At 33.8% G+C, this 72,089-nt stretch overlaps 5 protein-coding genes and 1 long non-coding RNA gene across 6 annotated transcripts in view; 2 read left to right on the top strand and 4 right to left on the bottom strand.

The window, feature by feature from the left end:
• The first annotated feature begins 12,111 nt into the window (after positions 1-12,111).
• Positions 12,112-14,085, top strand: LOC139906187 (uncharacterized). Its single transcript, XR_011781539.1, has 3 exons — positions 12,112-12,290; positions 12,606-12,832; positions 12,903-14,085. It is a non-coding gene; the product is annotated as an uncharacterized lncRNA (long non-coding RNA).
• Positions 14,086-26,481: 12,396 nt separating this feature from the next.
• Arpc1 (Actin-related protein 2/3 complex, subunit 1A) lies at positions 26,482-28,479 on the bottom strand. Its single transcript, XM_040718775.2, has 5 exons — positions 28,040-28,479; positions 27,175-27,921; positions 26,946-27,089; positions 26,755-26,878; positions 26,482-26,695 (listed from the first exon to the last, which is right to left on the bottom strand). The coding sequence occupies exons 1-4, from the start codon at positions 28,145-28,147 to the stop codon at positions 26,756-26,758; spliced, it is 1,122 nt and encodes a 373-aa protein (XP_040574709.1). The 5' UTR covers positions 28,148-28,479; the 3' UTR covers positions 26,482-26,695; position 26,755.
• A 618-nt stretch (positions 28,480-29,097) lies between these two features.
• Positions 29,098-33,203, top strand: LOC121123640 (oxysterol-binding protein-related protein 3). Its single transcript, XM_040718774.2, has 6 exons — positions 29,098-29,550; positions 29,604-29,854; positions 29,916-31,715; positions 31,780-32,038; positions 32,097-32,320; positions 32,389-33,203. The coding sequence occupies exons 1-6, from the start codon at positions 29,442-29,444 to the stop codon at positions 32,605-32,607; spliced, it is 2,862 nt and encodes a 953-aa protein (XP_040574708.1). The 5' UTR covers positions 29,098-29,441; the 3' UTR covers positions 32,608-33,203.
• Positions 33,204-50,828: 17,625 nt separating this feature from the next.
• Positions 50,829-54,909, bottom strand: LOC121122739 (uncharacterized). The gene is made up of 9 exons (XM_040717776.2): positions 54,867-54,909; positions 54,074-54,778; positions 53,140-53,338; positions 52,960-53,075; positions 52,748-52,894; positions 51,849-51,932; positions 51,478-51,780; positions 51,256-51,414; positions 50,829-51,199 (listed from the first exon to the last, which is right to left on the bottom strand). The coding sequence occupies exons 2-9, from the start codon at positions 54,377-54,379 to the stop codon at positions 51,110-51,112; spliced, it is 1,404 nt and encodes a 467-aa protein (XP_040573710.1). The 5' UTR covers positions 54,380-54,778; positions 54,867-54,909; the 3' UTR covers positions 50,829-51,109.
• A 1,527-nt stretch (positions 54,910-56,436) lies between these two features.
• IFT57 (intraflagellar transport 57) lies at positions 56,437-58,140 on the bottom strand. The gene is made up of 5 exons (XM_040718590.2): positions 57,908-58,140; positions 57,630-57,856; positions 57,288-57,568; positions 56,828-57,215; positions 56,437-56,767 (listed from the first exon to the last, which is right to left on the bottom strand). The coding sequence occupies exons 1-5, from the start codon at positions 58,043-58,045 to the stop codon at positions 56,512-56,514; spliced, it is 1,290 nt and encodes a 429-aa protein (XP_040574524.1). The 5' UTR covers positions 58,046-58,140; the 3' UTR covers positions 56,437-56,511.
• A 12,386-nt stretch (positions 58,141-70,526) lies between these two features.
• Positions 70,527-72,089, bottom strand: part of BBS4 (Bardet-Biedl syndrome 4) — a 1,635-nt gene continuing 72 nt past the window's right edge. Inside the window, exon 1 of the mRNA XM_040718650.2 lies at positions 70,527-72,089. This exon is cut by the window's right edge and continues 72 nt beyond it. Within this exon, the coding sequence (XP_040574584.1) occupies positions 70,598-72,089 (1,492 nt within the window). The 3' untranslated portion in view covers positions 70,527-70,597.

Below are 72,089 nucleotides of genomic sequence, written 5' to 3'. Positions count from 1 at the left end.
ATTAGATATGGGGTTGTGATATTAATCAAAAAGTTAATGGCGTCTTAAAAAAACAAATATACGATTTTTGTTGATATATCTGTCATTTTCTGAATATATATATTTTTTTCCTTTTTAGAACTAAAGGACTCCTTTATATCCTTTAGCTTGAACAACAAGCTACAAACTGTCAAAACATCGTATGGACATTGTTTTGAGCTTATTTTAATCAATCCAATAACAAAGGTTCAGAAAATTGAAAAAATAGAAAAATGCAGTGTAAATTGTTATGTTGCTGATGTTACGCTGTTTCCTTAATCCATTATTTCAACTCTCCTGTTTCCTCTTTTCATAGAGTAGTGGTACTCAACTTTTTTACCTCCATCACCCAATTTCAGAAAATAAAGCTATTCCTCAAAGGTTTATTTTCTCAAAAACTTTATTAATAAAAACCAATTAATGAAACGTTTTTAAATTATCCACAGTTAAGAACCACAGCCTTTTTAGGTGATACTATAGATTAAACAGTTAAAATTGAGAAAAAATGAGTTGATTAATTATTTAAAATAATAATTATGTAGGTAGTTGGCAAAAGGAATTGGCCAACAGCCAAATGATTTGGAACCTTTTTTCAGATTTCTATTTTAGGGAAAAGTTCCAATAAAGTTAAGGAGAAGATATTTTTTTTGGGGTAAGGGAAATTAGTTCTGGTAGTATATGACGTCCAGAAAAAGTACAATTTTTGACCCACTTAATACTGCCCCTCAGATTGGACGTCCTAAATTTGTAGACTCCCCCCTTGTTAATGTTTGATATTACCTTCACTTGAATTGATTGTGGTATTTTTATAATTAATAACCTAGCAATTTATTTGTATAGATTTTCTTCTTGCAGTCTTGCCTTTCAATGATTGAATAATGTTCTAGCTCTCCTTTGGAGACCCTTTCAATCAGTTTCACTCTTCTTGAGTTTTTTGTGCCCTTTTTGGTTCTTTAAATGGGGATAAGATGGATACAACACTTTGATTTTTTTTTGATACTGTGGCTTCTCATTCATTTTGATATTTTTCCGAAATGGAATCTCGTTGGAAGTAGTAAGATTGCAATTGCTTTCAACGTAAAAAATAACCTGTAGATTCTTCATTCTTTAATTTTCATAGATTTCATGAAATCACTTCTTTTTTTTTTTTTTTTTTAAATAAAACGTTTTAAATTCCTCTCAGTTAAGAACAACTGCCTTTTTAGGAGATTAATAAAGAATTCCCACTTAGAAAGTTGGGACATATTGATGCAAGTAGCATGCATTTGCAAACAAAATATACATTGGTTATCTTGAAAATCATTAATATACTTTATATTGAAACACATAGGTTGGCATTCACAATTTGCTTTAGTATTTCTACCCATTGTCATAATGAGATGAAATCAAAGATTTTTTTTAGTCATGTAGAAATACTAAAGATAATTGTTAATGTCAATGTGTTTCCAGAAAATGCGTGTACTCTCCATATTTATAGTGTTCTCTGGATGGATGTAACGATGAGAGACCAAAAGATTCCTTTAAATCCCGGCAAAGAATCATGATTAAATTCCATCGATTGGAGTCATCAGTAATGTTTTTTCTATCTTATATGTTTTTTATATGACGTAACGGTGGTAATTGTATACTAATTATATGGTTCAAAGTTGTGAGTATATCATACTGATTCGAACATTAAACCGACGAAACCGTTTCAATTTCATTCCCGCCCTCTCCTTTTTTTCTAATTTCCGTACGATTTTTTTTGAAAGGGAAATAAATCAGTAGAAAATACTTGGAATTATTGAAAAAGGAGAGGTTTTGTGCAAAGATACTCAAAATATAGATGGAGCTATTGCAGTAAAGATTGGCTCAAGAATAATAATAATTAAGTTAGGTTTGCCCAGCCTTGCCCTGGATATTAAGAAATTAAAAATTCGTCTTCTTAATATAAAACAAAAAATTTTAAGGAATAATTATCGCCGAAATGTCTTTATGTATTTATACACATTTTTTTGTTAACGGAGATTATAAGGTCTAAAAGAAGAATAGCTATTCAAGTTGAACTATTGTTCGGCCATCTTTTATTTTATTATCCCAAATCCTTTCTCTTATTCTCCTTCTTTTGTTTTTCGTCCGTAAATCTTATAATCTCCTTTAAAAAAAGTGTCCAAAGATACATAAAAAAACATACAGAGAAAATAAGTTTTACAATTTTACAGTTTTGTTTAATATGAAATGGTCGTTTGTTGGTCAAAAATTCGTATTTAGAACAATGCTACTTTAAGGCCCCCATGGCCTTGAAGGGCAAAAAAATTGTTAACAGAACCAACTCTTGAGCCTTAAAAACTTTAGATTGCCCATGATTCCAGGACTCACACACACACACATACAAAGTGATGAAAATCCCCTTGACAATGGACATTTAAAAAAAAAGAAATCGAAAATCAATATGGTAACCCTGACAATTTGAAGAATGTTTTATAGGAGAGAAGGAGTAATGCTCATGACCTTTCATGATCAACTACAATCAGCTGTGACGAGAGAGGAAGGAGAAAATGATATAAACAAGGACATTTGCTAGAAATACTCCGATGTCGATCCACAATAATTATCCACTGAGTCCAACAAGACTGACAATCATAACTCCGCAACAAATCCTCAGGTTCTTTATTATGCACACATACAAATATTCAATCAGGTTTTGAATATAGATGATTCTATTTAGAAAAGGATGTTCACAGCTACGGAATTAAATAATAATAACAGCTGCTAAAGAAAAGATAATTCATTCTTCAGATTACCCATTCTAGAAAAACAGACTAGGATAAAAAAAAAATCATAGGAAGTACATCATTGCACGTACATTTGCATTTAATAATATAAAAATGGATAAATTATGCGTGCTAAATGAGCGCGTAAGCACTTCGGTGAACCCACCAAGGGCATCTGCAGGATTTCAAAAAAGATATTTTTATTTTTTGCAGGGGGAGGGGTAGGGTTTTTTTGAATTTTTTTGAAAAAAATCCAACTGTGAAAATTAATTTTTTTTCGAAAAAAAATTCAAAAAACACAGCTGTTTGCATAAAAATTTCAATTTTTTTTTTCATTTTTGTAAGAAGAATCTAAAAAATCTATAGCTATTCACAAAAAATTTAACAGCCCCTCCAGCCAACCCCCTTAATAATGAGTTTTTTCATATGTGTTCAATCATTCTTGAATAAGGGGATTAACTAATGATGGGGGGAGAGGGTTCCTTGTGTGACCCGGCTCAATGCAGAAGGATCAAAGATACGAAAATAGTCCTCCCTAACAATGAACGAAGGAACAAACAAACAAACACTTTCTTCTTCGACTGAGTGCTTCTCAAAAGAGAGATTTAATTTGATTACATATATGTTTGTATGGTGTATGTATACCTAAATAATATGTTATATATACTTCTATGAAGCGTCTAATGGATGTTGTTTATTTCAAGGAGATCTCTGTTGTTTTCATACCGAGTGGAAACTTGAAACTGCCACACTTGTATTATATCTATTTAAGAGGTTTTGTGTGAGGAAATTAAAACTGTCTATAATTGTATTGGTAGCCCATGGATCTCAAGCGCCTGCTGCTTTTGGATCTTTTGAAATAGGGCTATAAATATCATTGCATCGCGATTCAAGGCATCAACTCTTCTTCGTGCGGATCACACTTCATCAGAGGTAGCTGGGCAAGAGAAAATGGCTCGTAAGACCATCTACAATGTTAAGAAGAGGCTAAACTACATCGAGACCATAGAAAAGAAACCTAGCACCATGGCTGTAGGCAATGTTTGCTCCATTGGCATTAGGACGCCCCTAATCTGGTTCCCTTAGTGTTAAATCTAACAGAAGCCATGTACATCCAGGCCAACTTGCTCCCCTGATTCAAAGCATATTTTCCCGACAGCAACGTCGTTTTTCAGCAAGAGCCCCCCTCCTCACATTGTGACAATGACTCAGACCTTGTTAGCTAACAACATCGCTTTCTGGGACACAAGAATGTGGGCACCATACAGTACGGATATCAGTCCCTTCGACTATTCTTTTAGGGCATACTTCCAGAAGAGGGCCTTTAGCATTCGTTACCCGAACCTTGAAACCATGAATCCCTCTGTCGACGAGGATTGGTGGGATGATAAGGACCAGTACTTCATTTTCAATACGTGCAACTCTTTTCGTATGAGACTTCTCGCCATAATTGAGGCGAATGATGAGAGAATAGAAAAAATCAATTTGTCATTGTCTATTTACCAGAAAAAGATAAATAAAGATTTTTTTTTTAAATTTATAATTAAAGAATAGTAGGTTATTTTCTTTTTTCTTTCCAAGTGTATAAGTTTCAAGTTTCCACCCGGTATCCATACTGTATACATGTACAATCATATATTACACACATATATAGTGCTTCATTTTATACATAATGTTACAAACTCTAATTAAATAATTGATTCCCCATTCTTCTCACTCGATAGACAATAACAGATAAGCAGCTTCCTTAATATTAGGTATAATTTAATTATATAACCATTTATATTATACTAGCAATGGGTTACCCAGCGTTGCTAGGGGCAAAGACAGAGCAGGAAATCACGTTGACAATGGTCAATGTTATATCTTCTTAATGCTTAGACCACTTCAGTGCGGGAGAGTATTATAAAAAATTATTTTGACTTATGCTTAGATTAAGTATAAGCTATACTATGGATCAATTCATATTTTATACAACTCTACACTATAAAAAATTAGTTCTGGACTCTTTTTTATAAGAACAAACATGTTTAGCTAAAGCTCATATTAAAAACAAAGAAAGGGTTACCCGGCGTTGATCAAGCCAAGGTGGGAGTAGAAAATAAGGTTGACAATGGTCAATATGATTTCTTTTTGATGTTTAGAACTACTTTGGAGCGGGGGAGTGTTCAAATGATATAAATAGAGCCCTTGTATTAATTATATATATATGTATTAATATGAATTAAAAAAAAAAAAGTGTAACAAACTTTAAATAACATACTAACATAAATGCATAAAAATTTGTAGAGATGAGAAGTATATTTTTTATTTTTGTAACAGAATACTGGTGTGTATTATTTAAAAAAGAAGTCCTCAATAACATTTATTGACAATGTAAAGAGGAACGTACGTGCAAAACCAAAAAAGATATGGATAATAATGACGTCGAAAAAATATCCCTCGACAATTAGTTCATTTTTGCAAATATTGCAAAAATTATTTTATAAAATGTTCCAGAATTTAAAAATAATGTAGCTTTGTGCTAGGATTTAAAATTTTATATACAGAATGCATCATTTTGTGGCCTTTCTTCTTAAAAATTGAGAATTGACGTTTGATTAAAAAAATGAAAAAAATTGAAAAGTTATTCAGAAAATGACAAATATTTCATTTAAACATCAATTGTTATTTTCAAATTTACATGCAAACGAATCTCCAGATAAATTTCTACAAATATTATTTTATTTACGAATCGAATATTTCGTAGGAATTTTTTTTTTTTTCAGCTGAAAAAAAAACTAAATTGCAATTTTGACCGATTTTTTTAATCATAACTTTTTGGATTTTGAATAAATTTAGAAAACGTAGTTATTTGCATAGTTGTTTTTTGAAACACCAATCACTTTTTGATTTATAACACAACGCCCTATATAGTCTCCTTGAGCTGCAAAAAACGGTTTTTGGGTATAACATAAGCCCCCTTATATACCCCCAATCAACACCCCTGTCTTACCCCGACCAGTTTGAAAGGGGTACCTTTGAAAAATTTCAGCCTTCTTGCATCAACAGTATGGGCACCTATAAGGCCTAGATACGGAAAATTTAGGGATGGTATTACGGAATTAAGACCTTTGTTAATATCAGCTGTTTGTTACATGATGTTTGGGGGATAAAATGAATTACTGCTGTAAAGTGGAGTACCAGCGGTAGTACACGCCATCATTAGGCGTCGGTAAAAAAAATAATTTTGCTTTTATAATATAGAAGATAACTAATCATTATTTTTCATAAGCACACTCAGACGTAATAACTCAATACTTATGTGTTCCCTCCTCAAGAATGAAAGAATAACTAAGCAAAGAGTGGACACTCAAGATAAGGAAGGTAGGAAGGTAGTGTTTAGTAGCTATAACTCTGATTGGCTTAAAATTAGAAGCTGCTACATGCTCCTCTAGCTAGGCACCCAAAAACAGTGGAGGGGGGTGAAGGAGTGAGCCCTCCCCCCCCCTTGTGAAAAGAGAAGAATAAGGGTGACTACGTTAGGAACATATTCCTCTCTGTGTTTTTGATTGAATTTTTATTTTTCCCTTGACCACACTTTCACTAGAGTGCTTTAGTGTTGAAGAGTAGTTTATAATAATAATAAAAAAAAAAAAAATGAGCGCAAGGAGAAGGCTAGAGCTTGACATATGATATTACTGAATTTAGAACTGTGTTAATATCAACTGTCTGTTATATGATTTTGGTGGGAGAAAATTGATTACGTTGCTTTAAAGATGATAAAATGTTTAAAAATACAAAATTAAAATAGTATTACTGCCGGGAAAATATTACAACTATATTTAAATTTATATATTTATCTTATAATTGATGGTGTCTCTAACAGGTCCCACACTATTGGGCCTAAGAGGTTGAAACTTTGCATGGGTGCCTCCTAGGAACCTGGTAATTGAAGACAGAGATCCCAATTGGGGGGAAGGTCATATAAAGGGGGCTTATTCCATATCTAAAAGACAAAAATTGTTTATTCGGAGCTCAAGGAGACTAGATAGGGGTTTGAGTTATGAATCAAAAAGTGAATGGTGTCATAAAAAACAAATCTACAAAAAAAAACAGTTTCTAAATTGATAGAAAATCAAAAAAGTTATGAGCAAAATAAGAAATAAATGAAAGTCAGACTTTCATTTATATTTTTCATGTAAAAAAATGGATTTCCAATAGAATATTGGATTCGTAGATAAAATACACTTTTAAAAAATTTGTCTTTAGATCCTTTGCTTATTATAAACTTGACACATAAATTTCGATGTTTCCACTGAAATATCTATCCGTTCTGAATAAAAATTCCATTTTTATTCATTTTTCCCCCTTTTTCATCAAACATCAATTTCCATTTTTTAAAAAGAAATGCGGCAAAACAATTCCTGTACAACATAGAATTATAAGCATTAATATTGCAATATAGTACATTTAGTTTGCAGAAAATTTTACTTCATAATTAATAAAATAATGGCTTCCGTGCGGTTCCGAAAGACCTTTCACCCGTTTTGGATGTAGTCCTCTGTCATGGCGTCCCAGTACTGGATGACAGTGAGATTGAGGATTTGGTGTTTGGATAACGTACATTCCAGGTCGTCCCCTCTATATGCATCCAAAAGGTGTATTTGTGGGGGTTAGTATCAGGGTTGTAGGGGGGCCGAAGGAGTTCTTTCATTGCTGGCGTCAAAAGGGGACTCTCCACCCTTACAAGGCTTTTTAAATAAACTTTTTTTTTATAGCTTTCTGGAAATTCTGGTGTGAAATCACAATATCTCTTGCATGGGGCTTAATGAACTAGAGGGGATTGGCCTGGGCTGTTTTCTTTAACTCATCTGTGTCCAGTTTGTCCTATTTGACCGATCCCTTCTTCCTCTACAACGTTTGGAAATTGCTGACGGTATGGACAGTGGTCCTGAAGACGCCTAATTGTATGGAGAGCTCGAATGAAAATTCGTGGATCACGTTCAAATGTCATTTTCTCGACATGTAAGCATGCGCAAGAGCTCAGTTGTATTTTTTTTTTTTGTAACTAATTGTTTATGTTTTAATATATCCGAATATAAATGTATTTGGAGCACTCAACCTTCATTAATCATTGAATGAGTAAGGGTTAATATTTCAATAGACCACCTAGTGGGATAGTTCAAGAGTTAGATGGATTTGGCAGTCGTACGGGGAGCCCTATATGCGTCCAATTAAAGGGATCCATCATCAATTGACTCCCATTTATTATGTATATAAAGTATTTCCTAAATACTTAATACAATATTATGTATAATGTCTACACAATATAATATGTTTGAACATCCATTTAATAAAATAGGTCTTTAAGAGCTTTAATAATCATACCATTAATGTATATGTATTTTAATTTCCTGTAGACATTATGTGATGATATCTTTTACATATTTTTGGTTATTTGATGAGAATGAGAAAAGGGGGGGGGGATTAAAAAAACATTCCGCCCCCTCTTCCCAGGCATTAGTAAGTACATAGTTAGATATACATACTCTAACTAAGGCTACCTACTTAATATTTATATAAACTAGACACAAAACATGATTCATCGATTCTGTTTGACATTTAAGTCTTGAATACCAAGATGAAAAAAGAAAACTAAACAGATGCTATTTTGTACATACCGGGTGGTCCTTCTAATGCAATAACTCATGAAGGTTGAGTGATTGAAATTAATTCACCTTTCGATATGTAAAAGCATAAGCAATTAGTTACAAAACAAAACAAACCCAAGCTCTCTAGCTTACGTAAAAGCCGAGAAAATTACACTTGAACGTAATCGACGAATTTCCATTCAATTACTCCAAGCAGTTAGGCGTCTCCTCGACCAACATCTACCTCTTCAGCAAGTCCAAAACGTTGGATAGGAAGAAGGGCTCTATCAAAGTGGGCAAAAAGGATCCGGAGGAGTTAAAGAAAACAGGCCAGACCAATCCACTCAAGTCCATGGGTGGCATTGAAAGAGATCTGTGGGTTTCAGACCCAACTGTCCAGGAACTATCAAAAAAGTGAGTAGAAAGAACTGTGTGAGGGTAAAGAGGCCACTTTTGACACCAGCACTAAAAAAATTAACCATATTCACCGTTGCAAGACTCTTTTTAATGAGTCTTTTGAACTCTTTTTTAAACACTTTCCACACCCTTACATCCCTGATCCTAAACCCTTCTACAACACCTTTTGGGTGCATGTTGAGGGGAGGCCTGCAGTGTTGTCATCCAAACCGAGCCCTCAAAGCCACTGTGAGACAGCAGTGGGACGCTATGACAGAGGACTACATCCGCAGTGAGCGCTAGGTCTTCCTCCGCCCCCTGGAAGACATCATTGCCACTAAGGGAGGCTACATTAATGATTAAGAGAGCTCATACACACATCTATTTATAGAATTAATATTGTTTAATTTATTAATTATATCCAGTTGAATTTTAAAATTTAAAGTGTTCATATTTTAATGGACCACTCGGTATTATAATATAGTAGTTTTTAGTGTTGAGAATCGGTACAAGACAGTATTTTTTCACCGGTTCGGGCTTACTGATTTGTTATAGATCAATTTGGACCGATTTCTTGCTCTTAATTTAGCTCTTTCATAAATTTTATATAAAGTTAATCCTTTATTTCTTTTTAAATATTAGTGAAGCTAAACGTCTGCGTATTTCATTCCTCTGTACATGTTAATTTTAACCAATTCTTAGAGTTAATAGCTTGTAATAGAAAAAAAAAGAGCGAGGAAAAGGTGAGAGCGAGACATATGGTACTATTAAATTAAGACCATTGTTAATATCAACTGCCTTTTACATGATTTTGTGGGTAGAAAATTAATTACTGCTATAAGGAATAGAACCTTCTACGTTTAAAATAGCAAAAGTACACGGAAAATATTATAATTATATCTAAATTGATATATATTTATTTAATTATCCAATTCAAATCAATTTACACCAAAGATAGAATAGAATTCTTCTTTTAGAGGGAAACGTTAATACACACACACACGACTTATTATTTAATGAACCAAAAAAACAAATAAAAAAAAACCACAAACATCAACCGTTTTTCCTTTTCTAATTATTAAAGGTAGTTTTTCCCGTGTCCTTTAATATGATTCTAGTAAAAAAATTGTAGGAAAATTGTTGGGGTATTATCGTTGGATGGTAAAATCGACGTGTACATTATCATTGTAAGGCAAAAAAATTTATAGGTAATATCCAGGGCTACAGAGTCCGAACATCAAATGCCCAATTCCTGTATTTTGAATGTCACCCATTCAGACACCGAACACAATTTTTTAATAATATATTTTAGAGCCTATATAAATACTATTGAGTCATTTGGAGTTAGAGATTAGAAATATAGATTTAATTTGTAACTATAGGTGGTTATTAGTTTTGGGTGTCCCTTTGGAAATCCTGGACCGGTTTGAGACCGGTATATTTTTTGTTTGACAGAATTAGTTTGGTCCTACAAAAAACCTCGATGGTGTCATGTAAAAATTCGTTCTAGATCGGTTCAAAGGAAAAATCCACTCCAGTTTGGTCAAAAAAAAAAAAATAATAATAATGGTTTAGACCGACTTTACAGATAATTTGTTTATAACAAGACATTTCCGAGTACAATGACATTATAACAAGTTTAAAAAGAGATAGTTTGGATTAATTTTGATCCCGTTGTCTCTTATATGTAAATAGTATTTTTCTAGAACTTATTGTATACTTTTGAAATTTTTTTGACAAAAAATAAATGAAATATATTCATTCATTTCTGAGCATAATTTATACACTCGTTACCTAAGAGCACAAACAACTTATCAATGCAACGTTACACTTTACTCTGATGACATTGACTATTCACAAGACTAAGTAATTCATGGCTAGTGGTTATGCTCTATACAACATAATAATTGATATTTTGGAGATGTTTGGGAATAGTGATTATATAGACTATAGAGCACGTTTGAAATCTGTGAAGGAAAGTTAGAATTGAGTTAACTTAATAAGTTTAATAAATTAATAGTACTTCATCCCTATAATTTATAACCTTTTAGAAAATAATTTTACGAATACTCAATATAAGCCTTAGATTATGAATAAGTTTTGTTTAAATGAATTATAATAAATTTTTGAGCAGGAGTATGAATCGATACAAATTTTCCGACCCCTGACTCCGACTACACTAAAAAAAGGCTCCGAATCCGACTCCACAGCACTGGTAATATCATTGTGTAGCCATTTCATTGCAAGCAATATAATTATGAGTAATTTCATTGGAAACAATCGTGTACAATTTCATTGGAATTATATTATATTCGGGCAATCAAACTATTGAATGATAAAAACTATCCACCACAGCCTTTTCCCTGTGCATTATCCACCCCTTCTAACACCTAAAAAAACCTAAGTACTCAGATTGAGCTGATAAAATATAGTCCCTAAGGCAAGTCCTTCTAATATGCTATAATGTATTGGGCCCCAAGAAAAGTTGACTGTACAGCCCCTGGTGTATTATAGCACATTAGATGGAGTCATTTGTTGTTAGAAACGCGGTGGTGATAGAGTTTAAACATTGGCCCAGCACTTCATCTGTATTACCAGAGGGCCGGATTGTATTTTGGGATATTAGGTAGAAGGGGTCTTTGATGCTCAAGGAAGCGGCAGCGGATAAATTTAACATCCTCCTAGCTCAAACAGTTGACCTGCACAGACCGTGGATCGGGGTGTTTCTTAGTATTTTAGAAGGAGTCCTTGCCTTGGAGCCCAGCTTTTTTCTATACAACCTGAGCACTGGGGTGTATTTTTGGATATTAGAAGGCACCGAAAGGCTCAGGGAAGCGGCTAAGGCGGATTTATTATACCATTCAATAGTTGTATTGCCCCAATATATAATAATTGCAATGAAAAGGGTCTTGCAATTAAATTGCTCACAATCATATTGCTTCACGGTGATATTCTTTACAACAATTCTGTTTCACAATGAACATATACACGACGATTTTATTACGCAGCGATATTATCCTAACGATTTTGTTTTCAACTTTTTTACCACAATCCTTTTACAGTGAATCAGTTTTTTCATTGCAAACTACTCCTCTCTGACAATTCTTTACAAATAGTCTATTTTGCATGCTCATTTTTATTGTATCCATACTCTTACTTTCAACATACATACAACATACAGGTACTAGGAAAATTGCCCAAGGAAAAATGCCCGAGGCTCTAATATTATACATATTTACTTTATTTAACAAAGATGCATGCTGCATTAGTGCATAAATTTAAATAATTTAAATTCGGAAAATTTGCTCAACGATGGTAGATTAAGATTTCTACTTGTTAATTCTTCAAAATATTATTCAATGCCATGCCTGTGGCACGTTAAGATGGTCCCCCTAAACTTTGATGCAGCTGTAAATGGACTCTGGGAGCTACATAGTAAGCGTTTGGACCTCCCGATGGGTTGGAAAAGAAAAATAGTGTCTTCTCTGAGGTGAATAAATCATAATAAAAAGTTTACCGTGCAGTTACAAATCTCCACAGATTGTACTAGATATACTAGGATCTGCAAGGTCTGTGGAAAACTATATAAAAGCACACTTCATGTGTTTGTGAACTGCCCTGCCATCTATATATTTAGCAGAGCAAAAAATTACATTTTTTGCTCTGCTAAATAATTTTCCCGGATGACGAAAAAAAATTCTAGCAAAAAGAAAAAAAAATCTTTCATTTGGGAGGGATGCAGCCCCTCTAGCCCACCCTCTGCGAATGCCCCTGAAGCGTCCTAATATTTGGTATGTTTCTCCAGGATCGACAAGACGAAAGAGACGGGAATGGAGAGAACACGATCGATTCAAATCAATATTATGAACCGATAGTCACAACTCTAGCACGTTGTTACTTTTATTGGATCACACAACCTTTCATACACCCAATTCTAATTCAACCAATCAACGTTCAAAACACTGATTAAAGAGGAGAAAAAGCAGGCACATCGACAGATGACAACAAAATACACTGTCTATTGATGTGTGAGTGAGTTGCAACTAATTACATTATATAGTTCCTTTCTATTAACAAACAATAATTTTGATTAATCCTTTAGGGGCGTCACATATAGCAATTAAATAGTCAAGTTTCATCGTTACAGTGGGAGAATTAGAAACTGATAGATTATATTCCAAAGGAAAAGTACTCTATATAGGGGCCAAATTACCGGGTAGTCCATTAAAATATGAACACTTTGAATATTAATCTTCAACAGGATGTAATTTATTATTGAGCAATAGAATTTAAACAAAATTAATCCTATAATTAAATGTGTGTCTGAGCTCTCTTAATCATTAAAGTAGCCGTCCTTAGCGCCAGTGATGGTTTCAGGAAGTGGAAGAAAGCCTGACACCCGCCGCGAAAGTATTCCTCTGACGAAGCATCCCAGTGCTGGCTGACAGTGGCTTCGAGGGCCTGTTTGGATGACAGACACGGCAGGCCTTCATCTCGATATATATACAAAAGGTTTAGTAGAGCAGGTCGGGATCACGGCTGTAAGGGGGCCAAAAGAGTAAAAAAAGAGTTCAAAAGAGTCTTGCAACGGAGGAGATAGTTTTTTGTTTTTTTTTCATTGATGGTGTCAAAAGTTGCCTCTTTAAGCTCACAAGGGTCTTTCTACTCACTTTTTTGATAGCTATCTCCACAGTCTGGGCTAGAACTCCGATATCTCTTGCATAGCCACTCACGGACTTGAGATGGATGGCTTGGGCAGAGATTATGGACATTGTGAAGTGCTCCAGGAGCCTCATTTTCAAAGTGACCAAGATGAAAAAGGATGGAAAAGGTCTCTCAAGGGAGGAAGGAAGTGGGGGACACACCTTGAAAAGGGAGTCTGAGTTTCTGGGGACCTGAGGAAGAAGATCAAGGAAGAACCCACAAAATCCATGAATCTCCTCTCTAACCAGTTTGACGTGGACGAGGGGACAATCAGGCGGGCTGTGAAGGATTACTTGGGGGTTGTTCTCTTACACAAGGATCCCACGCCACCTATTGACGGACGCTCTGAAGTAAAGGATTTTGAAAAGGTTTTGTTGATCACTGAAACAGTGATTAGTTCCTAATGTAGTGGACACCAAATATATGACCCTAATACCATTTAACTTTTTTAGCCTGAACTACTAATGGGTACATATATGTGCCATTTGGAGGGATTTTTTTATTATCTATTCACAAATTGTTACACATATGTTCCATTTCAATAAATAGTGAATATTTTATTTTCCCCGTGTTATATAATAAATGACGTTTAATAATGTCAAAAATATATTTTAAAAATTTGAAATTTGCCAGAAAATAATTTGGTCCATATAGGGTTAACAATGGTCTTAAATCAAGTGTTCCCTATGTCTCGCTCCCTCCGTCTCCTCGCGCTCTTTATTTCCTTATAAATCTGGGGGTTAACTATTTTAATATTAGAAACGGAAAAATGGCTGCTGCGTCTGCTCTTTTTTCTATTTTTATTGGTTATTTGCCGAATCATTGTTGTGATAACGTCTTCCTTTAATCAAGGTTAATAAAAATACAAGGTTAGACCATCATATAATCGGGCTTGCTAGAATATTCAATCTGATGTATTGTACCGAAAAATGGGAAAGATAGGCAGATTATGACCAAACACGCAACCAATCATAGTTTATGACGTCACTATTCCTAGAATTTTCAATTTTATATATGGAACCAAGACTGCCGGTCAAGAAAAACAGATTTTGAGAAAACAGGCAACCACTCAATCACTATGATGTTACTATTAAAAAGCGCGGTGGAAGTCAAACATCAATAGTTGACACGTTATGGTATAACCTTGTATTTCTATTAACCTTGATCTCACCCTTCCCCCTGCAAATTCCTCCAATGTAATTATTTTTGAATAAATGAGCATTTCTTTATTTCTTGATTTTTCTTCCAAGTTAATACTTGTATTATCGCTTTAATCTCTTTATTTTTTTGGAGTTCATCCAATGGTTCTAATATACAGAGTAGGAGGGGGGGGGATATGGTTGTCAGTCCTACTAAATAAAAAAAAGAAATAATCAATTTTTTCGGCCGGTTATTTATATTTATGTAGTTTTGACTCTTTGGAGCTTCTCTTCTTCTTGACTTTCTAAAAGATGTGTAAACATAATTCTTCTTCTAAGATTCTAAATCCATTTCTTTTTCTCCCTTTCTTACTCTATCTTTCTTGGCACGGTTCCCCATAAATATAAGTGTGCCATACAATATTATTATACATAGAAATATTGGTAATTCTAGTTTATACCGGGTGGAAACTTGAAACTGCCACACTTTTATTATATTGATTTGAGAGGTTCGGTGTGAGGAAATTAATACTGCCTGTAATTGTATAGGTAGCCATGTATCACAAGCACCTGCTACTTTTGATTTTTTTTTTAAATAGGATGAGAAATGTCATTGCCGCGTGATTCAAGGATTAGTACATCAACCCTTCTTCGTGCGGGTTACACTCCAACAGAAGTGGTCAGGCTGACAGGAATGGCTCATAAAAACCATCTTCCATGTAAAATAAAGGCCATACCACTATGAGACCATTAAGAAGAAGAGGGGTCTAGAAAGAAGCCCATCAATATACAGATACCCTCATAGACGCCAACAAAAACGACGCAATCAAGTAAATAATTTCAATGTCAGTTACACGGCCGTGTTCAAAAATGTCAAAAATTTGAGTGAGAAGCCCATGGCGAGGCGGGGATGGCCCCTCCTCACAACCTCCATGAAGATGACCCACCTTCAACGTTTGTCAGGGACTCCTCAAGAGTATGAAGAGTGTAGCACCTGGCAGAGTCATCCTTTTCATAGACAAGAAGACTTTTGATGTTGATCCCGTCTGCTATTCCTGGAACTACATTTATGTCAGCTTTGGGGAAATTAACGAGGACTTTCGATCGATGACCACCTCCAAACACCCAGCATTAGTAATGGTGCTAGACATTCTTGCCTCCTACGGAATTGTGGTGCCACTTATCTGGTTCTCGGAGGGTTACAGGCTCAGAGCAGTCATGTACACCAACGTTTTCAATGCTTACCTGCTTCCCTGGGTCCAAGGAAAACTTCTACGACGGCAACGTCGTCGTTCAACTAGATAGGCCCTACTTACACTCCAAAAATCAATCAGACCTTCTTAGATAACAGCAATGCTTTTTTAGACAGGAGAACGTGGTCAACGTACAGTCCAGATGTCAAACCTCTCAACTTTTCTTTCTGGCCACAACTGGAGAGGAATGCATGCGCATCTGTCACTAGAAATTTGAAGCCATGAAGGCCTCTGTCGAAGAGGAGTGGTCTGGCATGTACTCAAACTTCATTCGCAATAACTGCAACTATTTTGGCAAGAGGCTTGTTCCATTTGTGAGGCTAACGGTGGTCGACTAGAATAAATCAGTTTGACATTGGCTAAGTATGTTAAAAAGATAAATAGAGAACTTTTGTTAAATTCGAGAATGGCATGCTATTTTCTTTTTTCTTTCCAAGTCTGTAAGTTTCAAGTTTTCACCCGGTGTATACATTTATATATGTATATAAACTCTTTATAAGAAACGAAAATGGGACATTCTTTCACAATATATAGAAGAATATATTTCAGTTAATTAAAACAATTTCCTTTTTTTTAATTGTAAAATACAATCCTACCAACCTAACATAGAAATGAAAAATGATCCTTAAAATCTGTTAACATATGAATTTATTTTGAGAAAATGATAATTATGTGTAGAATGTAAAAATAAGAAATTGTGCTGATTAATTATTGTAATAATTAATTAACATATCAATATAATTAACGCATGATGATATAGGGTGTCCCAGCGAATTGTGAGTTGAACTTTATAAGGGTGTGCAGAGGCTATGATTTTGACTCTGTTTGCTAGTTAGTCGCAGGATTATGTCAGAAACTACTGCTTAATTTTGATTAAACTCGGCCACAGTTTATGAATTTATGGATAATGGGAATATAACTCTCAGTCCAAAAAAGGGCAAGGACCCTTGTGTATTGATAACTATAGACCTATTACACTACTCGATACAACTTATTAAATTTAAATTTTTAAAAGTTAGTCTTATTATGGAACTCAAAAATTCTACCAAAAATTGTGCATCTTCTGTGATATTCCCCTTTCACTGAAAGCATTTGCAATGAATCACAGAAAAGAGATAACATTTTCTATGGGAGGGACGGAAGAAGTTTTTTTTCGATAATAAGTTTATTTTTTCCATAAAAAGATCGATTCCCCGTATCTTAAAGTTTTTTGAATTTATGGGTTGTCGATTTAAAAACCTACCAAACAAAAAAAAAAAATTGTACTAGCGGGAAAAGGGAGATCGTATATTAAATACGAATTTAAAAAAAAAAGGAAACAGGTAAATGAGGGAAGAAGAGGATTAGCGAGTTAGTTCATTATGCTTGAAAAAGGATCATGGCAAGTTAGCAAAGGCAAAGACACTAAACAAATCACAAGGACAAACATTTGAAAAAATTGTTTTATATTTACCAAAATCAGTATTTGCAGATGGTCATATGCTGCATTTTCAAGAGTGTCAAAATGTGTTGAAGATTTGATTATATTTACATCAATTGGACAGAAAAAAAGAAGAAGTTGTATACAAGGAGATTTTACAATATCAATTAACCTATTATTTAATAATAGTTTTAGTTTAGAATTTTAACATAAATAAGCTTAATATAAATAAAATCTTTTTAATTTTTCATTGCCCATCTTTAAGATAGCGTGTTTGTGCTAGTATTCTTATTAAAACAATAAATAATAATAATGTCACACCACCTGTCGTTTTAATAGACTTTTATTTCATTTTTCATACGCCTCTTAATTAATCTACTACAAAAGTCGTAGATTCATTTCCTTTTCAAAGGGGTTAATATTTAATGACTCATTAAGCCAACTTAGGAGAGTGACTCCTTACAAAAATAGTAATAGAAACAGTAAAAGATAATGAGTAAGCATTTTAATTAGAACTTGACTTTCAATGTATCATAATATGTAAGCTAATAGCTTCTCAGAATATAATATGTAACAGAGATATACAAGATGGTCCAGATAAATTGGGAAAATCTTTAAAGGCGTACAATGAACGAACGATAGAACCATATTTTTTTAATTATTTGCAAGCTACATCCAATTATTTGTAGTGAGAGTCAGCCTCTTGATAACTTTTGAGAAGCATTGGAGATCCGAGCGACTCACCCAATATAGGTGACTGGGTTTGTGAGCTGGTAACACCATGTGTAATAATCACGTGATGCAATTTCATCTGTACATAGTGGTTCAGATCAATCGAGAACATCTTAAAAGGCTTATAACGAACGAACTAGCTGAGGTTGCCCCATAAATAGTTTATTATTTGAAAGCTACATTTAATGGCATTCAATTATTTATAATGAGATCCGGCTTTATTTATAACCTGGACCACACTGGAAGCGTTGACAGGCCCGTGCGACCACGCGCGGATCTAGCTATGCCATTCTACGCGTAATTGACTTTTTCAGGGTCTCCACAGACGAAATATACTTGGCACAGGCCTTATGTTTGATCCTCTTCCAGAGATAGAAAGCGCAGGGTTTCAGGTCTGGGCTGTTTCCAGCACAAAAATCCGGGCTCCAAAAGTGAGGACCTTTTATGGCTTTGTGGGCCAGTACACTGTCTTGTTGGAAAGTGGTATTACTTCCTTGGGCAACTCCATCCATCCGGAGAATGTAAATCATAAGTGCAAAACCAGTACAATGACAAAGCTGGATCCGTACAAAGTCGCCCGGGCCTGCCAAAGCTTCCAGGGACGTGTGGATGAAGTTTTAAGAGCAATGGATCTCATTATGAATCATTGAATGTCATAAAATACATACAATGCTTTTCAGCTTTTAAAACTAAATATACCTTTAAAATAAAATATTATAGAGGGAAATTATTTATATTTAGAAAACATGAAAAAATACATAAATTACTTCAAAACTTGGAATAAAAATAAATTAGAATAGGATAAAAATTTATATTTAATTACTTTAAAAGTTAACAAACAAAAGATGTAATCTTACTGGCTAATTTATTTTTTATACGGCTCTTATATAATTTATTAATATATTTTAGTCGAATAAATGTTCGAGTACGTATGAATTTTCTTATAACTTCAGAAGGTTTATTAGAGTATTTACTTTGAATGATTTTTATAAGTCTATCCGTTCCAAATGGTTTAGTATCGACATAGCCGCCGAGGAACTGATTAAATTCGTATTTCATTTTCTTTGAAAAGTTTATAAATTCTTGAGATGGTTGAATTCATACCCCTCTTTATAAAGTTTGTAGCCATGGACAAGGCGGAACTATTAAGATATGAGTTATGGATTCCTAATTTAGTGAATTTGGGAGGAAATTTATGCCCATATACACCACAACGAATATAAATCCCTCTTCCGGACAGTTGATTTTGTTGGGAATACTTGCAAAATCTTCAACATTGTAGTTTATATTTATATGTTGTAAAATCTTCAAACGTTTCCTCTTTTATTGATTTATGATTTTCTCTTAATCTTTTTCATCCAACCTACTCTCTGTAACTTGTTGAATCATGGAATGAGAGTGATTATCATTTATAAAATTAACTGGAGCATTTTCAACGATAATCTTTTCATGATTACAATAATATGAAATCGATCTATTGATTCTACAACATTAGGACGAGAGTGAGTTCGAATACTATATCTAATTCTGGAAAAAGATTTTCAAGGCAATCCTGATTTAGGCGAGATTTCAAAACATAGGGAAGCTGAATTTCATTTTTTAAATCTTTATACAACACCATCATCGACTTTGTTGAAATAATTATGCCTTTTTAGTAAGGCTTTAAGATAGATGACTTGGATAGGCTCATTTCGTTATTATCATTCCTTTTCATTTGTGTCATTTTTCATATCACATTTATCATTGAAAGAAGAATTGCCCTTTGCTCCTCCAAATTAACCCCATAACCACATCCAAAACTGTTATTAACATCAAACCATTTATCTAGAAGTTGGATAAAATCAGCAAATTTCTGTTTAGATTGATCCTCCTTAATTAAAAGTCGAATGGTACTAGCGGTTGTATGACTAAATAATTCAGCGGGTGGCCGAACCTCTTGTCTGGTATTTCCAACTACATTTGAATGATCAGAACTGAATATATGGCATGTTCGAAGCTCCTGATTATCCGTATCTAATAATTTTCTAATTGTCTCGATTAAAATGAGAGTTCCATCCTCTAATTAAAAGCCCTGATCAATAAAATGATTTATGAGTAACTTCAGTAAGTAAGGGACATCTACAAACTATAATATATACGTTCATCTTTGTTGAATGGATTGGAAAAGTATGTTTTATTAGTAGATAATTCTAATTCTGTTCAAAAGCAGGATATTTTTGGATCCCATATCAGAAACCATTCGAATAATATGAATCCCATTATTTTCCAATTCTAAAATAACTTTATTACCGGACAATCATAGTCGAAGAAAATGGGTTGCTTCCAAGGACTTATCAGTCCTCAAATTAATATAACCTGAATTCGAGACATAAAATAAGAGTAATATTATTTATATGCGAAAATAAAATGTTGTATCGAAATAGTATCGATATAAATTTTCATGATACCTGGAAAGATAATCGGTTTTTTTTTTAAATGAATAGACGATTGAATTTACAACTAATTATGGTACAAATAATCTATTTTTTTAAATGTTCGTTATACCAGCAAACATATTGTACACCTAGACTATAATTTTTATTGATTAAATGTTACTGAACGTCATTGATGCAAATGTTTCAAAACAAAAAAATAGTACATATATATATATTGTAATTTATAGTTAGGTAATGGATTACTTTAGTTTACCTTACTTTATTTCTAGTTACCTTGATAAAATATAGGTTTCAAATAAATAAAAATATATAGTTATATTTCATCTAGTTTGTTCATTATAAGAATTTAAAGATTTTCCAAATTTATCTGGGCTACCCTGTATGTATATAATGTAGTCAAAGGCCTCATTATAGAAGAGCTCTATCAGATTTCACATTAATCTAAATCTATTACTTTATGATTGATCTATTTCTCTACTTCTTATGTTTCAGGGAAAAAGTTGAGATATTCACAGCCAAGTTAATGTGATACCAAAAATCACATTAAAATATATTGATTTTCCTTCCAATTTTTTTTACCAAATATAGGCTCTTTTTAAATTAATTGCATAGTTATGTATAGTGATGAAAATCGAATGTATTTTGGGGATGTTAAAAAAATAAACCAAAAATCAACATGGACACCACCCTGACCATTTGAAGAAAATATTCAAGGATAGCAAGGTGAGCTAAAAAATAAACCGGATCTCCATCACACTAGTGATGAACATAGACAAAAATAACATTAAAAACAGCTACGTTTAAAAGAAATGAAAATGGCTACCGCAACAGTTTGAAGAATGTTTTGGAGGAGAGCAGCTTAGCTGTTATATTAAATCAGCTGTGAGCAGTTGTGATATGAAAGAAATCAACACTAATCCCAGTCCGTACCTTGCAAAGATAATGAATTTGTAAATATTTTTATGGATTAATTGAAAACAATTGATTTTAGAAGGCTTGGGACAAAGATTTTGGGGAGTTTATATTTGCAGGAAAAGTCGTTGACTTTTCTTTTTGGACCACCCAAAGGAGGGAGAAGGGCATCTATCGGAAGAAATCTTTTTGAGCCAAATTTAAATGGTTTATAAAAAGGATGGAAGAATAAAGCCCTTAAGTATGGAGTTACATTAGGATGAAATCCATAGTATTAAAATCATTTATGAGTGTGCCTGACGTTCGTCCCACTTAGAAAAACAATAAAACTTTAGATATAAAATAAAAGCTATTTATAATTCTGAGTTACATTCGTATAAACTATGTTTCATTCTCATCAGACCAGAATCCTGGGCTTTGGGGGAAAGTTTATTTTCTCGAAAAAAGATCGATACCCCCTGCCTCAATTCTTTTAAAGGTATGGGTAATCGATTCAAAAATGCACAAAAAAAATTAAAAATCCAAAAAGCAAATTATTGTACAAACGGAAAAAAGGAGAACGTATATTAAATACGAATTAAAAAAGGGAATTTAGGTAAATGAAGGAAGAAGGAGATTAGCGAGTTAGTCTTAGTATATATCTTCATTATGGTTGAAGAAGGAACATGGCAAGTTAGCAATGGCAATGACAATAAATAAATCACGAGGTCCAACATTTGACAAAATTGCTTTATATTTACCAAAAACAGTATTTTTACAATTTTATATGACCATAACCAAAATGACCCTCCAAGAATATATAAATATAAAATTAATTTAAATTATATTTTACAAAAACAGCAGAATTGTGATCACATTTCAGTATATTGTGTTTAACACTATTGCATTTAAAAAAAAAATACAATGAAGCTATCAGGCCATAAATAAATAATGACAAGAATGCATTTGCCATTTCAGTTTTTTTTAATAACACAATCTTAACAAAGCCCAATTCATTTACATAATTTGTAACCAAGAGCAACAATGACGCCATTTAAAAAAAAAAAATATATTTATCGTCAAAATCCTTTTAATTATTTAACTCAGTACTTACTGAATAATATAACGATATTTTGAAATTGTAATATATGCTTGAGAGTCGGAAAGTCACAGTGCATCATGTGACATGTTATGAATTTATTTTCCACTACTGTTATCATCATTTCCTTGTATTTCAAGAGAGTAGGTTAATTATAAAGTAATCCCTATTGCTTGTACTCATAAAAAGACGAAAAGTAACAATGAGGGGGTTTGTTTGAAAGTTATAACACGTGATGAAAATCCGGTGTACAATGGGCATGTTAAAAAAGAAAAGAAAAGGAAAATCAACATGGTAACCCTGATGTTTTGAAGAAGGTTTTAGAGGAGAGAAGGAATAATGCTCCTGACGTTTCATTAGATCAGCTACAATAAGTTGTCACGAGGGAGGAAGGCGAAAATGATATAAACAAGGACATTTACTAGAATTACTTCGATGTCGATCCCCAATTCTATTCTGAGTCCAAGAAGGACTTACAACTATCACCCTGCAACAAATCCTCAGGGGAACGCTCCATCTTTTATGAACACACACGAATGTTCAATCAGGTTTTGAAAATGATTTAATCTATTTAGAAAAGGATGTTCGCTACTCATAAATTAAATAATAATAAAAACTGCTAAGGAAAAGAAAATTCATTCATCAGATGACTAATTCCCAAAAAAAGGGCCGGCTAAAAAATTCACAGGATTAACATCACTTTATATTAATTATATAGGGGCCATATTATTTTAATGCTCGCCCACATCCAAGGGCTCTAAACGTTAAGAATATATAAAATTGACCATTATGAGGACAAGCAAATTAGGAATTTGTTCTAAAAATAAGTAGTGTTAATTAATATCATAGATGAAAATAATATTAGTCCTTTTCGAAATGGATTCAATTATATTCAAAACCTGATTGAACATTTGTTTGTGTGCCCATATAAGCACTTTAGGTAAGCAAAGTAGGATTTAGTAGCTCAAAATTCTGATTGGCTTAAAATTAGAAGCTGCAACATGTTCCTCCAGGCACGCAGCCAGTTAGAACATGCCGTCTTCCCCCTAGTGAAAAGAAATGAATAAGAGCGACTAAATCACAACAATAAGACGATATTATAAGTGAGTATTAGGAACATAGTCTTCCTTGTTTTTAAATTGAATTGTTTATTTGTCCCTTGACCGCTCCTTCGCTAGAGTAATGGCGAATAATGTGGTTCAAAAAGTAACCCTCGAAAACTGGTTCATTTTAGCAAAAAATATTTCAAAAATTATGTTATAAAATATTCCGAAAATAGAAAATACTTTGTTAGAATGTAATGTGAGTGTTTTAAATTTTAAGTCCAAAATCCATCGTTTTATGGGATTTCCTCTTAAAAATTGACGTTTGATTAAATAAAAAAGAAAAAATATATATTCAGAAAATGACAAGTATTTTAGTTAAACATCCATTTTTATGTGTCAAATTTATATACGAACAAATTTTCAGAAAAATTAATACAAACTTTATTTTATCTAGAAATCCAATATTCTATTGAAAATCCAAAAAAAAAAGATAAAGTGCAATTTTCACCAATTTCTTATTTTGTCCCTAAGTTTTCAATAAACGCAACTTATTCTTGTATGTAGTTGTTTCTGAGACCTCAGTCACTTTTGGATTTAGAACTCAACCTCCTATCTCTTCTCCTTGAGCTCAAAAAAATCTTTTTTTGTGTTTTGGGTATAGAATAAGCCCTCCCCCCACCAAAAAAAACAGTACCCCTTTCTTGGCATTACCAGTTTCAAAAGAGGCACCCATGCAAAATTTTACCCTCCTAGGTTCAAAGGTATGGACAACCATAAGCGACACACAAAATCTATTATATAGACGAGTATATACATTACATATTACTCATGAATGACTGAACATTTTAACTAACCAATGTATTTCTTTACCTAGTAACGAGTAATTTAACGATAATAATTTCCCAAAAGAGTAATAAACATAATTAATTTAAAATAGCTAATAAATTGTTTTTATAAAGTAACATACAAAAATATTTATTCAGTCAAATATTTAATATGAGTCATGTTTTGCTCATACTATAAAAAATGATGTCGGCAATCGATCAATCAAATAAATGAGTTTATTTTCCTAAAACCAACACTACTCGACACAGCACCCGAATCCAACCATTCTGCATCTCATTATATATAATATTCTTAATAAAATTACTCTATTAATTAATATTAGTTACCCTAAGCTGTTCATGACAGTGAAAGTAGGAACACGTAGTCTGTTCAACTCATTGTCTCAAGAAACAACCCGTCATTCTAAGAATTTTAACTAGAAGATTCCATATTTAAAGTTGAGTTTTTCAAGGTATTGACTAGGTCTAGTAGAAAATAAGAGATAAATGGAGCGGAAGAATAGTTATTGGCTTATCATATCATTGAAAAGTTAAATATAATTAATTAAATATTATGGCTCCCTCTATGCTAAAGTTTCAACTAGTCACACTTATTCTAGAATGGAGGGAGTCATTAGATTGCCATTTCTTTATGATTTTTAGGGATTTAAAGGAATTTTAATTTTTATTAGAAAATTTAATTAAATTTTTCAATTTTTTTTCCAAAAAATTTAATCATTTATGAATAGCAATGGATTCTTGAAATATTTCTCAGAAAAAAATAATATTAATTTATTTAAATATCAAAAAAAATTTAATATTTGATTTTTTTTTTTTTTTAAATTTACATTTGAATTTTAGAAATTTTTTGGGGAATATTTAAGGATTTTTTCCTCCCAAAATTTAATTTTTTGGGAATAGCTGTAAGGTTTTCAAATTGTTTTCTAAATTTTCAAAAAAAAAAAAAAAAAACCAAGCCCCCTCCCCAAAAAAATTAATATATATATAGTCCTACGGATGCTCCTGGATAACCATACAGTACTGGAAGGGTCGGTTTTTCCGTGAGTGAAACCTAGGGTAAAAATAAATGCACAGACCATTTCCTTTCCTTTTTTTTTTTTAAATTTGAATTCTAGAGCCAAAGTTTTCTTAGGCCGGAGGAGGGTAACGAGCAAATGCAAACTAGTGGAGATCAGGAACGGTTGCATCTTATGGTTAAATCAAACTCAATTTTCTAACTGTTGCAACCAGGGCTGCGGAGTCTGTACTTTAAATATCCGACTCCGACTACACGACTCCAACACACAGTTTACAGCCTATATCAGTATTTTTGAGTCATTTCAATTAATAGCTATAGGTAGTTATTTGTTAATTGGTTTTAAATACTTGTCCAAGTATTAAAAATATTCGAAATATAAAATATTTAAAGTAATGAACTACAAATGAACTGGATCAAAAGCTTATATATATTGCTAATACATTGATAAGTTCTTGAACATAATCTATTCACTCGTATCCGAGCAACAACAATCCGCAATACCTCAAACTGCAACGTTACACTTTAAACTGATGCCATTGACTATTCACTAATTAATAGTACTTAATACCTATAATTTATAATCATTTAGAAAAAAAAACTTTACGAACACTCAATGTAAGCCTTAGATAATTATAAATAATTTTTATTAACAAGGATTATTTGTTTTGGAAAACAATTAGAAAAATTACAGTTTAAGAAAAAACAAAAAAAAAAATCAAATTTACAACTTGATATTTTTTTTTTTGAAAATCCACAACTATTTACAAAAAATTAAAATAAAAAGAAGCAAAAATTACTTAATTTTTGGGGGAAGGCTATTTTTCTTAATAAATAAGAATCTGAATCGCAAATTAATCATTATTCTCCCAATGCCGATTAAAAAAACCCCACCAGATTCTCCGATTCCGATTAATCGTTCGATCAATAATATTTATCCTGCTATACATAGGATATGTTAGGACGTAAACCAAGAATTAAAAAACGCTCATAAAAATATGGATGCACCTAATTCGGAGCACTGGACTGGATAGTCAGGAGTGAATAATAAATAAATAAGTATTAATTTGAATAACGAATGAAGAAAAAAAAAATTGTAGAATCAAGGAGCATCGTATTCTTTATTGAGTTCTTCAAAAGTGTTCAGGTTACGGAATAAAAAGAAATAATAAAGAGTTCATAAATGCAGTGATATCAAAATAAGAAGGAGAAGAAGCAATAAAATAATTTAATTACATAATTTGAAGATGTACTTTTTTTGTTGTATGATCACTAGGGTTTCTTTGTTTGTTTTTATATAAAAGAGGTGTATATATCTATATAATAATTAATTAATTAATCTATTTATCATTACTATTAATATATACATATGTACTTTAGAGCTTAAGAGTTTTCTTACAAGCTTCAACATCCCATAGTACAAGCATTCCATCACCAGCAGTTGTGGATATAACTTCAGATTTGGATTTATCCCCTTTGTAAATACGGATACAGGAAATCTGAAAAATACATCAGTCATCATTAGGACGGATTGCAAATATGTTTCCAATGAAGGAATGCACTCACTTGTTTTTGATGAGTTGTATTGAGTATGGTTTCTATGGCGTCCGTTTGTCCAGTTCGATCCTTTTGCTTAAAAAGTGCTTTGGCACTAAACACAGTGTTGGTTTCCGCTTTTTTATCTTCTTCTAGTCTGGATATATATTTTACCTGCAAACAGAAAAGTCCAAGTGTAACTTTCTTCAAGAGCAACAACAAAAATAATTATACATAAAATAAGAATAAGTCCACCTACTTGACCACCAGTATCCACATTAAAAAGAAGAGGAACACAGTCATGACCCGCCGCGACAAAGGAAGAATCCGATATCCAAATACATGATAGTAGGGGCAGAGCAGCAGTTTTGAGCTTAAAAATAGCCATTCCCTTGTTGGCATCTGCAACGGAAACAGAGGAATCATGACCAATCCATGCAAGCTTATTTCCATCAGCAGAGAAGGAAACATCGTGGACCCATCCTCCTCCATTGAGGGAATTTGAAAACTCTGCCATTAACGTAGAGAATGGCATTTTAGCGCCCCAGGGTGTAGTAGATGGTTTAGGCTCAATGTCTTTGACATACGCAGAGAAAACTCTCACTTTAAAATCCGTGGAACCCACAGCAACAAGTACATTATTGGGATGCCAATCCAGACACGTCACAGTGGAATAGATTTGTTTTTTAATGTGTTTCGCCACCCACCAATCCTGATCCTCATTAAAATGGCAAATATTGACAATGCGAGCACCGGAGCCTGCAGCAATCTTTTGCTCATTGGGACTCCATTTGATACATGTGATAGCACGATTACATCGAAGGAAAACGGGTGTATGATTCCAGATCCCAGCTTCTTTATCATAGGACCAGACATAGGCGTTATGATCCGCAGAACAGGTCACGATTCGATTGGATATGGGAGCCCAGGAAATCCCAGTGACGCGGAGATCGTGTTGACCCAGAGTTGCTACATTTCCGTAGGAAGTCCCTTGTTTCTTGTACACCTACAAAGAGTCAAGATTAGACTCCACAGTCATATGTATTACTAAATTAGAATCCTCCATTTCATTTCCATAGAAAATGCCTCCAAAAAAAAAAGAAGGAAAAGAAAGTAAAAATAACCTGGACTTCGTTGTTGTTATGACTCAAGGCAACCATGTCACCATTTTGATTCCAACTATGGCTAGTTATCGGAATAGGATTGAAGGAATGTGTCGTAATGCCAGTCATAGTGATCTGGATATGCGAGGAGAGGAGGATCCTTGAACGCCCTCCTACACGGCTAATAGGATAAAGGCAATCTCAAAACAATAACTATCAAAAGCTCACGCAACTTCTTGTACGTCATCAGTGGGCTTTTTAATATTCAAAATAGACAATTACCTAGATAAAACTCTCTCTGTATTTTTGATAGAGCATAACTACTAATTATTGGATCCTTTGATTTAATTCATAGTGAATAAGGATGATGTTATTATTTATTTATTGATGTATGACGGATAATTAAAAAAGAAGAAGGAGAGGTGTGTAGAATCCATAAGTTTGCCCGTACGTCACACTATATCTTTCTATCTCGAAATTGGAGCCAGCAATAACGGATAGTTAAAAATTCAATCCTTGCAACCTTTTAAAAATTAGTGACCTTAACTCCATAGATGACAATTGATCAAATAACTTTCAACGTAGGCTTATACAATGATTGGATTAATGGCAGTCATAATGATCTGGATATGTGAGGAGAGAAGGATCCTTGAACAACCTCCTACAAGGCTAATAGGAAATCTTATATTTTTTATTCTTTTGTTTTTGATAATTTTCCTTTTCAGAAGTTTAAGTATTTTATGACATAAGTTCATCTCCACTATACTTTGTTCATTGTCTGAATATCGCAAAGAAGTCGAGTTCCTTCTCCTTCTAATCCAATAATATTTCCTTATTATTTAAAGGTTGCGGGGATGGAATTTAAACTATCCGGAGTCGCTCTCTCCAATTTCGAGATAGAAAGAGAAAGTATGACGTTCAGGCAAGCTTATATAATAATATTATAAAAAGTACTTTGAGACGTTGTGTGAGTAAGTAAAGGGTTGACGTCATGATTTGAACGTAAATTGATGATGGAATATGATTTAGCTGCAAAGAGGAGGGAGGGAGGGAGTGACAGAGTGTGTGAGAGAGAGAGAGAAAAGGAGGGAGAGAGAGTGAGAGAGAGTTGATGAGGATGAAGATGATGAGGGAAAGAAGTGAGTGAGTGTGTGAGATACGTACTAGCTCCTGTACTGCTCCTGTTTATTGCTCTTGTGCCCTACTCCTAAAGTATCATATTTATGTTTTATTATTTATGCTATAAACTTTAGCTGCTCTCGCATCAAAATGAAAATGCACTAAAAAATAGGGATATTTACTGATTATTGTTCTACCCTATTTTGCGAGAAAAAGAAGAGAAAAATGACGTTGCTGGCATTGTGATTGAATTAATTAAATTCCCATTCCCCCTCTCAGCACAAAGAAGAGGTGGAAGCGGAAGATGGACATCTCAGGGGACTCTGTGGAGTCTGCTCAGAGCAACAAAAAGACAAAAAAGAACTGGAAACGCAAAGGGAGTGAATGGGAGATCCTCGGGAGTCTGGAAAAAGGTTGGTGCCTCCACTTAAAGCGACTCTTTGATATTTTGTCATCTCCTTTTCAGGGATCGAGTACAACATCAAGCCCAAGAAGCATGAGGGCTACTTGTCCAAGAGGCGGAAGTGGCCCCTTAAGGGCTGGCACAAGAGATATTTTTCCCTTTACGGCGGTATTTTGACGTACGGGAAAACAGCCTCTGACATTGCTCGTGGAAGGACTCATGGACGGATTGATGTAGGACAGGCCGTCGTCTCTGCAAAGTACGACCTTTTCCGCATTGACATCAATGATGAGGAGTGCATTCATCATTTGAAAGTAATTGGGACTCTCTTACTATTAATTCTAGCTTACTCAATCACTCTTATCCTCATTTTAGGTTGACAACATGGAAAACTTTGCTTATTGGTTGGAGCAACTGAAACAGCATCGACTCTACCAACAGAATCTACTCAACTCTGCTTCCTCTGCCTTATCCACGCCCCTGTCTCCAAGCATCGGGGAGTATGATTATCATCACTTGAGCCCGCCAAGGAATAATTCTCTATCCAGAGGTCTTCGTCCACCCGGCAGTGCTCCGAATGCCACTTCTGGAAACGGATCGGGAAATTCCCCGGTGGGTACAATCATGACTGAATTTGATAACTTGGATGATCGGGTCACTGCTCAACTACTCAACGTTCAACAGCATGCTGTGGCACTCTCCCTGCTAGCTCAAAGGTTTGAGGATGAAGCCTCCGTTCCTGGGAGCAATAAGAAAAAACTATTTGGTCTTAGAAAGAAAAAGTCAGGACCAGGAAGTCATAGTGCTAGCAGTAGTAGTGGCTGCGGTATGAGTGGTAGTGTCACGACAAGTTCAGCTAGCAAGCAAAGCAGTCCTGGCTCTGCAAGTGTTCACGTTGATGCATTCGAAGACTCTTTGGCCTCCTCTGGGGCAAGTAGTAACACGTTGGTCCACATGTCCTCTTTGAGCTCTTCTAATCCTTCGCTTAGTTCAAATACTTTGTCCAGGCCCAATTCACTGACTACTGGGTCCATGTCATCATCATCCACAACTTCAACGACCACCGCTGATACTCTTAAACCACCGCCACAAACTTTGGGATCCTCTTCCAGATCCCTTCATGACTCACTCATTAATCCAACGCTCAAAGATGAATTAATTGCATTTGCCTCGGATTTTCAGAATGATATCTCAAATTTAATGCGGGTTTTCTCTGTTGAGAGGGATAAACTCAAGAGTGCAATTGACATGAGTCAAACACCTATATCCATAAATGGTAATAATGCAAATACAGCTGCATTAGTTTCCTCTCTTAGATCATCCTTAAATCAAGCTATTCAACAGAATACGATGCTCAAGTCTCGTCTTCAAAAAATTCATATGGACTCGGAAATTTCTGAACTTCCATCCATCAATTCAGAGGGAAATAATACTCTCCCTCGTAACATAACCTTGGGAGGAATGAATCACTCATTAAGTTATAGCAGCTCCTGTGTGTCTGAGTTTTTCGATGCTCGAGAGTATAATTCGGAGAATGAGCCCTCAGAGTATTCTTCTGATGAGGATTCCTTGGGATCTGCAGATGAGTCTACAACGACTTCGGATGAAGAAGAGGGAGGAACCTCTGGAAACAAAATACGAATATATCCTGATGAAATATCCAAAAGTACTTCTCGTCTCCATTTGCCTGGAGTTTCGGAAGCTACAAGTGAAACGAATCTCACTGGAAGGAGACAAAAATTACCTACTCCCAAATCAGACACTGAGGGACTAAATCTATGGAATCTTCTCTGTAAAAATATTGGAAAGGATTTGAGTAAAATTTCAATGCCTGTGACGCTCAATGAGCCTCTTTCAGCCCTCCAAAGGCTCTGTGAAGAATTAGAATACTCTGATTTATTAGATAAAGCAGCAAGTGCAAGTACTCCATTAGAGCGCATGATTTGGGTTTCAGCATTTGCTGTTTCCTCATATGGTTCGTCTAATGCTAGAGCGGGACACAAGCCTTTCAATCCATTATTGGGAGAAACTTATGAATGTGTTCGAGAAGATAGAGGGTTTAAATATCTGGCTGAGCAAGTGAGTCATCATCCTCCGATATCGGCATGTCATGCTACTTCTAAACACTGGATTTGGCATCAGGATCTACGTGTTAAAACAAAATTTTGGGGAAAGGTAATCAATTTTTTATGAAAGGCCCTTATCCTATAAATGCTGAAAAATTTCTTCGCTGTTGCAGTCCATGGAGTTTCAACCTGAGGGGAATATTACTCTTGAACTAAAGTTGAAAGATGACAGATCCGAGCACTACACTTGGAACAAAATAACGACATGCATTCATAATCTCTTCGGATCTGAAAGATGGGTTGATCTCTACGGAGTTTGTGTCATATCATGTCCTGATACAGAGTTAGAGTCCAAAATAGACTTTATAAAAGCCAGTTACTGGTCCAATAAAAAGCATGAAGTCCTAGGAAACATACTTGACACGTCCACAGGTAAGTAAGGCTCCTTATAATAGATAATTCCGTTAGTCATTCATAACGACATTGAAAGGCTGTGTGGTCCAAACTCTTTTTGGGAAATGGAGTGAGGCCCTCTATTGTGGCAAAGCGCCATCAGCTAAATGTATATGGCGTCCAGGGGCATTACCTGAGGATCATACCTTGTACTACGGATTTTCGCGCTTTGCTATGGAACTGAATGAACTTTTGGAATCTGAAAAATCCCTACTACCGCATACAGATACTCGATTCCGGCCAGATCAGAGACAGTTGGAAGTAAGTTGTTGTTTTATAGTTTCGTATAATGATTTTTTCCCCCTCTTAATTATTTTTAATCTTTTAAGATGGGAAACATCAGTGAAGCCGAGACGCTCAAGCTCAAATTGGAACTGAGTCAGAGGGAGCGTCGAAATGAGATGGAAAAAGAGGGGAGGGTTCATATCCCTACATGGTTTGGGAGAAAAGGAGATGGAGAGTATGAGAAATGGATTTTTAATGAAGAGTATTGGCATATGAGACAGACACAAAACTTTGATAAAATGGAATTTGATCGATTGTGGTAAACAGGATATTATTATAACACAAAAGTATACTCAATCAAAAAAACAAAACAAAACATGAATATGAAAGGTGTTAGACATGACTATGAAAAAAAAAGATGGGCCCCTGAGATTGGCTTTCAGTTGTTTTCTTATTTCCTTTGGTCTAATGGTTGTAGAAGTCAGTCTCACACTTTTTATTATCCTTATTTTTATAATTCACACTTAATCATCTGTCATATTAATTCATTATTAAACTCCCGGCTTTAATCTAAATGACGATAAAAAAGATGCAATAAAATTGATACTAAATGATATGTAATCAATCTCTACCCCAGAACCACTCAATAATAATAATAATAATTATAATCGTTATTATGACAATGATTATAATTTGTTATACGCATTTATTTACGAATATATTCATATCTTCTTATTCCTTTTTTTTCTGTTGCTCATTTATATATTATAGTTTATAGTGTGTTTGTATGGCTATGCCACTCATTTTAATTAAAATATATTTTTTTATCAACTCATTTTCGAGATGGATTCATTATTAATTATTATATTGATTTACTATGGAAATTTAAATAATAAAAGCTCTCCCAAAATCTCCTTTATATACCATCGTATTTTAAATTATATACTTTTTTTCGGGAATTCATGGATTCGTACATATAATTATTATATATTATTTAAACTTACTACATTGTTTTGTTGGATTTTTTTAGAGCATGCATACACACTTGAAGGGTTATAATATGTACTCCTACTTATCACTATTAAATATTTACCAAAGTGCAATACTTTTTCTGTAGTTGCTACTGTCCTTCCATCTACTATTACATAGTAAATAATTAATGACACAAAGCCTTTTCATGTTTTTTAAGGCCATGGTGATGATGTAATGATATGATTTAAAAAAAAGGAATAATTCCAGGATGTACTCTCTGACATACATATATTATTTAATTGTTATTATTAATAACTAATTATAACTATTTATTACTACTTATATTGTCTTTAATGTTGTTATTAGTAATTTATTCGAAGCAAGCATTGTTTCAGTATGTTGAGTTATACGACAATTAACTCATGCACACTCTGCAACTTTGTGATATTATAATTATTATCATATGAAAAGAAATACATCTAGATTATGATAACTAAACTCTATTATAGTGGCTGTACTTATTATTCTTATTTAATTAATTTCTTGATTTTGGTCTGGTATCAAGGTTGTACTCTGTTCGGAGTGGCACTCCGAACTCCTTTTAATTTCCTTTCCCCGATTTGTCAATAAAACGTGGCTATCATTCTATATCTTTGAGTGGTTTGTCGCTTAGCAATGATTGCGTTGATATACCTATATATTTTTTTAGATCCCAAATGCACTTTTCCATATTTAAATTAATACTAGAGTAGGTTTGCCCGGGACATTAAGAAATTAAAATTAATTAAGAACTCTTCTGCGTAGTATAAAACAAAAATTAAAGACCGTAAAATCTTAAGAATGGTTCTAATGTTGGTTTTATGAGCATGAGTATACTAATATTTAGGCACTTTTCTTTCACGTGATGAGGAAGCAGTTGCTTTATTCTGAGTCGGACTGCCGAACTGGCAGTTTCGCAGCTGATTCTCTGAGTATCAAGAAAACCTCCTAATAACCCAAAATATACCCCGACTCACAGGTTGTTCAGGTGAAGTTTAATTAAACTCTACCACCCCGCGTTTCCAGGCACCAAGGAACCCTTCTAATATGGAATAATACATCCCAGCTCACGGCTTGTGCAGGTGAACTGTTGGGCCTGAGTCAAGTTAAACTTCTCCGCTACCGCTTCTTTGAGCATCAAGAAACCCTCATAATATCCCAAAATACAAAATTACTAAGAGTAGCTATTTATCACCTTTCGCGTCTGTTCCCGTTGGAGTACTGCTGTTATACTTTATGACGTCATATATCTTTGTCTTCCCCAGCAGTCGGTACATGAAATTGAAAATTCTAGCAAGCCCGATTACATGATGGCATAACCTTGTATTTCTATTAACCATGAATCATGATACATTCATAAGTTTCTGAACATAATTTATGCTCTCATAACCGAGGAACGACAACACACACAACCTCTCACTGCAACGTTACACTTTACACTGATGACATTGACTATTCACAAGACTATGTAATGAACTAGCATGGATAGTGGCGATGCTCTATACAACATAATAATTTATACTTTAGAGATGTCCGGTAATTGTGTAGACTATAGAGCACGTTTTTTGTAAGTTAATCTTATAAATTAGTTTCCAGTTTCATAAATTAATAGTACCTATCATTCTTAACCTTTTAGGAAAATAATTTACGAACTCTCAATGTAACCCTTAGATTATAAATAAGTTTTTGAGGTTTTGTCTTGTAGATTATCTTTTATTTTTTGATTATACATTTGTACTAGATGATAAATCTTATGAAATTCGTAGAGAATGTGTACTGAAGTTTTTAGTTTCTCGCTACAGAATGTGCAATTTAGACTCTCATCTTGATGATTCGACTTATTAGTATTAATTGAAGAGTTATGGATTCTGTAACGGCGTCCTTTTTGCTTAGATTATATAAAATGATTTTCAAAAAGGGTTTTTGAAGACTTCAAGATACCTTATCCGTCCAACCGTTTGTTTACTAGTTTTTCCGGTGAGGTTTCTCCCCTACCTAGTCGTTCACTCCTTATTTTTCTAAATTTAATTGACTCAAGAGCTATAAAAAAAGGTTTTGGTGGTCCAAAAGGCATAGTATCTGTGTGCTTCGTCAAAAGTGGGCTATAATGTTTAGAAGCCTAACTTCTTATTTCTGTATACTTAACTTGTATATATATTTTATATTCTTACAGTTCCTGGTGCATAAATTGTATTTAGATACATTTTTTGTTGGTGTCTTTATTGAAATAAACATATTAAACGATATCCGTCGTAAATAATGAGTTTTTTGTTTCAAATTAAATCCTTTTTTACAAATGAATTGAAGCCAAAAAAAAAAGAGTGTATCTTTTGCGCAGAATCCAAAACGGATCTCAGTTTTTCTCTCAGTCATCTGATTTCTGAAATATCTGGGATTATAGTAACTCCGGACTATTATCGTTCAGAGTCGTCTTTTACCCTTAAAACAATCCCTAAATTAAAAGTTGGATTAATAAAACTTTTGGAAAAGTGTTTTTTATGATTAAAAAGTGTTTTCATTGATTGTGTAATTTGTCATAAAATTGGCATTGAAGTCGGGAAAAATATGATTGACTATTTGCTTGTACACCCACATAAAAAAGGGATAACTACAAAATAAAACAAAAATCCTTGAAGATGCATAATTTTTAAATATATTTTTTCGGCGAAATATCCATACGGCAAAATGCACATTCAGTAAATTATCCTTCGGCAACAATGTTTAAGGCCAAAAGCCTGCTCATGATATTTTCTTTTTCGTTGCTGATTGGTTTCAAATCTATTTATAAGGTCCTAATTGGATGGGTTTTATTTACTATTTTGTTGGATTAATTTAATGCTTCGTTATAATAAGCCAATAATTGTAAAATATTTTTCACATGCTAATGTCAAATTTGTTGTGCAGAGTGTTATAAAAATAGATCAGCTACAGATAAAAAGTATCTTGGCTTCTCGTTCATGAAATTTATTTACCTTTCCAAAAGACATAAATAGAAGGAAGTTGTGGATCAATGCCATCAAATGTGCAAATTCGAATCCAACCAAAGGCTTAAACGTATACCAAGCAATATAATCAACATTTTTTTTTAATAAGTGAGGGATGTCAAAATATAATTAATAGGCTGTAGATATCATTCTCTTGAACTCAATGTGCGTTCGGTCCCAGGTGATTCTTAGACACAGAAATATATAATACTTTACGTATGTATATGGATTTCACAAAAATACTCCTAGGTTAGATGGAGTAATTGTAATACTATAATGGTTACTTATACTTAATCAGTGCAACTCCATCTGACCAATTAAAGGAACATTAAAAAAAAACATTCTTATAATTGTGTATTAAACGGCGTAAGAATTTTAAGTTTTTATCTGACAATGAGTGGGTGTACTGTAATATGTCCTCAGCATAGTTCCATGAAGACGGATGTGCCCTTGGAATCCCAACGGAGAAGGCAGAATATCGAGCTGCGGCAGCAATCAGAATAGATCTGATTTCTTCGACTGAAATAGGCTCCACTACGGCCAACTTATATGCAGTCATGCTTTCACAACTTGATACGGCAAACTCCACAATTTTTGTTTTTGTTGGTGCGCTATGAAATGAAATCTGGAGTGTTGGCCAACTCAAAAAACGCATGCATAACAGTATTGAACATTTTGCCACTCTCCTTACAGGGAGTATTAAAAAATAAACAGGCAAGTATATTTGAAATTGGGCAGTAAATCGCTTTCCATCCCTGTTTTTAGAATAGAAATCGTGATCCTTTTTTTTCCAGGTTTGAGGTAAATTCAAATAATTTAACTATCCATTACATATTTTATTCACCTTTTCTTCAAAGTTGGAGGGAAAATTCATCCTTAAGTGCCACGGAATTGGAGACAAATTTATTCAATCACTTGTTTAAATATTATAATATTAGCAAAGATTAGTGAGAATGATATCGACATTATTTTTGATTTCCAAACTATGCATACAGTTTTATAATTTAAGAAGATGAAGCGAATCAGAAAAGTGATGATGAAGATTCAACAGTTCTTAAATTATTTGTTTAGAAAGGGATAGGACCATCCACGAGAGGGAAAAAGTGCACGATGTACAAAGTATGTCCTCACTTTTGGAACCCGTATTTTTGACCATCAAACAGCCTGTACCCATACGATTTCTATCTCTCGGGGAAGAGTCAGCTATGATGCATGTGCCAATTATCATTCATTTGTGAAGGCCCTGAAGAAGTCTATACAATCACAAAGCTGGATCCCCACGAGGTCGCCCCAGACTGTCGAAGCTTCTCGCGCCACGTGGACGAGGTTATTAAGAAAGGCAGTATGAATAATTGAATGCCATTAAATATAGCTTTCAAATAATATTAAAATATGATTCTATCCCGATCTAGTTCGTTCGTCATAAGCCTTTAAAGATTTTCCCAATTTATTTAGACCACCCTGTAAAAAAAGCTGCAACTCTAGAAATTTTCAACTTACAAAAGTGTTAAAAAGGTAAATTGAATTAGTCATAATTTGCTAAAATATTAATAGCTGCTGTAAATTACATTTTTAATTATGTTTGAGTCACTAAATTATATTGATGAATACGTAGGAGTTTTGGAAACAGGTGTTTTTGTCGGATATTTGGATTACAATGTATATATCGTAATACTATGTAATAGTCCATAAACTATAATTATAATAAGCATTTTCTCATAAATGCTCTCTCATTTATATTTTTCAGACATTCCATCCATTGGGTTCAGTGTGACTATGCTTGATGACTTAACATTTATAATCTGTCAAAGGAGTCAAACTCCTTAACAAAACAACCCTTCAAAAATTGAATATTCATTCAGAATTGAAAATATGTACGGATTTGCTCAATAATAGGTGAAGTAAAAACAAATCCATTTTTTTCCAGTAGATGGCTTTAGTAATGTGTATCTAGCGTTGTACGATCGGTTAACAAGGAATGGTGTTACAAATATAAAATTTCTTACTAAAAAAACTGTTTAGACAGTTTTGTGACTGAGTTACTCAGTATTATTTGAGCATGCGTATAAGATGGACACCGGGAAAACCAAAATATGAAATATTTTACAGTTTTTCTTGGAACAAGGCAAAAATGCTAGGCAGACGGTTGAAAATGTGATTAGTGTTTATGGTCCTGATATGTAGCAGTAAATCATGCACAATTTTGATTTTGTTGATTCCATTCTGGTATTTTTCGTGCCAAAGAAGCACAAGGCTCCGGAAGACCAGTTGTCGAAAAAAGTGGATAAAATAATAGAAATCGTCGAGTTCGAACGTTCAGCATGTACTGTTTTGATTATCAAGGAAATAAATATTAATGGAAAACAATTTTTTTAAGAAAACCCATTAAAACTAATCGATTTTACCTTTTGAACATTATATTGTCGAAATACAATAATTAATTCATAATATAGAAAATGAAAAAATCACTTATGCCTCACGTTTCATTATTGAACAGACTGCATTAACATTAGTGATGGGACGATTAAAAAACAAAGCAAAAACGACGTGATTCCGATGCGATTCTAGTAAAAAATTACCAATGCCCATCCTAATAGTTAAAAATACAATTGTGCTATCAGGGGGGTCCACAGGGGGAGAGCCTGGTTTACTTATTTTTCTTGAAAAAAAAATCAAAAATTAAATTTCAAATATTAAATTAAAAAAAACAACAACTCAAATACATATACAACTTGATATATAATTTTTTTTCAAAAATCTACTACAATTTACAAAAAATTAAATTTTTAAGAAATAAATTTCTAAAATTCACAGCTGTTCTAAAAAAAAAAAAAAAAAAAAAAGGTAAAAAATTTAAAAAATGAAATTTCTAATGTAATATTTTTGGAAAAAAATTCGAAAATTTACAGCTGTTCTCAAAAAAAAAAAAAATTATTAAAAAATTCAAATATAAAATTTTCTCCGAAAAGTGTATTAAATACATAGTCATTCACAAAAAGTTTTTTTTTTTGGAAAAATAAATATCTAATTTTCTAGTAAAAAACAACAATTCCTTAATTTTTGCTGGGCTACAGCCCCTCCAGCCCACCCCCTGCGGACGCCCCTGCTGATAATACACATATTATAATTATCATACATTCTTTTTTCTATTATAATTATACATAGATTATTTAAAAAAACAAAAACAAAAAAACTAATAACCTTACTTAAAATGAAAAAAAAGTTTCAATTTTGATCGATTGGGTTTAATAAATTTGTAATCTGTAATCACTAAAAAACTCGACGTTTTATCAAATATCCCCAAAAATGGTCGTTAATTCAGAATTGTAAGTATTTAAATAAAAAAACAAGATTTTTTTTGTCGTTTTTTCAGGTTTTTCCATATAATTTTTTCCCCATGTCAGATATGTTTAGGGATTGTATTCCATTAAGTTAATTTTTTTTTCATAATCAAGGATAAAGATATGCCTATCAGGCTTTTAAAAAAAATACATTGTGGGGTTTTTTAATCCGGATAGTTTAATGACAATGAACATCACAATTTATTTTGCCAAATTAATTTAGTAATTTAAAAATCTTTTCCTCTTACATACGGGGAGCAAAGTCCATCTCCGAAACCTACCACATCACGTTTCAACCAAAGCCTTCAATCTGGCCCTGAATCTGGCACAAGCCTTGATTAGGAACTCATTCTCCATGTTGGTCACTGCCTCTAGAATGGAAGACAACAAAGAGTAAGTAGTGTTATGTGTATATTGGTCTCTCTCTCATAGTATTCCGTGGGGTTCATATTTGGGTAGCTAGGAGCCCACATGTCCCCTCATTTTAACCGTGGATTCCATTAATTTATTATCATTATTCTCCTTGAAAGCCTCTTAGCAGCATCTGGAAACACTATAATGGCCGCACAAGCTTTCAATAAGTAAGGTGAGTTTGGATTTGTAGGGGGAAATATTTATTTATTCATGAATATTTATGCTGTCCCCTTCAAAGTAATCCCCCTTAGCACTTTTGAACGCTCGTTTTCAGATATACAGTCTTCCTCTCATCTATCGTTGCAACTCTCCGTACTTTCATGGGTCTATTCAGTTTTGGGAACAAGAAAAAGTCCTGATGCACTACGACACTGTAGTTGAAAAAATGGTGCTCAAAATTTTGACATTTGAGGCTTGCCATTGGCATCTTCTCAGCCATCTTGGAAAAGTTTGTACTACGGATACACTTTTTATTATTATTCAGGACTACCTTTCATCGTATGCCTCTGTCAACATTTCAAGTGTTTTAGAGCACTTAATTTCATCTTTTACACAAAATTTGAAAAAAATTCTTTGATCCATATTTTTCAATAGCAAAAAATCGCCCAACAATCAAAATACTTCTAACTGTTATGCTTTTCACAAACAAACTAAACATATTATATAGCTTTAAACAGTCAATATATGTTTGTGGCGAGTGTACTATCATAATATAAAAAAATGGAGCATACCAAAGGTACGTAGCCAAAGAAATTTGAAAAGTCATCTTACTTTTTGAACGCACCTCGTAAAGTTTTGACGGCTGAATGAACACTCTTTCATAAATATATATATCAGGGTTGCCAAGATATTGAGATATAAACTTGTTTCGGATATAATATCCCAACCCTGTATAAGAAAAAGGATCTATGCCTCAAGTGTGGGAAAAACGGAAGCAAAATGACGTCGACAGACTTCCAGGTATCGATAATTCCATGATTATGCATATCATAGCTATAGAAACTTATAATTTTTCTAGGAGGGTAACCTAAAATGTGCTCCGAATCTGAATAACCATGGACTACTTTACAAGCTTATTAGTTCATAGGAATAACTAATGCAATAACAAATTGGAAACATACAGGGCTTGGTCCACTCCTTCTTGATGGAAGCCTCTAGAGACTGGACACTCTGTCGAGGAGTAGCACACGTCCTCTCCTCCAGACGCCCTAGAGAGAAAAGTCCAAGGGGATCGCGTCTGTAGGGGAGGGTGTTAACATATTAAAGATCCAAATTGTCTCTCTGGAAGGCCCGGGTCTTAGGGGTGCAATGACACGGAGCTCCGGCTTGAGTGTAAACAAAGTTGTCCCAGAACTTTTCTCTGCTCCAAGGTAGTACTTTCTTATCCAGAAGTTCAATGTAAGCATCTGTATTGAGCGGCTCCTTCATCTAAACCAAACAAGAGAAGACTCCACAACGCCCAAGACCATGGATCCCCCTGGATTTTTGTTCTGAAGACGTGTCTCACTGAAGTGATACATTGTCTGGATGTTGGGTTGAGTGGTAGCTGCTGTTCTGGGATGAACAGTGTTTATTTTTTTCACCAGAAACGATCCCAAACTTTGCTTGTATTTTTGTTGGCCTTGAGTAAATTTATAATCTTCTTTGCTCTTTCCCAAGGTTCAGAGATAAGATGTCTTGTTGTCTTCTCCCTGATTTTGAACCAATATCATTCCAAATTGAAAATAATATAATGAGTACCACTAACTAAGATCAATCATGTATATTTAGCTATATCTCGTATTCGGAAATTAGTCATTCAAAAAAGAAGTATAAATAATTTCTCGAGTATAAGTTGGTTAAATGTTCCTTATAATAAAACAAATTTTCCCTGTTTGTCTGTCGATGTCTCACTTTTCAGCGTGCACTTAATATTTTAGAGCTGCGTAACTACTTAATCTAAGGAGTAACAATATAACAATATGTGAGGGCAGCTAAAGCTCAGTGCTTCATATTAACACAGAAAATAAGAGAGGAGTGTCTGCTTTTTCAGACCGGGCCTTAAAATACCCATTTTTTTAGTAAGGAAACTTGAAAATAATCCCGTTTTTTTCTTTGTAATTTTACGACAAAGCTCTTGATTTGACATGCGTATACCTTCAGGATTATATATCTGTATTAATAAAGAAAAGTTTATCTGACTTTTGCCTGTTTGTTAACGCCAAATAATGCTGAAAATTCCCGCTAGGGGACAATAAAATTAAATATCTGGAAGCAATATTGTAAGTGGGAGGGCATTAAGGGTCCATGACCTCCTCATAAAGGAAATGCACAAATGAATACGCATATTTATTTTTTCACACTAGTTTTTTACTAGGCTGTGATAAATATTTTCAGTCAAATTAATTAGTAACGTTATCAAAATAATATTAGGCCGATGTTTGGTTGCCCTATTGACCCTTCTCTATTGTTTGTATGGTTTTATAGTTCTACTTTGCCTCTTTGCCGAATACTCCACCAAAAAATGACTTAAAAACTCAACGACAAACAATAAAAAATATTCGAAAGGTTCCATAGGGCAATGAGGCATTGTTCCACTTTTCCAATTGCTATTCCAAACATTGATCTATTATTTCAAAAAGTAAAAGTGTATAGACTAATTTATTTAAGATGACAACAAAATTTATTAAAATAAATCATTTAATCTTCTTCTTTTTGTCAAAACATTTCCTATTTTTTTCTTTGCCTTTAATAAATGAAGGGCTATTCAAAGTCTTGTATGTATTTAGAAAAAAATATATGAGGTGGATGCCTCCACGAAAAATTAGACTTTAAAGTTTGATAAATACCTGTTTACTCCACTTTTAGTCTGTTTATATTCATATTAAAAACATCATATTGTTATCATGTTATGTTAATGTTATTAATTATTATCTGAAAAGATTACAGTCACAAAGGAAATAAGGATGATATTGTCATTTCAGTCATAGTGAAATTAGGATGTCTTTTGTTTCAATAGTATTGTTTTATCAAATTATCATGTTTTAAAATAGGGACTAATCTTAGAATGATTTTACAATATTATTGCTCGTGGCTAGTGTTGGGTTTCGATCCGAAAATCCTGGACCGGTCTGATACCCTTATGATTTAGGGAACAAAACTAATTCAATCCTTTAAAAGAAGTTTGGTCTGGTATAGTCTCAAAGAAAAATTCGGCCTGGATTGGTTTCATTTACCGGGTGGTACATTGATATATGAACACTCACTAGTTCAATCATTAATTAAAGTTGAGTGATTGAAATTAATTCATATTTCAATATATTAAAGCATAAACAATTTGTTAGAAAACAAAACAAACCTAAAATCTCTCCAGGTCCACCGTCTACGCCTTCAGCAAGTCCAAAACGTTGATGAAGAAGAATGGATCAGTCAAAAAGGCATAACTGGACCTAGAGTAGCTAAGAAAATAGCCCAGTCCAATCGCCTCAAGTCCATGAGGTCCCATACGGGAGACCTCGGGGTTTTACACCAGACTACCCAGAGAGCTATCAAAAAAGATGGTGGAGAGGACACTTTTGACAAGAACAATGAAATAAATCAATCTCCTCCGTTACAATAATCTTTTAAATACCTTTTTTTGATACTTTTGGTCGCCGCCTGGAAGCTATCATTGCCACGAAGGACTGCTACATTAATGATTAAGTGAGCTCAGACACACATCTATTAATAGTATTAATTTTGTTAGTTAATAAATTATATCGTGTTGAAGTTTAAAATTCTTGGTGTTCAGATTTTAATGGACCACTCGGCATAATATTTACCAATATAATTTATAAATTATAACTTCCGGTCCAAGTCTGTAGCAACGAAGTGTGTGTGTGTGGGGGGGGGGGGGCTAATATGTGACTCAGGTGATATCATGGTAGTCCAAAAATTTGCAATATTTTATTTCAAAGATAGCGGTAGTCCTCCGACCTCTCTCAGAAGGTGGTGTGGGGCGTCGTGTATGATGGTAAACCCAAGTCGCACTTCATAGCCCTCCTGATGGTCCTATTTGGACAAATATAGCTATTTCTTGGATATGAAATCGCGGTTTGGATGGAACTATTGGCTCAAATTGGTCTATAATTAATCATGATGATAACTTTAATGATCCTTGATAATTAATTAATAACTAATAATATCTAGTCTATTCATCAATATTAGTCACATCACAATGAATGTCTTGAATCTCAATGATTTATACATTGAGTGTTAAATTTCAGGCTGAAAATATCTAAATTTAGGGATTTTTACTTTATGTAGAAATTTTTTTGGCATCATCTTTCTCCCAGAAATAAATGTTTATTTATTTATTTTTTATTTAAGATATTTCATATTCCTGGTTATTTAAGACATTTTTAAGACTACCGCTCTCTTTTACATAAAATATTGCAAGACTTCGGTACTTTTGGAAAACCATATCATAAGTGTCACATCCAACCCACCTACCTACCTCGTTGCAACGGAATTGGTCGGGAAGTTACAGCTAGTGATGTCCAAATAATGCCTGAAAATGGAGCTAATTAAGCAAAAAAAGTAAAGGGATATATGAAATAAAAACCGAAAATGCAAATAAGAAACAGTGAGAGGCCAAAACTGCAAATAAATCTATTAAAAAAGGCTTTATAATGGTTTTAAATATTTCTATCTAATTATATTTTTTTGATTCCAGCAAGCCCATATTCCACTTAATATTTTTCTGATCCCTCGGGTGGTCCTCCGTTGTTAGCCTGTTCCTCTTATTGGTGAAAATGACCTTGAAAATGCTAGAGGCTCTTTCACAGTCCACGGATGTCATGGGGACGCAATTGAAGCTCACCATGATGTTGGGATTCTCCTTGACGCCAGACACATTCTCACTAGAGAGCACAAAACCAATATTACTCATATTCTCAAATACTGTGCTTTATTCAGAATCTCATCCAGCTTGTGGACAAACATGGGGATGGTCAGGCTCTCACGGACCTTCTTAACGATGAACAAGAGGTCATCTTTCCTGGAACAGAGTGATTCTCTCCTTTAAGACATAGCAGTTTGACTTAATTAAGGGGAGTTCTTGGGCAAGAGAGGAAAACGTAAAAGCCTCAATAGCTGAGGCTGAAGGTAGGGAGGAAGTATAAAAGTGGGGGGTACCTAAGAGACAGAGCTTTCTGGTTTTGGAGGAGACAAGTTGACAATTTAGAGAGTGTGTAATCAGGACTGTTACGACGGAACGATTGCACTAATACACATTGTCTACTTAAAAATGCAAATAAAGGTAGAAAATTAAAAAAAAAAAAAAAAAAGTTAATAAGAGCCAAAAATGCAAAAAATATCATGCTAACTCTAGCAATTTGAAAAAGGTTTTGGGATAGAGCAGCTTAGCTATCAGCACAATATTTAAGATAATTGCGAGCAAATATAACAGTTAAGAAGTAAACACAAATACAACTCCGTATCTAGCAAGGACATTGGCAAAAATGATTCATTTTTGCATTCAACTTTAAGTACAATTAGGACTTTCCTTTGTCGTAACTCCTTAACAAAGCTACAACGTTGCTCTCTGTCATTCATGAGGATATGCACTTTAGTTGGGCTTTTCTATAGGAGTTATATCTAATCAAAACCTGGCAGGGTCTCAAATTTCGAACACTGAAAGGAAGTCGGAATTTCTGTCGAAAAATTGAAAATACTCCGTTGTATAACTTTCTTGTGATATAAATTTGCTTTGAGCTTGGTTTTTCCACGTTTCAGTTCTCATTATTGAGGTTATTGCCGTGATACTAGTCTCTCATTATATCAAAAGACGTGCTGGACTTTGAAACAGTCCTTATACCGGGTCATTAATGTAAATCAGCACTACATTTAACTGCATCCTATTCAATCAGGGAACCAAGTAAAGATTTGAAATTATATTTACAAGTTTTAATAATATTAAAGAAGGAAATCATTGAATGGGTTTGCAATTTTCACCAATTATTCGCTCGATACGAGACCTAAAGGATTTGTAGTCCTAGACCACATCCGCAGGGGAGGCTTTATTCCAGTAATTGATGATTGATGCATTCAAGGAGTACATGGTATTCTGTGAATTGGCAGAAACCTTCCTTTCTAACTCACTCTAAAAAAGTGATCTATAGGATTAATATATTGGGAGTAAGAGGGCCAGGTATGGAGGTGTCAAAATGACACCTTCTCTTGTGGGCTTTTCTCTTATATAACCCCTTCTCCTTCCAGTGGTTGTAGACGTCGTATACTGTTTTCTTTGGATACCTGAGTATCTTCTTGATGTACGCTGGGCTGTGTCCCACGCAAGCCAATTCGATAATGGTGTTCATCCGGATCTACTCCATCTGAAATCACGGCGTTACCTCATTAATACATAAATAACCTATGTATTTTGTTGTTACTGTCGATTCACTCATCTCACTTGATATATCATGCCTATTTCATAACTTTTCACTTTTTGACAAATATAAAAATCAATAAGTCGTTCTATAATTATACTCCGTTTCCAAGAGGACATAAATACAATTTCTTGTTGATCTCTTGTCGTATTTTTATGTTCTTAGAATTACCATTTTTAATCAATATAGACGCCTTCAGCGGCAATGCTGCGCTCAAGGCGAGGTCAGAAGACGTCACAGGTTTTCCGAAGGTACTTGGCGATCATTGAGGCTCAAGCCTTGTCCACCGCAGCCACGAGGGAGTTCACGTAAAGGTGACGAACTTTACAGGCCTTGGTCTCAATATGCACCTAGATACTGTAGTCCAGTGGGTTGAGGGCAGTACTCTGGTGGGGGGGTAAAAGACCGTAGCCCAGTAAGAGACGTTCTTGGGGAAACTCTTGCTGAGGAAGTTTTGGACGGATTTGGCTGTGTGTACGTGGGCCTCATCCTGTTGGAAACCGACAGACCCCTCCCTGCCCAATTTCCGGAGCTACCTAACCTTCTTCTTAAGGATATCAAGGTATTCGTGAGCTTTAAGGCGATATCCACTGGGGAAGCAAATTGGTTTCATCTTTTCCCCATTGGATGCGACGAGGCCCATCATCATCACAGACGCGTCATGCTTTGTGGTGGTAAAGTACCAGGCGTTGTCATCCAGGGTTATGACGAGGAATGTCAATACCTGGTCATTTTGTTGGTTAAACAGCGGATCCACCATGAAAGTCTTCTTACATGAAAATACAACTACCTGGCGGGATTTTTTTGGCCTCACAGTCCTCTTGTCACGCAGTTTTTTGCTACAATAAGGGCTTCTTATCTCTTTTGAGGGATTTGCCGCCTATTTTTTTTTTTTTTTTTTATCCCAAGAGATGCAGTCGACCACGTCATCCTGAGATCATCTGTAATAGATTTGATCGTTGAGGTTGGATTGGCGATTGCGGCCTCGCAGGATCCACAATTTGTTTTCTCCCACTTCCACTGCATTGTTTAAGCTCCTGGCCAGCTTCCATGCGCTTTTTAATATTGTAGACGGTTTTGCGGTCGCACTTAAGCTATTTGGTGATATCCTTAGTAGAGACGTGTGCGTCGAGGAGAGCAGAGATTTTTTCTCGTTGGGACTCCATCGTAAAAATGACTCGTACCAACGTAATGGACAAAAAAATAAAAAAATTATATTCAGAATCCTCGTAGCTTTCTGTTAAAATTCACAAAACCTCTTTACTTAATCTAAAACCCAAGATATAAGGCCACAAAGTTGATGGGAATTTTTTTTCGACGACCCGGTATATTGGCCATTTAATTATTATTTCTATGCACAAATTTTGATTATCAAATAGAAATAAAAATGTATAGCTACTCTTTTTATGTAATATTATAATACAGTATCGAAACAAATATTATGAAAGATTTTATAAATTTAATTCATTTTAAAATTTTTGTCTAAGTAATATGACAATAACTTGGTAGTACTTAAGAGAGAAATAGCATTTTCTATGATTTACTTATTTGGCTAACTACCAGATGATTTCGGACCTTTTTTCAGTTTCTTATTTTGAATTAAAAGTTGCTGTAATGTATTCGTGTTTCCTTCCCCCTTGTTCTCTTCTCTTATTTTCTTGTATATATATATATATGTAAAGTACAGTCTTTTACCTCGTTTTAAGTATAAATAGTCATGTATTTTATGTATTTATCAGAGTAGGTTGTAATATTAATAAGAATACAGATGTTCCTTGTTTTATTCCTCCACGTATTTCTTCTCCTCATTTCTCTCGGTCGTCCTGGATCTCTTCTCCTTATAAATAGTTTGTGTCTCCTCAACCTTGTCAAGACACAACAGTTGCCCAACTAACTTAAAGCTCAACCTCTCACTTTAAAATTGAAATGACCGTGTTAAATGCTTTCCTTATTGTTCAGGATGGAGTTTGGTATGGATTCACCTGAAAGACACTGGTGTGTTGCGTTGGTCCTTATTTAGAACTCCAGACTAGAGACCTGTCCAGTTCAAACCTAAAAACTTAACACGTGACGTTCTAGATAATGTCACTAACTTTTTTTCTTTCTCTTTCTAATCAGTTATACTCTACTGCCTGTCCAAAGAACTGTCATGAATTTCTAAGGAACGACACAATACTAATGAAAACAGCTTTGGAGAATTAAAAAAACACCTGTTCAGGTTGCATCTACAAAAAGTCTCGCACTCGTCTTAGGTCATAGTTTTTACAAATATGCCTATAGATTATAGTCAAAATATCAAGCGAGTGTTCATTTTCTTTATTCATGAATAAATGAGTCATTGACAGGGAATTGAGTAATAAAGGATGATAGGCTCTTAGACAAAAGTTGTTAGGATATTACAGACCAATTGTACAATATTGAGATATAGAGCTTACTTTTGTAAATAGGTACACTTGTTTGTTTTTTTACTACGCATTTCTAATTACCATATATACATAAATCGTACGTAAGTTAATATAGAGCATTTTCATTGGGGTCATAAATTGGATCATAATTGAAGAAGATGCCATTATGTGGGGTAAAAGAGGATATAAATATATTATGACTGAAAATCTGCATTGAATACAGGGGTGTTCGCAGGGGGTAAATTAAAATTTGATTTTTTTAAAATATTTAATTTAATTTTTAAACTTTTTTTTCCAAAAAATTAATTTGTAAATGTTTTCCCAAAAATTTAATTTTCTGAGACTAGTTATGAATTCCTGAAATGTTTCTCGCAAAAATATAATATTTGAAATTTTTTTTTAAATTTTATATTTAAAATTTAATTTTTTTTTTTAAATTTTATATGTAATAATTAGTTTTTGAAATTTTGTATAAAAATTATTTTTTTTTCTGAACTGTGAATTTTGAAATTTTTCTCCGAAAAATTTTATACTTGATTTTTTTTTGTGAACAGCTGTTCATTCTTTAAAAAAATCCCAGATAATTTTATATATGAAACTTTCAATTTTTTTTTCATAAAAATTAATTATTGTACTTTTTTCCAAAAAAATTCCAAAAACCAAGCCCTCTCCCCAAAATATAGTCCTGCAGTCGCCCTTGGAATACTACTTAATGCAAATGATAAGCATCAATATTTGAATTAAACCAAGCACTGAAAATCCCCATAATTTGCTACATTTTTACAACTTTTATATTAGTTAGAAGGGCTTCAAATTAGTATAATTAATGAAAAACATCATATTCTTTCCATTGTAATAGTTAATTTTTATCTACAGTATAGAAATAAGATTGTATAACGATGTAATAACATATTTTTAATACACTTAATGGTCGGATATAAAATAAAATTAGCATTAGAGAGATAAAAATACTTAGGACAGTTTGTTCTAAGTCCTTTTATTTATTGGTCTCATTTTGTTGTCCAATAGCTCACTATTGTCCTTAATATGAGTGGCTGGCATGAACAAAGCTGAGGTCACGTGAAAATGTTCTATATATGGGAGAGTGGGTACAGATTCCGTAAGATTATATTTGGGGTGCTGGCTTTTTGGAAGTAATTTTTTTTAAATAAAAAAGGGACATATTTTATTTACAATTGTGCAATATAATAATTTTTCAGAAACAGAAAGAAATAGACCTATCTGGCTAAAGGTTGATGTGGGTTATTCAAAGAGATGCTACTAACTAAGCATCACCTCGATACGCACCAGTAAAGGACTCTAGGTAAAGAGTAGTCCAGGGAAAAATAAAAAATTCAATCTAAAATACAGGGAAGAATATGTTCCTAACGCAGTTACCCGAATCTTTTCAACAGGGGGAGGGGGGAGACTTACTCCTTCACTCCCCCATTGGCTACATGCCTAGCTGGAGGAACATGTAGCAGCTTCTAATTTTAAGCCAATCAGAATTGAGAATTACTAAATCCTACATTCCTTGCCTTGAGTGTCCACTCATTGTCTAGAGGCCCTTACGGACCAGTAGTGCCTCTCTCGGTCTTTGCACATACTTTTCAAACGACCCTAATACCTTAATTTACTTAATTTTTTACTCAAACTCGATTTTTTAATTTTTGAAACTGTTACTGTAGACAAGGACAGTAACAGCATTTACAGATGCAGTTTGTAGGAAAACCAATGCCTGTTGAATTATCTAATTCAATTCAATCAGCAACTAACAAATCGGGTATTTTGTGTTACATTTCGGTGTGTCTAAGTCAAACCAATATAGGAGAATTTGTTAAAAAGCAGAGTGTTGCAATTGTCCCTTGGCTTCGCCCTAACAAAATGAAGGGGATTTCTAATTGAAAAACTTATATTATCCCTTACATAGGTTTATAAATATGGTTCAAATCTGTTTTCTTTAAAAAAATATGGCAAATTGCTTCACGATAATTCGGTTTATTTAAGAGCACCTTCCACTAATTATTTAACAAATTATCTCCTCGTGGAGACTTAGGCATATGACAGTAAAAGTTATAATATCCATAAATATGTATTTAGTAAAAATAATTAATCAATATATATCCATAGCGTAAAATCTAGTGATGTGTGTTTAAAAAAAAATAAAAACAATGAATTAATATGTGATAAAATTGAAATATCAACATGATCCGTTAATAATGGAAGACGGTTCATCATTTCAGGATTGTCTTATAAGAATATTTTATGCGCACCAATGACAGGGATTGAGGCTTACATTGCATGGATTTAGAGATTCTCGATGCCTCTTATTTCTCAAGTGTTCTTCGATGTACTACATAAAGAAAAGGAAATGAGAGGATTCAACATAATGTTAATTTATGCCCCTACCTGACAAGGACAAAGTGAACTGGGCATATGCCGTGGATTTCGATGGGATCCATAGTCAATAGATCCGTTCCTATCATCCATGACCCAATCTAAGCGTCTACGGAGGTAGTCTTTAGCCCATCTTTGGAAATAATGAAGATACAATTTCTCAGCCTTCGCCTAAAGAGATAAATTAATAAAATGATTCGACAAAAAATGCAGATAAATGTATATTTTCCTCACTCGTTTTTTATCAACTTTGACAGAGTTCCGACCAGATATAACGACCTCAACATCCTCAAACTCTTCTTCATTCCGTAAATAGGACTCCCTATCAAATGTTTTACCATCTGACTCAGTAATGACGGGATTTTCGCCCATAATTTTCTCGAGTTTCTTGACACACTCAGTTGAGTCCATGTATATAAAACAAATGTTGACTTTATGACAAGAGAGTTTACCACGGTCATCAACACCAATTAAAAGATTATGCGGCATCATTTCAGCATTAATTGAGGCCATACATTTTTCGAGCTGCTTATTGAGCTGAAAATATGGGATTTATTTAATGAGTGGCAATAGTTTAATGACAAATAAAATATATCAAGACCTACTTTTAACTTGATCCACATGCAAAAGAAAATGGCAAAGGCATTGAGTATCAGCCAGGCCACGCCGCAAGCAAACAGTTCTACACCCTATCAAGGTAAAAGTTTATTAGTAATGCACCCTTTCAATTATAAATATACCGGGTGGTCCATTTAAATCTACACACTTACCAATGAAAGTTAATCAAATTCATATTTCGATATATTAAAGTATAAATCTTTAGTTATAAAATAAAACTAACCTAAAATCTCTCTAGCTTACGTACAAGTTGAGATTGTCATCAAGTCCGAAACGTTGGAGAGGAAGAAGGGCTATGTCAAAAAGGGCAAACTGGACCCAGAGGTGCTAAAGAAAACAGCACAGGACAATCCCCTCAAGTCAATGAGGGCCCATGTAAGAGATCTCAGGGGTTTACAACAGAACAGACTGACCAGAGAGCTATCAAAAAAGTGGGGTGCAAAGAGGCTTGTGATAGTGGACATGCCACTTTTGACACCAGCAATGAAAGAAACCATCTCCTCTATTGTAAGACTCTTTTGAATGAGTCTTTTAATTTCCTTTGAACTCTTTTGCCCCCCCCCCCTTGACTACACCTTTTGTGTTTATGCCGAGGGAAAGGCCCCTCAAAGGCCACTGGGACGTCATTACAGATAACTATATCCGCAGCGGGTGTCAAGCCTTCCACCGCCGCCTGGAAGCCAACATTGCCGCTAAGGGCGGCTACATTAATGATTAAGAGTGCTCAGACACACATCTATTAATTTTGTTGAAATTCTATTATTAATTAATAAATTACATCTTGTTGAAGTTTAAAATTATAAGTGTTCAGATTTTAATGGATCACTCGGTACAAGAACCGTATAGATGTAAATAATTAATTATTAATAAATATAAAATCACTCACAGTAAAAGTGAATAAAAACGATAGTAAAATTATGAAGGCGAGTGTGATCCACACCATTAAAATACGTTTATAGCTCATATTATATATCATAAAACGCATATCAGTCGTTAGTTTTTCCATTGTACGAACGTATTCCTCTACTGTAAGCTTTAAAAAATGATTTGATTCCATTAGAAATGAAAGAAAAACAGGGATAGAATAAAACTAATTACCGTAAGTACTGGTGCCATAAGTTCTTCAGGAACTAATTCTGGACGGAATTTTGCGGGAGTGATCCATGGGAAGCGTTCATTTACGGGCAAAAGCGTGACAACAACCTCTCCACTCTCTAATAATACGATAAATTTCAATATATGACAATATGTTTTGTATAATGAATCGGAGTTTCTTACGAAAGCGTTTTCCTCGAATAGGCTGATTGAGTATAACGTTATCTGTGCCTGGGTTCTTAGTATTATTAGACAGGTCTGTATCACTCAAGTTAATGTTATCCATGGCTGTAGATGCACTATTGTTTTTAGCAGTGTCATTTTGTGTCACTGGAGGTCCAAAAGAGGACGTGGGATTCTTTAGTTGATTTTCGTTGACTATCTAAAAAAACATACAAATGGAAAAAACCTTACAAAATTTAGTTTACAGGTTAATATATTAATATGCTGTCAGAAAGAATCCTTTTAAAAGCATATATATTTATAATATGTCATATCAAAGATATGTTATAATATTTATAATAAATCATATCAAAGATTTTTGAATTGTAAAACACATTTCATTACTTAATTTGCAGGTCCTAATACTCTACGTTCATAATTAGGTCAGTCGTTTTTGAAAATAAAATTCAAAAGTTATCATATTATCATACTCAAGAAAATCAAGAGTCTATCTACCAATGTCATATTTAGAAAGTACGTTGCATGTAAAGCTGAAAGCTCAATTGAATGTGCTAAACAAACATTTTGAAATACGATACTATGAGATATATAATAAAAAATATATATTAGTAGATAATATAAAAGCTTTCATTTATAAGAAAGAACTCTTATAAATGAAATTGAATGAATACCTAATGATTGAAGTTGGAGACATGATTGTACACAAATAATTAATTAATAGTCTATAGACAATATACATTACATATAGTTGAATAGAATCATGCAAGGACATTCCATTAAATTAATGAGAACATCATATCTCAATAGTGGAAAAATACTTTAAAATCAATAAAATCCTTCCTTACTATTTATAATGAATGAAATCTAGATAAAAGTGGTTATGATAATACATAATATAATATGTTTTCAAAAGACAAAAGCATATATCCCTTACCTGAACTTCACTCACAGCCAGGGTTCCAGGATCGAGGGACTGTGTATTTCTAATGACTCTATCAATAGAGGTAACGCTTCCACGTGCAGAGCTCACTCCTGAACTTGTGGATCCGGAGCTCTTTTTACTAGAAGGCATCTCTGGAGCAGCTTTCGGACTTTGTATATTGGATGTACTAGAATTTGATCCAGGGAGAGGAGAAACTGCTGCTGACGTTGGTGATTCGTGGACTTCATCCTGATCTTTATCAAATTTGATCCATTGCTGAGGTTGTTTGGAGGAGGATGAATCGTCTGTTTCCATCATGATGAGACGTGAAGAAAGAAGATGTGTGGTTTAACGGATTGAGTTAGCGCATGCAAACAGGTATATGATGAATATGAGTCATTCCCTTCTATTAATTGATAGACTCCGAAGAAATTATTCACTGAATCAATAGGGTTTGTTTTAATTGTAAGAATAATACAGATTCAACAACACATTTGAACTGCAACTTGTAAGAATAAAAGACTAGCACCTTGCAAACTTATTAGTTATTATTATTAGTGGTAGAAGAACGAAGGATAAATAAGAAAAACAATGATGCACTTGGAAACTACAACACTCGGTGAACACCACCAATGGATCAGCAAAAGAAAATTAGTTCTAGAGAAGCGAGGAAACACACTCCAACAAACTATACACAGGTAATGATGATGACTACTTCTAGGAAGAAAAAAAAGAAGTTTTAGGATATGCTGTATTTCACATACTTAACGTCTATTAATGCAGGTATACAAAATCAAATACCTACATAAATATATACAGACTATACTACAGCTAGGAGAGGCATTCTCTTCTCTTTCCTGCACCGTTTGTTCCTCTCAATGATTCCGTGTACGCTTTCCCCCTCTACTCTCTCTCTCTCTCTCTATGTAATGTCCGACAATAATGATGGAATCCCTACCGATGTATCCTTCAATAAAAAAATCTCATGAATGAAAGATGTATTTCCTAAGAAAAATGGAAATCCTTTATTCATGCGAGTCTCAAGATACTCCCAAAAAGACCCATTGATGAATATGAGAAGTATGTGTATTTGGCATGTTTTAAAAACATTGTTATAACGCAATAGTAATGGCATTACTCTCTGAATGGGGCCTCAACTCCAATGGTATCTACATTAAACAATATCTCAGTCAGCAACATGCATAATCAAATAATCTATAAATTATATCTAATACATGACGTATAACTTATAACTTATAGTACTGAGTCTGGTAGTTATAATATAATTTGGGATTCGGTTTATACTACTTTAAATATTAATGAGCAAGTCCTTGTCTAGGTTGAATACTTATTCGGATTCTTGGTAGTAACTTTAAAGTGGGATATTATTTAAAGCCTTGTATCAGGTGTTAATGAAACGAAGGACTTAGTATTTTGTTAAGTTTAAATATTACATTTAATTTCCAATGAAAAGATTTAACTTTTAAACAAAATATGAATTATAGTAAAAATTTACATTTCACTTACAATGAAAAGGTGATTTAGGCTGATTAATTATATCCCTACCGGGGGTTTCTACACAGCTTAATTTAAAGTAGCGTAGAATAATATTTAAGAAGTAGTAACGCCTTTTTCAGGGTATAACATTATGTTATAAGTATGTAATTTTAAAGGGGAAAATCAGTTAATGTTCCCTGTTCTAGTCTATGTATAGGGTTGATCTTATCTTAGGGGTAAAATTTATTATTTTCAAGGAGGAATGATATTGATGTAAAATCACAGAGGAGGACAACAAGAAATCTTATCTCTGAACAGAGCAAAGAAGATTCTAAATTTTCTAAAGGTCAATAAAAATTCTGGTAAAGTTTTACATCGGACTTTTTGGATAAGAGTCTGCTACCTTGGCCCATAAAAAAGTTCGGGGACAACTTTGTTTACCCTCAAAATGGAGATCTGTGTCATTGCGCCGCTAAGACTCAGGGCTTACTGAGAGACAACTTTCTGGACTTTTGGGACCTCAACATGTGGCCGTTCTCCTCTCAAGACAGAACCCTTTGGACTAATCTATCTATGTGCGTCTAGAGAAGAGGGTCTGTGCTACTCCTTACAGGAGTGTCCAGTCTCTAGATGCTTCCATCTAGAAGGAGTGGACCAAGCTCGAGTCTGACTATGTAGACAAGGTCTGCAAGGAACTTACGACTCGTATTGAGGCAATTATTAGAGCTGAGGGATCAGCTATTGAATATAAGTTGTGGCCAGCACTATTTTCAGATGATTTTGATAAATAAACCTCTCGTTTAAATTTTACTCTCGAAAAATATAATGCTTACCACTAGATAAAATTAACCCTGTATATTAATAATATGTTGAATAAAGATCGTTTTAGAAAATATAATTATAGGTAGGTACATAGTATTTGTTTCGTACGATACATTTATAATGTTTTTTCGCTAATAAAATGTTCCGATTGTATTCATGGATATTTTATTCATATCCCTTTGCATAATTGACCGATCCTTCATTTTTGCTTGAAGTAAAATGTGTTTGACAACGCCCATACGAACATCCATGGCCGTTGATTCAGATTTAATTCTTGCAAGGGATTTCTTTATATTCACCAAAGGGGATCCGTCAGTCATGGAACTCCCTCTCTCCTCCATTTCCGCTTTAGCACTCTCTAATTCATCTGCTATTTGAGCTAATTGTCTATTTTTAAAAATTGTCTGATGTCATTATACTTGGTTTAAGAATATTTATTTCATTTACCGTGATCTTTCGGTCACTCCTCCATTCACTTGCTTATATCTTTCTTTGCTCGCTGAGAGAGTATCAATGAGTGTTCGGTACTGTGAGATTGGGACTTCTAGTTGTGAATTTAAATATTTTTCACGGGAGGATATTTTTTCTAGAGTTTTGGTTATTTCTGTATATAATTTATCTAACTGGAATTTTGTTGTTCCTAGAGCTTCTTCTATCCCATCTCTGTAACAATGCATTTGCTCCAAATGAGTCCTCCAATCACGAACATCAATCCTTATTGTTACTTTGAGCTGTGGTATTACTCTCTCCACCTCCATTTTCCATTCTTCTTCGTCAGTCGTGGATCGAAGTATTTCATTGGGCTTTGAAAGGAGTTTACCATTTGAAAACGGATCTATTAAAATCATAATTGAGGGAAAACTTAATTAGTATTAATATGGATCAAAGTAAAATGCGTGCTCTCTACCAGATAAAGCATCTCCCAATCCACGATTTGTTGGATATATGTCATCGATATGAAGGATTTCACCTTCATCGTCATCATCTTCCGAATAATTTCCAGCCATCTCCTCTTCCACCTTATCCAGATTCACTTCTGCATCATCTTCGATTTCATCATCATCTCCAACTCCATCTTCCATTAATATATTCGGTTTAGCCCATTCAAAACCAACAATTCTGAGGGCTTCATCCGAGAGACGATCCAGTACAAATATAGCTTGCTCTCCACAGCCTTGCTTTAATTTACTTTGGGAAAAAAGTACATTCATTAATTAGTTTGCATTTTCTAAGAAGCGTACTTCCCTACCTTGGAGGAAAATCGATCGCTATACCTTGACGACGAACATGATCCAATAAATTAGCAATGACAGAATTAGGATCATCTGACTCTTGAGGTTGATCAAAAGATCCCCCGCTTTTTCTTATGAGCCAAGCGGCTAAGGAAGTAAACAGGTAGAACTGTTCTCCTGGGTGGTTCGGAAGGACAAAATAATGCCTGCTCAAGGGGCGCATTTTAAGACCAGATACAAATTCCTATCCTTATAATATTAGCATTTGTCATTAGGTACAAAACAAGTAACTTACGTCCTCATAGTTAAGTAGTTTTAGTTTATCCACAAGATTCTCCATAATGACAAAAGGCATGAACGCCAAACCGGGCCCACCGTCAATTTCATTTTCGGATGAATCCTCTTTATCGGACTTAGTTTTACTAGCAGACATGAGAGATAAGTAAAATAATTTACCAGGAAAGATCTAAATACATTATTCTATGAAGGTAAACGTTACCTTGATTAGAAAGCTTCTCAAAATGTATTCCTACAACACACATTGATGTTATATCAGACAATATGTTGGTTTATTGCGTACGTAAAATCCGATATAGCAAATTGAGAATGAGGGAGGATTAAAATTAATGAAAGGCGTAGGTTCTACTCATACATCCCAATTCATAAAAGATCTTCCTAGCTAGTTGATCCCTTATTTTAGTTCACTTAACAGTTGTTTAATTTATTAATATTCATTATGATGTGATATCATCTAGGATTTTTCTTAAGAGGGGGTTCCGGAAGGGAACAAGGAGTTTAACAAATCTTGAAATTCAGTCAAATTAGGATATTGAGCGTTGTTGCTGACGTCATAACATTATAATATTGGGGACCTAAACAGCCAAGTTTTATAAGTATGAAAACCCTTTTTTCTTAATATTCCGGAAAATAGAGAACTATTGGACATCCAAATGAGACCAATAAATAAATAATAAAACCTTACTGTCCATAACATTTTCATCCCTCTAACACCTAATTTTATTATATATCTTATGTATTAATATATGTATTAAAAATATGCAGTTACATCGTTTTACAATCCTATGGGGAAATATTTAAAGGCTTATAACGAACTAACGAATGCAGTAGAACCATAATTTTTTATTTATTTGAAAGCTACATTTAATGACATCCAATTCTGTATAATGAAATCGTCTTCTCTTGATAACCTCGCCCACACGGCGCCAGAAGCTGTGGCAGTCCCAGGCGACCTCGTACGGATCCAGTTTTGCCATTGTACAGGTAATGGACTTCTTCAGGTCTCATGCTTCCCCCTATGCCACATTTAGAAATAGCATGGGTTTAGGTTACGGTCTGTTTCCAGGCCATAAATCCGAAAAGGGAGGACATATTGTGGCCAATTCATACTGTACTTTTTTGTCCTTGTGGGTCGGTGCACTGTCTTGTTGGAAGATGTAATTTCTTCCTTGGGCTACTCCATTGCTCTTGGGTAATTAAATTATAAGTACCAAACCAGTACATTGGAGAAGCTGGATCCGCACGAGCTCGCCCGGGCCTGCCAAAGCTTCCAATGTCGTGTGGGCGAGGTTAAAGATTTTTGCAATTCATTTGTACCACCCTGTAGATAAAAATTAACTATTATAATGGACAGAATAACATATTTTTCTCCAATTATCTTACTTTTCTCGACCCTAATCGATCAAAAAAAAAAAAAAAAAAAAAATTGTACAAATCCAGCTATTTTTTAAGGGATTTTCAGCACATATTAATTTGATTTAATACAAATATCAGTGTTTATGACTGACATTAAGTAGTATTCAATGCAAGTGTTAGGCATAATGTTATCCAAAAAAACCTTTGATTGTGTTCGAACAAGATTTTTTTTGTAAATTTATTCATCTTATGTAGTTCAACTTTGACCCCCAAAGTTGTCCTCTTCTTCAATTATGATGCAATTATTGATGTGAGTTAAATACTCTAAGAGAAATTCCAATATAGACAAAATAAGCATACAAACAATTTTCTAGTTTCGAGGGCGTTTGTTCATTATATTTACAACTCTATGCCAACATTGATAGCTAATAGTTAACTCTCTGTCTTTTGCACAAAATATTATTATTTTTGTTATAATACATCAATTTTTTTGACTATATTAATGGAGGATTTTTGAAGAATACTTTATTTAAATATTTTTTGTGTAGTTTTCCAATTGTGTAGGATAAGCGGTTTTTCAGTTCAAAGAAAACTACCATTACATACTATTATTCATTATTGAACTTGTACCGGAAGTAGCCTTCAAACCAAAGATATGGAAATGAAAAAAAAAATATTAAAAAGTATATTATATTCAAGTTCTGGACGTCTTTATTTTTTCTCTATCTTATTTATGAAGAAAAGTTACATTATATAGGTAAGTCTTAGGACAACAACTTCAACTTAATATTCCCCTAGACGTGAGTATATTTTTAAATTATTTTTCTTCCATATGATTCACGCAACCTCCATCTTGGTTTGTTATTAAACCATTTAAAAAAATATTCTTGAGCCTCTAACGACAAAATCATGAACCCCGAAGCGCGTAAACATTTCGCTTCATTTGAAGGGAAGAACTGTAAAGCCATTACCTAGGCACTGAAAGATCTCAATGTCCCAAAGTCATCGGTCCACTACACGATCAAGTAGTGCAAAAGGTTAATGACAGGCACAGGAGTGGTCTCCCGAGATCAACAAGGAAACTCAGGGACATCGAGGTAACGATGTCGAAGATCAACTACAAAAATAAAGGCTCCATGTGAAAGATGGCTCAAGAGGTTGGTGTGTCTTTGAGAAACTAGGCGTAAGGTGGTCAAGGTAGACCTGAGGATGAAGTCGTATCATCTATATAGGTGGCAGCTTCTCATCGAGGTCACAATGGCCCAGAGGTTGACCCAGACGAAGGTGCTTCTAAAATTCCTAATTCTTGCACGCACGTTTCAATCATTTGGACTGACTAGATGATGTTCACCGTGGAGCTGGCTTACAATAGATACAACGGCCCGTTGCTGGGTCAGAGCATAGAAGACATTCCCCTTAATGAGTGCAGCGTTTTCAGGGGTCAAAAGAGGGTCTCATTGATAGTTTAGGCGGGCTTAACCAGCTGCGGAATGAATACGCCCTTGATCTCCATTCCCGAGGTGTGAAGGTCAATCAACGTGTATATCTGGAGATGTTACAGTCCCAAGTACTTTACTGGATCCAGGAACAGTGCTTGAAAGGGTCTTACTGCTTCCAGCAGAACGGAGCACCTTCACATACTGCAAGGTATGTGCAAGAGTGGTGCCAAACCACTTTCGAACACTTTTGGAGCAAGGACATGTGGCCCCTTTCTTGTCTAGATCTCAACATAATGAACTTCTCCATATAGTCCATACTGGAGAGGGAGGTTAGTGTGACTTCCTACCGCAGCGTCGACGATTTAAAGGGCACCATAGTGTCTGCATGGGACAACTTGTTGGAAGAAACCATCCCTACAGTTTGTAAAGAAGTTCCGAAGTGTCTGAGAGCTGTTGTTGCTGCAAATGGTGGCCGTGTGGAATGAACTAGGACTCATTTTGAAGGAAATTTTACAATGATTGCATTGTTGTAAAAAGATGTTCTAGAAATAAATATTTGTGTACTTTCTTGGCTGTTGAAGTTATTCTAAGACTTATGGTCACCACATAAATATATATTTTAGTTTAAAATTACTTTCATAGGGCAGTAGCCCCCCTCAAATGAAGGACTTTTTGCTTTTCAAAAAAATTTATACTTGAAATTTAATTTTTCGTGAACACCTCAGAATTTTTGAATTTTTTTTTCCAAAAATTTACTTTTTGAGAAAAGCAATGTATTTTTGAATTTTTTTCTTAAAAATTTAATGTTTTAAATTTTTTTCTTAAAAATTTAACGTTTTAAATTTATTTTTCAGAATAGTTTAATTTTTCAAATATTTCGATCCATAAACTTCCATGTGAGATGCTATCATATAGAATTTTAATCGTAAAAGCAGTATCAAACAGCTGTAGCAATGATATTCCCTCTCAATTTTTCCAAAGGTGGTATAGTTTTATGCCTACGTAACATTTGGAAATAGATTTCATAAGTCTGAATATATTCTTTGATTCAGCAGATGAATCAAAGACATAATCCTTAATAGATTGAAAGACCTAACTAATGCTTGTCAAAACTGATCTATTTTACAGCTAGTTTTATGGCCTAGTTTTTACAACATACATTTTTGACCTCTTTATCATAAGTAACTTTCTTTCACAGTTTTTTGTTAGAAAATAAAATTTCTTAATTTTTTTCTCCATACAAACTTTAAAATAAATTAAAAAAACAATTAGTTATCTGAATTTTTTTATAGAGAGGGGCATTGCCATTTTCCCACCCTACGTCAATGAAAATATTCAAGCTATCGGTCATACGACTCTTTAGCACTAGTCGAGGAAAAGAGAGTAAGGAATTATTCATGATTGTTAAATCCTAAATCCTGAAAAAGATGAAATAATTATGAAGCTAAGATATGAATAAAAGAATAGGACAGGCGATAATGTCGACAAAAATTAGAAAATATGATCATTGCTTTCAATTTTAAAAGCTGGCTTATTAATTGGCAGCTATGATGAGAAACAAATGTTGTCTAGTGGTTATGAAGTATTTATTCGTTTACTGTTTTGTAATTGTGATTATGAGATGGAATGGGTCACTTATCCTGTCTTAGTTATGAGTAGAGTTAAGCAGTTTCTAATGAAAAAAAAGAGTGCAAAAGGAGAAAGTGGGTACAAGACAAATAGTACTATTAATTTTAGACCCTTATTAATAGTCATAAAAATCCTGTCTAAAATGATATCTTAAAAAAAAAAACCCGAAAGGCAACATGGTAACCCTGATAATTTGAAGAAAGTTTTGGAGGGGAGAAAGAAAACAGCTCCTTAAGTTTCATTAGATCAGCTACAATCAGTTGTGACAAGGGAGGAAGGAGAAAAGGATATAAACAAGGACATTAACTAGAATGACTCCAATGTCGATCCCCAATTCTACTCTGTGTCCAACAAAGACTTGCAATTATATCTCTGCAACAAATCCTCAGGGCTACACTCCGTCTTTTATGAGCACACACGAACGTTCAAACTGATTTTACTCAAACAAGGAGGTGATTCCAGAAACAAATGGGCATTTTTCAGAATTGGGTTAATTCTATTATTATTTGGAAGGGATCAACAAACTAGAGCAGCGTTGACAAAGTCTATAAGCCTAAAGGAGACTAAGTTGATAAATATTAAAGGCCTACCCCAAACAATTCAGTAGTTTTTAGTTTTGCAAGGACTTTTCAAACGATCCTCGTATACAAAGAGAACTGTTTCCGTTTTTTATTCTTCAATGGTCTCTAATGTATATCATAATTAAAGAAGGGATCTGTGTACAGAAAAAACAAAGTATAGCGATAAAGAAAAACGGTAAATGCAGTTGCTCCTTCTCCTTTTTTGTTAATTATTTAATAAGTTGTGGGCGTGTAACATCGCCCTCCTAAAGAAGAATCCTCGCTTAACTTTGGTATTAATTGATTTAAGAATGGATAATTAAAAATATATATTTGAATTTAAATGTAATAGTACCAATTACCAAATAGAGAAAATTTTGAAAAAACCATAATTACACTCAAAAAATTTCAAAAACTAACTTATGAAACTATATAATTTTTTGAAAAAAAATTACTATTTTAATTTTTTTGGAGAAAAATTACAAAAATTTATAGCTATTCACAGAAAATTAAAATTTTTTAACTTTTTTTTTTCAAGAATCGATGGTTATTCATAAGAAATTAAATTTTTTGGAAAAAAATTCAAAATCCAAAGCAATTAAAAAAAAATTTCAAAAATCCATAGCCATTCTCAAAAAATTATTTTTTTTGCAAAAAAATTTCAAAATTCACAGCAATTTAAACAATTAATTTTATGGAAATTTTTGTTTAAAAATTTATAGCTATTCTCCAAAAAGTAAATTTTTAGGGCAAAAATTTTAAAAATCCATAGCTATTCACAGACAAATAAATATTTTGGAAAAAAAATTAACTAAAATATATTTCAAATATTATAATTTTTGAAAAAAAAAATCAAATATTATATTTGAAAGAAAAAAGGCAAAATAAATTGAATGAGAAAGTGGGCTACAACCCCTCAAGCCCAACCCCTGAAAGCCCTCCTGATTGACGGTTCAGTTCAGTCACGACTAGCTTTTTTATCTACTCTCAACCTCGATTGACAAAAGGGAAATGAAATTTTTTTGAAAAAAACAAATGTTAGCCTGCCTTCTGTATTTTTCTTGTAGCCAACTGTTACTTAATCATTATTCTTACACTTAGTTAAATGAATTAATAAATACATCTATTATGACTTATGTTTTTTTTTTAAAGAACTCAAACAGTTTAAGTCAATAGAAAAATAGCCCAAAACTATTTTTTACTCATCAAACTAATTTTCTATGCATGAATAATGTTGTTGGATGGTTCACGACAGATCAATTAATTCATATATTTAATATTCTCATGACTGAATCAATATATTCCCTCCTCAGCCTGATATATTTTGTCACTGAAAAGATACTAATAAATATTTAGTCTTGATTTTTTAAATATTGTATTTGTAGGATATAAATATGTTGGCAAACGAAGCAAATGAATCGTGACAAAAAAATATAAATGTTTTGAGGGACATGGGTACATCTAATCATTTGTAAAACATTGGTTCTGAAATATATTTTGATATTGACCCATATCTACTTTCAGACCACGAGCATCCCTAGAGCTTAATTTTGTTACATTGTGATATTAATTATTATTTAATGTATATCATATTACAAAATATTTATAATTATAAAAAAAAAAAAAAAAACCTAATATTGGACTTCATTCAAAAACCAGAGTTGGCTCAATATATATTAAACTAACTCAGTAAAAATATTATAACACTATATTTTAATAGTCGAATACTGTGTAAAATACCTATTGTGTTCCTGATATGCTAATGCCATATTTGTACATAAATATGACGTTTCCTTAGGTGTGGCTCTCTCAAATTATCATCACTACAACTGAAGCTGCTTGTTTTTGTTATTTATCTGAGTTCACTGTTATAAATATACGTATTTTAAAAGACTTTATTGAACATATTTTAAGAATATTATGATATTTGTGGGAAAATATTATTTAGATTACATGATAAATGATTTCGGTACCTAAGGGGTTTGAATCACTCAACTTCGTTCTGCTTCTACAAATACAAGTTTTTCTTTGAGAAGTATATTATAGACTGTGTAGTGGCGGTTTTTATTTATTCAAATCATCTCAAATCTTCTCAAGTAATATCAACGGCATAATCGTAATGAAAAGTTTCAAAATACGGACATAGATGATTTCATTCATATCTCATGTTTGATAAGATATATTAAAACTTCAACTTACAATAGACGGACAACGTAGAAAATCTGAACTTGAGAAAAGCATTAACACTAAATACCCTTTATATTCCAATTATGAACTTGAAATGTCTTAAATGAGTTATAAACAAATCTGAGGACTCGATAAAAAGATTCAAGGACTTGAGACTAGACTTGGAGTTGCAGTATAATTCTTTTTTGCCACCTCTTATAGTTATCCCTCCATGAAAGACATACCACCCTATTTAATTATTTCATTTTGATATCCATGACAGTATTTTGCCCATAGTAATATATGATTTCGCCACATTTAAGGAAGATTATTGGACCATTAATACTTTAGACCTTCACAAGTTCACAAAATTGGGATAATTATTTTGATTTTCAATGTTGAAATAATACATATATTAATGAATATGATATAATTAGCCTATTTAGGTATTTTTTTATATATTCTTAAACTCTATATATAGTGGCGACAAGCGATGACGTCAAGAGAAGTACGATACATCATTAATACCTACGTCATTAAGTTAAATTAATAATTACACTTGTAGGTTGTTAAAAAAATTGAATATTTGGTCGAATGGTTGCTATTTATTATAGTAGGGGTAAAATGCTGTGGGGGGTGAAATGCTAGGTGGTTAAATGACAGGGGGTAGGAGCCCTAGAGTCGTCTCCTACATCTTATTTGGCTTAATAAACCGTCGACATTTTTATGAAAAAATCCAAGGACCGAGAGTCTTAAGGATTTAAAGGATGTGGGCGTAGTTGTCCAGGGGGGTAGTTGTCTGTAGAAGTCCTGTTTCCATATGAGATATGTATAATTATGGTCATTGGACATATCTTGCAAAAAAATATTCCTATTTACATTATATAAAATAAAATACGACCATATTATATTATTTCTTAGTTATATAACAGAATATTTAAATAAAGAAAAAAGAAAACACCCTCAACACCTTCTTTAAGGACCGACAAGTGGGACTGGACCGCTTCCTCGACCCTAATTAAAGAACGACACAACACTAATTAAAGTGAGTAAGTTGTACGTCTATCTTTTTTCTTTAATATACTTTTACAGAGGCGTCCGTAGGTTTTTTATGTGAGGAAGGAAGAGATTCAATCCCTTCCTCCCAAGCCCTGGTAGACGTTCTTGTTTCAAGATATTCAATAACAAAGGTTGATTTTTTTAGCGTCCGAGCTTCTTGTTGATGGCATACTGAACATTTTATTTTGTTTTCTAAAGCTGTTACCATTATTGAGGAGGGAGCATTTACGTGTAAAGTGTAACCAAGGGCGTGTGTGTTCATGAATGACAATGAGTTACTTGATGAGGTACAAGTGTAAGTCCTTGCTAGACTCGGAATGTACAGGGTGGTTCAGATAAATGAGTAAAATCTTTAATTGCTTATAACGAAAGGACCAGATGGGTTAGAACTATAGTTTTCTCTTATTATTTGAAAACTACATTAAATGACATTTAATTATTTATAATGAGATTCACCTCTCTTGATAACCTCGATCACACGGGACCTGAAATTTTGTCAGGACCGGGCTACTTGCGTGGATACAACTTTACACTTGTACTGGTTTTGTCATTGTTATTTACATTCCCTGGATAGATGGAGTAGCCCAAGGCAAAGAATACACCTCCCAACAAGACAGTGCACATGCCCACCAAACCAAAAAAGTGTAAGATGTCTTGGCCACAAAATTTCCTCATTTTAGAGCCAGGATTTTTTACCAGCAAATAGCCAGACCTGAACCCATGCAATTTCTATCTTTGGGAGAGGGTTGAGCATGATGCCTTTGCCATTTATCATTCGTCTGTGGAGGCCCTGAAGAAGTTATCCAATTACTCGTACAATGGGGAAGCTGGATCCACACAAGGTCACACGGGCCTACCCAAGCCTCCATTGTTCCCAGTTTCCTACACAACGGGCTCATAATTATTGAAGGGAATTTATCCAATCTTGGATGAACAAAAAGTATAATTTTTATGTTTCCCGCATATTTTCTTTTTAATAACAAAACTAAAGATTTTAATAGCTCTACTTCTAAACATAAATAACTAAACATCTGGAAGGACACTAGACTCATAACCTCGCTAATAGAGCCTTAAAAATAAATACTTCTTCAATTAAATAACAATTGTCAAAGAGAAGAATTAATTTTTGTTAAAAAGTGATTAATCATACTCGTAAACGCGGAGACAGGGACTTCTCCCATTGTCCTTTCAAAAATATAATTTGTGATTTTTGTAATTAATCATAGAGCTGTAGAAAGGGGAAAGGGGATTGTCAGCTAAATCGTAGCTCATCATTTTTATCTTGTATTGAGAAGAGCGTCACATGATGAACCTTTATTGTTTAAATCATTAGATTACTTTACAATAAGTAATTCATGTTCACATAAACGTTAAAATAAAAAGAATGGAACAACATACCTCAATGGACAACGCGTATTTATGCTCAAGAACTCAATGTGTGTAGGTTCACGCCCCTGTCGTTCCTAAAAAAGGAAATATACATAATGTATATGGACTTGAAAGAAGATTCCTAAGTCAGATGTAGTAAATATAGTTATACTGAATCAGTGCAACTCCATCCAAACAATTAAAGGAACAGAAAATAATTCATTGAATCGACACAGACATCGTTATAATAGAGAGGTTGCGTGAATTTAAAAGTGAGTAGTTTATCCATATATTAAGATATCCATGTTCAAATATAATGTTGCTCATTTTTTTCAAATAATGAGTAAAATAATTGATTTTTTACAAATGAGTTGTCTCAGGAACAATTACTTGAATGATTTCGGAGAAAAAGATTGTGGCACAACTCCCCCGTGGCACAAATCAATTAATTATCCCCTCCTACATTAGATATAATATGATCGTATCTTTAAATCTACTTTTGATATCATAAAAAAATATGATATCGAATAAATATTATAATGATTATATTCTAATTTAAACGCCCCCCCCATATCTATTTCATTCTCTAGATCATTAATGAAGAACTATAGTTGGTCATCTGTTACCTTTATTTTCTGTATCTCGCAACCCTTCGTTAAAAATGAAAAAGGAAAAAAACCTTTAAATCAATTGGTACAAGTCGGGCAATTTTTAAAAGTGGTTTATCATTATTGACCAAACATGTTAACATAAAAAGAAATAGAAAATGAAGATAGTAACCCTGAATGTTTGGGAGGTTTCATTAGATCAGTTACAATCAGCTGGTGGAGGAGGAAAGGGAGAACGAAGATAACAAGGACATGGGCAAGAATACCTCCGATGCTGATCCTTTAATTCTACTCTGTGTCCATCAAGAACTTACAATTATAACTTTGCAACAAATCCTCGAGATTAATCTACGTCTTTTATGAGCACAAATTAATGTAACATCAGGGCTTGAGTATAATTGTGTGTATTAGAAAAGGAATTTCACTACTCAAGAGTTAAATAACAATGACAACAGCTCAGGATAAGAAAATTTAGTCATCAATTCGCTAACTAAAAAACAAGCTTAACAGAACAAAACAAAAAAACCCAGGTGAGCTACAATGAGCCCTTTCAAAATAAAAAAGTGATGTATTTTAAAGTGTTTTTGTTCGTGGAGAGAGAAAATGTCAAGTTAGTAATTTTCATGCATCCAAAAATTTAATTGATCAAGTGAATCTCACTCATACAAACAAGACACATGTTCAATCAGAGAATCTCTTTATTTTGACATGGAGAGTTGTTGAGGTTTGGAGATTATAATATGCAAAGATTTTTAGGAATAAATAGATCATGGATCTGGCAAACTATCATTTCCCTTTGTTTCATGGTATAGAATTGTTCACAGCTTTTCAAGAGCTTTTACGAATTAAACCAATCAACGTTCAGAATAATGATATGGGGAAAAAGAAGAAAAATCAATAGCTAACAACAAATAAAAGTATTTTTTTATATTATTGAGGTAATACCTTGTTGTATTTTAATATATACATAACTAGCAAAGGTTTGCCCAGGGTTACTTGGGCCAAGGAGAGAGCAGGATATAACATTGGCAATGATCAATGATGAAAGTTCAGTTTAAAAAAAAGAAACGAAAAATCAACATTGTAAGCCGAACAATTTGAAGAATGTTTTGGAGGAGAGAAAGAGTAATGCCCATGACATTTATTTAGATTGGCTAAAATCAGCTAGGACAAGAGAGGAAGGAAAAAAGGATATAAACAAGGACATTTGCTTGTATTACTTCGATGTCGATCCCCAATTCCACTCTGAGTCAAACAAGGACTTACAATTATATCTCCGCAACAAATCCTCAGGGTTACGCTCCGTCTTTTATGAGCACACAGGAACGTTCAAACAGGGTTGGAATATAATTGAATCTATTTAGGAAAGGAGTTTCACTACTCAGAATTAAATGATAATGGCAACTGCTAAAGAAAAGAAAACTCTTTCTTCAGACAATCAATTCCAAAAAAAGGGGCAGGTAAAAGAACACACTGGATTTACATCATTGGCAATGATCAAAATTATTTTTCCTAGTGTTTAGACCCCCATCGATACAGGCAAGAATAATATTATTAGAATAAAATGTATTATTATGAATTTAAAAAAAAAAAAAAAAATATTATGAACTTCAGATGCATGGAAAAATTTGCCTAAATGAGAAGTCCATCTTTTATCTTTGTCAAAAAATTGTCAAATTGAAATTTGCAATGAAATTTGTAAAAAAAAACTTTTTTGCACAAATTTTGCAAAAAAAAACAAACAGTAGAAAATAGGATTGATTGGAATTGTAAAGAAGAGCATACACCTACCAAGATTTTTTTCGTACTTGCAAAAACAAAAAGTAATGGATTATAATGTCGTCGAAAAAATAACCCACCATAACTGGTTCATTTTTGCAATTTATGGAATAAAATGTTCTGGAAATTTAAAAGTGCAATAATTCAGCTCAAGAATAAAAAAAATTATGTACAGAATGCATCATTTTATGGCACTTCCCGTTAAAAATTGTAAAATGACGTTTGAAGAAAAAAAGAGAACAAAATGGAAAAATCATTCAGAAAATGACAGATATTTCAGTTAAACATACACTTTTTTGTGTCAAATTTATATACAAAACAAATTTCCTGACAAATTTCTACAAGCTTTATTCTATCTACGAATCCAATATTCCATTGCAAGTATATTTTTTCGCCACCTAAAAGTACACTGTTCCTCGATTACTTATTTTTTCCATTACGTTTTTAATTTTGAATGAATTTAAAAAATAAAAACCGTGTTTATTCGTATAGTTGATTTTTGGGAGGACAGTCAATTGTTGATTTATAACTCAACCCCCAATCTAGTCTCATTGGGCTCCAAAAACAGTTTTTATCTTTTGGGAACAGAATATGGCCTCTCCCCAAAAAATCGGCACCCCGTCTTAGGATGACCAGGTTCATAAAGGGCACAATCAATGACAGAAACTCTATTTCATATACATATACATTTAACAACAAAAAAATGAATTACATCAGGTGGAAATTAAATCTCGGATTTCCCATTTCCAGAGGACGAGGAGTTCCCTTCCTCCACCACAGGATACGTCACCTTTCCTGTCTTGCCCTCCATGATCAGCTGAGCCCTTGCACTTGTTTTTGCCTCTCTAATACCTTTAGATGATTGGATTCTCTTAGGAGGTGCTGTTTCTGTACAGGTGTTAGGTGTTTCTGGTGAAGGAATCTCTATTTGAAGTTCCATCCCTAGTAGTTTTGCCAATTTCCCAGCCGTGATAAGAATATCAGACTCTGTATTGAGTCCGCATTGAGATTTTAGTTTGAGAACTCGTTCCTCCATTGTTCCCAGTTTTTCTTTCGAGCTAAGAGTCTCTCCACGATTGTAGTGATAAATAGCAAAGTTAAGAGGTATGGCGGGATCCTTATTGTCGAGAAGAAGAGCTTGTTCATATGCTGAACTCGCATTATCTGTATCCTTGAGATGGGTCAACGTTATTCCAAGGAGCATAAACGTTTGTCCTCTCTTGGGATGTAAATTTGCAGAAGATGATAGGAAATGAAAGGCAGAGGCAAATTGCTGCATCATCAAATGAACAAGACCAAGATTGAAAAAGATTTTCCAGTCAAAGGGAGCCAGGTATGAGGCTCTCTTGAGGCAGGAAATCCCAGCTATGCTCTTCTTTTTACCCACAAAACACATCCCAATATTGTTCCAAAGAGAAGGAGACTCAGGAATGATCTTAGACGCTACTTTATACTTGGACAAAGCCGTATTCCAGTCCATATTTGATTGTGTAATGGATCCAAGTGCTAAAAGAGCATCGGAATTGAGGGGATTAAATATGAGTGCATTACCGAGTTGTTCAAAGGCCATCTGACTCTGCCCAAGCTGAAGGTATAACAGTCCTAATTTAGTACTTAGTTCCGAGTTTTCGGGGAAGTATTCGAGTGACTCCTTGAGCATTTGAATAGCTCCTTTGGTATCGGCAAGGAGAAGAAGAACACGGCTAATACAAAGATAGGACATTTCGTTTTTATGAACAGTTAGAGCCTTGAGTAACTCCTCCTTGGAAACTTCAAACTCCTTCAAGTACATATACGAAACACCCAAATGATGATGAATCTCCCAATCCACTCCAAGTGATCGGATCTCTGCTTGTTTATAAGTTTCAATCGCCATTTGATGTCGGCCCAGGAGATGGAGGGACTTACCCATTTGCTTTACATTATCCGGATTACTTGGATTAATCACATTACAGATCCGAAATGCCTCCAGAGATTCTTGGATTTTCCCTTCTTGTCTAAGAATAAGGCCATTCACATAGTGGGCATATTCACAATTCCCTCCGCTTTCCTCCAATTGTGAGGTTAAAATCATTTTACATGTTTCAAACTCCTTTCGGACGTAGTGATTGTGAATTAGCCAGTTACGACGTTCCATGGCGGGTAATTCTGGAGCCTTTTTAGAGCGAGGCTTAATGTTGGAGGTGTTCGAAATAGAGAGATTTCCCGTTTGGCCA

Source organism: Lepeophtheirus salmonis, chromosome 8 (genome assembly GCF_016086655.4).
Source record: "Lepeophtheirus salmonis chromosome 8, UVic_Lsal_1.4, whole genome shotgun sequence".
Taxonomy (NCBI): Eukaryota; Metazoa; Arthropoda; class Copepoda; order Siphonostomatoida; family Caligidae; genus Lepeophtheirus; species Lepeophtheirus salmonis.
The sequence above is the reverse complement of the archived record's forward strand: the minus strand, read 5'-3'. Positions and strand labels throughout refer to the sequence as shown.

What these genes read in the sequence shown, in the direction of transcription:
- LOC121123640 (XM_040718774.2), top strand. Translation starts at nt 29,442, where the DNA reads ATGGACATCTCAGGGGACTCTGTGGAGTCTGCTCAGAGCAACAAAAAG. An exon ending in CCTCGGGAGTCTGGAAAAAG is followed by an intron (nt 29,551 to 29,603) that starts GTTGGTGCCTCC and finishes TCTCCTTTTCAG; the next exon opens with GGATCGAGTACAACATCAAG. An exon ending in CATACTTGACACGTCCACAG is followed by an intron (nt 32,039 to 32,096) that starts GTAAGTAAGGCT and finishes CGACATTGAAAG; the next exon opens with GCTGTGTGGTCCAAACTCTT.
- LOC121122739 (XM_040717776.2), bottom strand. Translation starts at nt 54,379, where the DNA reads ATGATGGAAACAGACGATTCATCCTCCTCCAAACAACCTCAGCAATGG. An exon ending in GCATGTGGATCAAGTTAAAA is followed by an intron (nt 51,781 to 51,848) that starts GTAGGTCTTGAT and finishes CCATATTTTCAG; the next exon opens with CTCAATAAGCAGCTCGAAAA. An exon ending in GTTCACTTTGTCCTTGTCAG is followed by an intron (nt 51,200 to 51,255) that starts GTAGGGGCATAA and finishes TTCTTTATGTAG; the next exon opens with TACATCGAAGAACACTTGAG.
- IFT57 (XM_040718590.2), bottom strand. Translation starts at nt 58,045, where the DNA reads ATGTCTGCTAGTAAAACTAAGTCCGATAAAGAGGATTCATCCGAAAAT. An exon ending in AACTACTTAACTATGAGGAC is followed by an intron (nt 57,857 to 57,907) that starts GTAAGTTACTTG and finishes TTATAAGGATAG; the next exon opens with GAATTTGTATCTGGTCTTAA. An exon ending in GGAGTGACCGAAAGATCACG is followed by an intron (nt 56,768 to 56,827) that starts GTAAATGAAATA and finishes TTTTAAAAATAG; the next exon opens with ACAATTAGCTCAAATAGCAG.
- Arpc1 (XM_040718775.2), bottom strand. Translation starts at nt 28,147, where the DNA reads ATGACTGGCATTACGACACATTCCTTCAATCCTATTCCGATAACTAGC. An exon ending in ATAACAACAACGAAGTCCAG is followed by an intron (nt 27,922 to 28,039) that starts GTTATTTTTACT and finishes GACTCTTTGTAG; the next exon opens with GTGTACAAGAAACAAGGGAC. An exon ending in ATACAACTCATCAAAAACAA is followed by an intron (nt 26,879 to 26,945) that starts GTGAGTGCATTC and finishes TGTATTTTTCAG; the next exon opens with ATTTCCTGTATCCGTATTTA.